Source organism: Taudactylus pleione, unplaced genomic scaffold, assembly GCF_031769625.1.
Source record: "Taudactylus pleione unplaced genomic scaffold, aTauple2 ptg001443l, whole genome shotgun sequence".
NCBI lineage: Eukaryota > Metazoa > Chordata > Amphibia > Anura > Myobatrachidae > Taudactylus > Taudactylus pleione.
In genome coordinates, this window is record NW_028285842.1 from 114,883 (window position 1) to 186,971 (window position 72,089).

Here is a 72,089-nt window from a genome sequence, read left to right on the forward strand (position 1 = left end):
TGTGACGGCAGTATGTGAGTACCCGCAGCTTCCCGCACACTCTGAATACCCTGGACCCCCAGCAGCTATCTGTACTGCCCGTTCTCAGTGGTAGGAGTGACACACAGTAGGGGGGTTCTCTGTACTGTCACAGCAGTATGTGAGTACCCGCAGCTTCCCGCACACTGTGAATACCCTGGACCCCCAGCAGCTATCTGTACTGCCCGTTCTCAGTGGTAGCAGTGACACACAGCAGGGGGGTTCTCTCTACTGTCACGGCAGTATGTGAGTACCCGCAGCTTTCTTTCTTTCTCTTGTTTATTATCTATGTATACATATTTTTTTTGTGTTTTGTATATATGTTTATATGTGTATATATATACATGTTTATTTCTATTATTCATTTAGTTGATTCCTATATATATATGTGTACATGTATGATCATATTTATCATCCATATTGCTCTCACCCATCATTTTCGATACATCTTCAACCATATATTACATATCCTCCTTTCCTATATTTGCATCTAGGGTAATTGATAATCTCTATTTCCCAATTTATTGTAATTCTATATGTTACCAACAGAAGGACATTTGTACTCTATCTATATCCACTCACTTATCACCAGGATGTGGATACTTACGCACATGATTGCATGCTAATACATCTAGTGTCTCCAGTAGCAATATGATTTCTCAAGTGTAAAGCTGAGAGACCAGGGTACAGTCACTCATTAATACCTCTTTTCCACCAAAAACCCAGGTCCGACCTTGGGTTTTGGACATGGTTCCAACCCTGGTCAGACCCATTTACACTGCACCTTCGATCTGGGTTACTCCCAGGTCAGCCCTGCTCACACTGAACTAAGGTCTGCCTTGCTAAACCTGTGAGGTCATAAAAAGTGGGAGGTGACTGCTCCACAACCACCAATCAGCTCACTTTAGGCATGACCCAGGTCAGATAACCCGGGTTGCACCGTTTACACTGCACCATTACCCGGGTCCATCCTGGGTCCAACCCTGGTAGCTACCTCCTGGGTTGGATTGCTGGGTTACTTGACCCGGTTATTTTTCAGAGACCCTTTTACACTGAGCTGCGACCCGGGTAGACCCAGCAAAAACCCAGGTTTTTGCTCTGGTGTAAAAGGGGTATTATTTTGTTTGTGTCTATGTTAATCATTTTTGGTTCACATATGTGATTCAGATGTGTGAAGTGAACACACACACATATAAAAAATGCATGTTCTCTTCTTTAGATAAAAGTTTGGGATATTATATCCAGACTAAAAATTCCCCTTAAGGGCATATGAGGATAGGTGATTAATGAATAAAATGGAAAATGTAATGATATAGTATTAATGAATCCATGAATTGGTTATGTACATATATTTTTAGACAAATGCATATGTGTGTATCTTATTTTAGAGTTTATTTAATGGACATATATAGTAGTTTAATAATGGTTACACATTGTCTCCTTTTTAAATCTCTCACCGATTCCTTTTAAAGTAAAGAAAATGACTCAAGACAATGGTTTAAGTGTATAAAGCTGAATCAGATCAGGCTAAGGGCCTGATTCAGACCCGCTCGTGAGCGCTATGCGCTCGCAAGCGGGTCGATGGTGGCCTAGTGCGCATGCGCACGATGGAGCCGGCTCCGTCGTGCGCATGCGCGAGACCCGGATAGCGACGGCCAAACCGTCGCTCCGGGTCTCACTCCAAAGGGGGCTTGCTTTCGATGTTGAGTGGCAGCACGCCCTCTTTGGTGGGCGGGCCCGGGGGAGTGGCTGCCCAAACGGAGGCGTTCCCATGTGAAAGCCTCCGTTTGGGGGCGGCCCCACTGACATCACGAAATCTCTCTGGGGGTTGCGGCCATGAGCCCCTACTACAAGGGTCTCGTCGCAAGCCCGATGGTCTTGATGGTCTTGACCATCGCGACCATCTTCCTGGCCGCTCGCTATAGCTGTGGGTGGTCACCCACAGCTATGCGAGCGGCCAGGAGGCCGTTCTAAAAAAAAAAAAAAGACCGGCCCTGATTCAGAGCGAGCGCTCTGTCAGAGCGTCCGGCTCTGAATCAGGGCCTAAGTAAGAATGCTATTTAAACACTGGAAACAGATCACATAGTATTTGCTTTGACAAAGACGCCCATGTGACGTCGAAACGCGTAGGCGCTCTATCGTCGCTCAAGATCTTTAGGATACGGCTCATCTGAATCGCTACACTGCTCCATCTGACCTATCTTACCTGGCAACGACTCCTATTGCACCCGCCAAACAAGGTATCAGGTGACGGCTGTTACGCTCCTGCCCGCACAGCAAGTCTAGGTGCGTGGGAGCTGGAAGGACGGAGTTTGCTGTACACCTGACGGCGCATAGTTTACACAAGAGGAGCACCAGGTATGCTCTGGGGGATCCTCTACATACCTGCCCACCCACTTGCACTGCTGGAGCAGATCGGACGGTACGGAGGCAACATCCCCACATTACAGCACCCCATTTGCAGGATTGATCCATCGACACATAAGTCGCTCCCCGCCGGCCGGGTTGAGTGCAGTACCTGCTGGGTACTAGGGTCCCTTCACCCTCTTCAACTGTGCACTAAAGGATTGGAGTCTGCAGGTAACACTATTGGGATTTGCTGCTCAATTAGCCCCTCACATACAGGAGCCTGCAATACCGTATTTATCAATATATGTACATTTTTCCATTCTCCAGCTCCATTATACAACTTGAACCCTCTCCTGAGATCATTATTGTAGTTTTGACTTTCATGTTGTATGTATAGTTATACATTGGTTCAACAATATAAATTTTTATTGTGGATCATGCCAGATCACATGTGTGTTTGTTTCTTATTTTATTATTAATAAATAATATATATTATTAATAATTTTGTGTATTGGCTTGAGTTTAAAACTGATATCCTTCAATCTCTGCGACTGCTTTTATATATACTGCAAACTGTGAATACCCTGGACCCCCAGCAGCTATCTGTACTGCCCGTTCTCAGTGATAGCAGTGACACACAGCAGGGGGGTTCTCTGTACTGTCACGGCAGTATGTGAGTACCTGCAGCTTCCCGCACACTGTGAATACCCTGGACCCCCAGCAGCTATCTGTACTGCCCGTTTCTCAGTGGTAGCAGTGACACACAGCAGGGGGGCTCTCTGTACTGTCACGGCAGTATGTGAGTACCCGCAGCTTCCCGTACACTGTGAATACCCTGGACCCCCAGCAGCTATCTGTACTGTACAGCCCATTCTGAGTGGTAGCAGTGACACACAGCAGGGTCCTCCTGGCAACGGCTGTCACACACAGGGGTCTCCTCCCATACACAGTGTGTAGTATCTTTGGACTCGCTGCCACATGTGCCAGCTTAGATTTGTGAATGAGGCTGGTTAGGCAGCTTCTTTTGGAGTATTTTTTTATACCACCAGTACTGCCCCCTCCTGATGTCAGACACCCATTTCTCCCTAATAATCTTTTGTCGGCACTCACCCCAGCGGCCACACATTCGGACCACCAGCCCTGGTTGCCCCTGCACCGATGCCCTTGGCCCTGCTGCTACCCCCAGAGACCAGATAGATGGGGGACTGGGGCAGGAGGTGAAGCACCATTCCTGGAGATCCCGGGATGGACATAGCCATATAAAGTGTTGTCTGTGCTGTTTATCTGGTCGATAATGTCACAGGGAATTCCTGCTCTCTCCTCATCCTGGTTCTATCTCAAGGGGGATATGTACTGAGCTCTGGAAAGTGATAAATTGGAGAGTGATAAACTACCAACCAATCAGCTCCTGTAATTTTTCAAACACAGGTTGGTAGTTTATCACTGAGGTACTGACATGGGTTGGAGCAGGGCAGTGGTGTAACTAGGGTACTTGGAGCCCAGGGCAAGTTTAAAAAAATGGTGCACCCCCCCCCAATTATGTGCGAGCATCGAAAAAGTGGGCATGGCCAAATGCAACAAGGGGCGTGGCCACTGAAAAAAAATTGTGTCAGCAGTTTCTCCTCACTCTGGGAACATTCCTTTCTATTCCATGTGCACCTTACTGCCCCCAGTAGTAGTGACCCTCTTGCAATGCCCACTGTAGTATTGCCCCTTATGCAGTGCCCCCTGTAGTAGTGCCCCTTATGCAGTGCCCCCAGTAGTGTCCCTTATGCAGTGTCTCTTGTGCCCCCAGTAGTGCCCCTTATACAGTGCCCCCTTATGCAGTGAGTCTAGTAGTGGTCCCCCTATGCAGTGCTACCAGTAGTGCCCCTTATACAGTGCCCCCCTAAGCAGTGCCCCCAGTCGTGGTCCCCCTATGCAGTGCTCCCAGTACTGCCCCTTATACCGTGGCCCCAGTAGTGGTGTCCCTTCTGCAGTGTCCCCTGTGCCCCCAGTAGTGCCCCTTATACAGTGCCCCCCTATGCAGTGCCCCCAGTAGTGTTCCCCCTATTCAGTGCTTCCAGTTCTGCCCTTTATACAGAGCCCCCAGAAGTGGTCCCAACCTATCCAGAGACTCCAGTAGTGCCCCTTATACAGAGCCCACAGTAGAGGTCCTCCCTATGTATAGCCCTAACTGTGTGGAGTTTGTATATTCTCCCTGTGCTTGCGTGGGTTTCCTCCCACACTACAAATATATACTGATAGGTTAATTGGCTCCCAACAAAATTACCCCTAGGGGTAAATTTACTAAAATGAGAGTTTTTAGAAGTGAGTTTTAAAAGTGATGTTGCCCATAGCAACCAGATTCTAGCTATTATCTTCTAGAAGGTGCTAGGTAAATGTTAAGTAGAATCTGATTGGTTGCTATGGGCAACATCACTTTTAAAACTCACTTCTAAAAACTCTCACTTTAGTAAATTTACCCCCTAGTGTGTATGTGTGTGAGCATGTGATAGGGAATATAGAGTGTAAGCTCCACTGGGGCAGGGACTGATGTGAATGGCCAAATATTCTCTCTGTAAAGCGCTGCGGAATATGTGTGCGCTATATAAATAACTGGTAATAATAAATAATAAATAAATATTAGCAACTGCGGTGCGTGCGTATAAGCTGAATGGCGACCCGTAGCGAAACCACTGTCCTGGACTCCAGCACCCTCCTGTGGGTGCGAGGAGAAATCCGACAAAAGTGCCGGCCGCACGGCTGTTTGCCGGCTTAATGTGGCGCTAACAGCCCCGCGGCCGGCACATTAGTTGGAGAATGCCGGTTCTCGTGACTAAACAGGCTAAGTCGCGAGAGCCGCCATTCTCCGACTTAACAGCGCGCTGAATTGAATCGCGGCCGAAGAGAGATAACGTGGGTGGAAATAAAGTACCAACCAATCAGCTCCTAGCTGTCATTGTTCAAGCACAGCCTGTAAAGTGACAGTTAAGAGCTGATTGGCCGGTACATTATCTCCCTCCAAGGCTTGGTACATAGACCCCATCTGCAGACAGGGTGCTTGAATTAACAGCAGGCATGTCAGAGCAGGAAGTGCCGACTGGTAGAGCTAGGGGCGGCACTCAGTCTGTGTATCTTCCACTCAGGGGCGTATCTATAATGGGTGCAAGGTGTGCGGTGCACACGGGCCCCCGGGTCCAGGAGGGGCCCGGACCGCACACCCTGCACCCATATTATTTAAAACTTACCTCTCCAAGGGCCCGCGCCGGGTAAAAGCGCTGTACCAAACCCGCAATAGACTCCGGGCACACTCTAGTGCCCAGAGTCTTCTAGTGCTCTGGTGGCCGGCCAACCGCATCAGACGGCTGCCAGCCGCCGGGAAGAGAGGAGGGGGCCCCGGACAGGGAATGCACATGGGCCCCCTCCTCTCTAAAGACGCCCCTCCTTCCACTGTATTATCACGGGCTAGAAGAGGTCCCTTACCTGCTGCATCTCTCTCAATACTACACCTGTCATCCAGCATGGCAGCATCCAGCAACGCCAGTCTCCACAGTGTCCTCAGGTAGGTGGGTATTTACCTATTCCCTCCATAATGATGGATACATTCAGTTCATGTACCGTATGCAGGCCTGGCATTTCATATGGATGAATTACAATTGGATTACTTGGTAGCAGGGGTCCTGGGTTTATGGGGGATTTAGCCAGGGTTGCTGAGAGGAGGGGGGCGGGTACTAATGACCTGGGCCAGGCTTCCTTTCCCTCTTACAGTACCTCACAGGCAGCCCAGCCCACAGCGGCAGTCTCCTCTCCTCTGCCTCTCAGGGGGGAGCGATCGCACTGATCGTGCCCCCCCACACACACCTTTGCGCTGGGCTGAGGGACTCATAGCGCCCCCCTCCCCAGCGCAGAAAAAAGGTTGTTTTTAAAGGGGCGTGACCACGTCTTCCACAATTAAGCCACGCCCCCTTAAAAATTGGTCCTGACCTGGCTTTCTACACCCCTAGATTTAGCACAATATGTGACACCCCTAGATTTAGCACAATATGTGACACCCCTAGATTTAGCACAATATGTATTTGTTTTCCCACCCTGTGACATTTGCTGCTGTGAGGTCTTGTGTCTAGATTTGGCTCCCATTACCGTAATATCTCATTATGGTATGCAAATATTCCAAAATACGGAATACTCCGATATCCAAAACACTTCTGGTCCCAAGCATATTGGATATGGGAGACTCAACCTGTATATCGTCTCACAATGGCCACGGCCGCACTTCCTGTCAGCCGGCAGGAAGTCTGCTCTAACCGTAGAATGACACGCGAGGCTGTTGCATGTAATTCCGGTGCCGGACCCCACGCTACTATTGTCTATGTAATGATCATGTGATCTCGGCTCCGTCCGATAATCACTGATATCAGGCAACAAGTGAATGTTATCAAAACAGGTTGCCAAGCAACCGATAATCAAATACTCAATATATCTACCACTATTTCCATTTATCAGTTCCATCAAGCAGAATCTATGTAGTTGGAGCCGGTAAAGTATGTTACAACACTGTTCATGTACCAGGTATCAATACCCTTAGAAACTAGTAGTTAATTACTGTTTCCACACATTTATATAGACTGATATCTGTATGTAAAAAAAACTTTTATGTAGTGGCATTAACATTTGAATTAAAAATATTATATTGTTCTGTTACTTTCAACCCACCGAAAGACAACACTAAAATTTAAATAAAAAATAATAAAAAATTAAAATAAAAGTAAAAAAATTGAAAAATCTGTTTATTTATTTTTTTAAATATAGAATAAAGAAAAAAAATATCACAAAATAAAATAAAATTTCGTTAGACCAAATAACTCCAGCCAGTTAATCCAGAAAAATTCCATAATGAATCGAGTCGTTCAGGCTCCCTGGCATATCTATTCCCTGGAGCCATAATGCTTCTCTGTGCAACAACATTCTCGCTCAATCACCACCCCTCGAGGGTGGAGGGATAAAGTCAATCACCATACATTTTAGTGACACTAAAGGGTGGCGAGCCTCCATAAAATGTTTCACCACTGGTTTATCTGTCACACCATTCTCAGTAGCTGACCTGATGGAGGAACCTTGATTCGCCATCCATTCACGAAAGGGGACGATGATCACACGTGCAAGTAACACGATGTTTAATCTTCACTTTACGTCCCGTATGTGGGTGGTGAAACACGTCACCTGTGAGCGTCCCCCTGCGTGTTGTGCATCCAGAAGATTTGAAGCAACCATACTTCTCCTTTGTGAGCCATGTTTTCTTGGGTACTTTGTGGATAAAGTTCCGGGCGCATGAGAAGGTCCTTAAGATTAGAGCCTCTTCTGTAGCTTACCAATGGCTTGTCTGGTAGTTTATTTTTAGATATTGGGTCTGTGGTTATAAAATAAGCTACCAGACAAGCCATTAATGAGCTACAGAAGAGTGGGTGTACACATTAATAATTGTGGGTGGGATACTTGATCACTTAGTATAAATAAGGCAAAGAGGACAGTGTGTGATTATCTTGACAAAGGTCTGGGAGAAGACCGAAATGTCGATGGGCTAGCTGTGTTCTCTTGTAAGCCATGTAATAAAAGCTGATGAATTTTCAAGTCTGGTGAGTGCACTCCTTAATTAAATAAGATGGAGCGAGTGTGGACCAATAGGATTATATAGGTGTGTATATATATATATATATATATATATATATATATATGTATATATATATATATATATAATATATATATATTTTTTGACAAGGTCACTGGCATCATAGTGGAAGGCAGATATATTTGCCCTAAATACCTGACCTATGTGTTTGGAAACCTCAGTAAGATGTTTGTGCTAGTAGCTTTTTGGACTGTTAGCTTCGCAGGAGGCTAATTAGAACTTTCAGCTGCGTGGCTGTGTTTTAAGGCTGTCAGGCTGATTTTATATATATATATAATATATATATATATATATATATATAATATATATATGCATGAGTATCTGCCAGTCCATTTTAATATCAGTATATATGAAAATAAAAACCTCCACTGTGCCAGTTGTCTGACGGGAATTGGTATCTTCTTCTCATATATATATATATATATATATATATATACTCATATATATACTAATATACATAGTTATGTCATGAATTTCTGATTGTATTATTATGCATGATAACACTCTCAGGCAATAGCATATTGATTGGATGGCCGAAGACTTTTTATACAGAGGGTAATTTACACCTAAATTCTGTGATTACATGTATATATTTTCACCATAATTTTGACCATTGTGTCATGATTGACAGAATTATAACAGAGACACTCATTATGTATGTCTCCTGTCATGTGACAGGTCATTTCTAAAGGTGAATTGGTCCTGGCATGGCCAGGACTTATATTGACTAATTTTATTATGTTTTGTGTATTATTCTTGATTATATGTGTCAGATGACCATTTGGTCATTTTTAGTGTGATATACTATAAAAAATCTTTTTGTATAAATAGTAGGTTGAGTGCCCCAAGAAAGAGAACTGTCTGCCTTTGTTGTAAGTATGGGAATAGCATAGTTCCCAACACACACTGATATGTGGTATTATTATTATATAGGGGAGAGAGGACTGTACAGTAATATATGAGGGGGAATAACACAGCTCCCAGCACATGCTGATATGTGGTATTATTATATACAGGAGAGGGGACTGTACAGTGATATATGAGGGGAAATAACACAGCTCCCAGCACACACTGATATATGGTATTATTATTATATAGGGATGAGAAGACTGTACAGTAATATATGAGGGGGAATAACACAGCTCCCAGCACACACTGGTATGTGGTATTATTATTATATAGGGGAGAGGGGACCGTACAGTGATATATGAGGGGGAATAACACAGCTCCCAGCACACACTGATATGTGGTATTATTATTACATAGGGGAGAGGGGACCGTACAGTGATATATGAAGGGGAATAACACAGCTCCCAGCACACACTGATATGTGGTATTATTATTATATAGGGGAGAGGGGACTGTACAGTGATATAAGAGGGAATAACACAGCTCCCAGCACACACTGATATGTGGTATTATTATTATATAGGGATGAGAGGACTGTACAGTAATATATGAGGGGGAATAACACAGCTTCCAGCACACACTGATATGTGGTATTATTATTATATAGGGGAGAGGGGACCGTACAGTGATATATGAGGGGGAATAACACAGCTCCCAGCACACACTGATATGTGCTATTATTATTAAATAGGAGAGGGGACTGTACAGTAATATATGAGGGGGAATAACACAGTTCCCAGCACACACTGATATATGGTATTATTATTATATAGGGATGAGAGGACTGTACAGTAATATATGAGGGGGAATAACACAGCTTCCAGCACACACTGATATATGGTATTATTATTATATAGGGATGAGAGGACTGTACAGTAATATATGAGGGGGAATAACACAGCTCCCAGGACACACTGATATGTGGTATTATTATTATATAGGGATGAGAGGACTGTACAGTAATATATGAGGGGGAATAACACAGCTCCCAGCACACACTGATATGTGGTATTATTATTATATACAGGAGAGGGGACTGTACAGTGATATATGAGGGGGGATAACACAGCTCCCAGCACACACTGATATGTGGGATTATTATTATATAGGGGAGAGGGAACTGTAAAGTGATATATGATGGGGAATAACACAGCTCCCAGCACACACTGGGAAGGTGAGGGGTCTGGGAGTGTCACAGTGACATCACATATATCTAATGTAATAATACAGGGACATGACTGGGGAGGTAAGGGGATCTGGGAGTGTATGTAGTTATTGTTAATGTACTTTTAAATACACAGGATTACACAGTAGTGAAGACATCAAGTAAGTATGAGACACCCAGCAGCCGACCCCATTTGTCAGGAGGACTGGACAGGACCCAGAGCCCCATCATGATGCCTCCACCTCTGTCACTGATACATAAGAGACACAATGACCAGAAGATCCTGGAACTCACCAACAAGATAATTCAGCTGCTGACTGCAGAGGTGACTGCTGGGAATGGGACATTATACAGTAACACCAGGGGATGTGTCTGGGTGATGACTGGAGAGGTGACTGCTGGGAATGGGACATTATACAGTAACACCAGGGGATGTGTCTGGGTGATGACTGGGGAGGTGACTGCTGGGAATGGGACATTATACAGTAACACCAGGGGATGTGTCTGGGTGATGACTGGAGAGGTGACTGCTGGGAATGGGACATTATACAGTAACACCGGGGATGTGTCTGGGTGATGACTGGAGAGGAGACTGCTGGGAATGGGACATTATACAGTAACACCGGGGGATGTGTCTGGGTGTTGACTGGAGAGGTGACTGCTGGGAATGGGACATTATACAGTAACACCAGGGGATGTGTCTGGGTGATGACTGGAGAGGTGACTGCTGGGAATGGGACATTATACAGTAACACCAGGGGATGTGTCTGGGTGATGACTGGAGAGGGGACTGCTGGGAATGGGACATTATACAGTAACACCAGGGGATGTGTCTGGGTGATGACTGGAGAGGCGACTGCTGGGAATGGGACATTATACAGTAACACCAGGGGATGTGTCTGGGTGATGACTGGAGAGGCGACTGCTGGGAATGGGACATTATACAGTAACACCAGGGGATGTGTCTGGGTGATGACTGGAGAGGCGACTGCTGGGAATGGGACATTATACAGTAACACCAGGGGATGTGTCTGGGTGATGACTGGAGAGGCGACTGCTGGGAATGGGACATTATACAGTAACACCAGGGGATGTGTCTGGGTGATGACCGGGGAGGCGACTGCTGGGAATGGGACATTATACAGTAACACCAGGGGATGTGTCTGGGTGATGACTGGAGAGGCGACTGCTGGGAATGGGACATTATACAGTAACACCAGGGGATGTGTCTGGGTGATGACTGGAGAGGCGACTGCTGGGAATGGGACATTATACAGTAACACCAGGGGATGTGTCTGGGTGATGACTGGAGAGGCGACTGCTGGGAATGGGACATTATACAGTAACACCAGGGGATGTGTCTGGGTGATGACCGGGGAGGCGACTGCTGGGAATGGGACATTATACAGTAACACCAGGGGATGTGTCTGGGTGATGACTGGAGAGGCGACTGTTGGGAATGGGACATTATACAGTAACACCGGGGATGTGTCTGGGTGATGACTGGAGAGGCGACTGCTGGGAATGGGATATTATACAGTAACACCAGGGGATGTGTCTGGGTGATGACTGGAGAGGCGACTGCTGGGATTGGGACATTATACAGTAACACCAGGGGATGTGTCTGGGTGATGACTGGAGAGGCGACTGCTGGGAATGGGACATTATACAGTAACACCAGGGAATGTGTCTGGGTGATGACTGGAGAGGTGACTGCTGGGAATGGGACATTATACAGTAACACCAGGGGATGTGTCTGGGTGATGACTGTCATTGTGTGTGTCAGGTTCCTATAAGGTGTCAGGATGTCACTGTCTATGTCTCTATGCAGAAGGGGGAGTATATAGAGGAACAGAGGGGTCTGTACAAGGATGTGATGATGGAGAAGCTCTGTCCCCTCACATCACTGGATAAGAAGAGACTGTCATTTATTATACAGGGGAGAGCAGTTGTGAAAGCTACATAAATGCACACATAGGACCTCATTCAGAGCCGGACGCTATTTGCGCTCGCTCGTTCAGAAAAAGGGGCCGGATATTTAAATAGAGCACTCGCTCTTTGCGGTCTGTTGACGCCTCTATGTCTGAGCGAGCGAACAAAATATGCGCTCGCTATTTTGTAAAGACGCCCCCTGGCCGCTCGCATCCTACGTCATCTCCACTATTTATTAGATTAATCGAGTACATCGAAAAGGCGTATGAACTGCTCGCAGTGCTTGTGGTTGAATTTTCCTACTGCAATCATGCGAACAGTTCAGGCTAAGAAACAATCAAGTGACGTGGCCGATGACGCTGCTTTGTTAATTATGCACACCCTTAAAACGCCCGTTTTGACCATTTGGCACGCCTGCGTTCGGATCTCCACTCCCCGTTTTCAAGCACCTTCCCGTTACCACCCACAAACGCCTCATCCTGTCACTCAAATTAGCAGGCACTCGCTATTTTGCGAACAGACGATTTCCGACCGCAATGGTTGGCGCATGCGCATTATTATGACCCATACGCATGCGCAGATGTGTGAACATCGCTCGGAGCGAGCGAGCGGCCGCTTACGAGCGGCTCTGAATCAGGCCCATAATCTGTTATAAATCATGTATTCAGCCACTGGGGTCAATTTAATTAGCTACGTGGGGGGTTGAATTGCCGTTGTAATAGCATGTACATGCAGCCAAAGCCACCGGAACTCACACTCCTCTTGACAAGTTCTTGCCCTGGACTCCTGTTTTTTTATTAAGCCCTATAAGGCTGCGAACAGACATCTGCGAGTCCGATATAAGTATATATATATCTGCATGTCCGGTATAAGTATATAGCCGCACTTTCTCGGGCAGCGAGGGGACTCCAGGGTAATTGAAATGATCGACTGTGTCTCCTACAAATAATCCAGGATGGATACCCCAGAGAGATGTCCCTGTCTTCTTTATTTACAGGACTGTACAGAGGAGAATCCAAGGATCCCATTGGAGAATCAGTTAAATTGGATTTAGGATCTCACAATATAATATACCAGAGCTCTTTATGATCTGTATACAGCTTTGTGCTTATATACACTGTTAGTATTGTTTAATCTCAATTCATTTGATGTTTTTGGCCTACTTAGGGGGTGTAGCAATACTTTTAGAGATTAGTTTACTCTGGCAGAGAATAATTGTATATGGGGGTCCTTGTTCTGATTAGTTTAACTCCAATGAGTTTCAGCTATTTCACAGCTTTCATCTTAGAGCTAAGTGACTTTATATCACTTAAATCAGAAATTATGAAACTGTCATTTATTATCGTATGGGTTTATTAGGGTGAAGATCTGAATAATATTAAGGTAGAGTATATGGAAGTAGAGACATGTTACTGATAATAAGACATCATAAGGAAGAAGATACAGAGGGAGAAGAGACGTGTCTGATATGAAGGCAGGAGATATAGAGGAAGATGATGTCTGCAATAAGTTTTCGGATATAGGTAGACACTGACTGGTTGTGAACTGTGATCTCTGACTAAAATTCTTGTCAAATTTCAGGGCATAGAACTGTATATAAGCTGCATTGCACACTGAAGTCAGCTTGTTCAAGTCCTTCACAAACTCATTATAGAGCTCAACAGAGGCGACTGGAGAGCCATGATCTTCCATGAGTACAAGAGTGGTCTGCGACAGCAGGAAAGATTTGACCAACGGGGAGCTGCTTTTGGGGTGTTTGAGTGGTTTGCAGAATTTTGGCATGTGAACCAGTCTCTGGAAGACAAGCAGTGCTGTAGCCAACCTGTGTCCACCATCACCGAGGCTAATGTTGCCGTGTGGGCCATAGTTGATGTGGCCTAGTTAGAGGAGATAGGCATCTCATCGGGATCCATCCGTTCAGGAAAAGCTTGGCCTAAGCAAGTTTTCTGGATGCTTGGTGCTCCATCAGCTGACTCACAAGCAGAAGGCTTGGGTAACTTGGTGCCACAATATGCTGGCCAAGTTTGATAGTGGTCATTTAAATTCTGGGAGTTTATCAGTGGTATTAAGTCCTGGATCTTGACCCCGAGACCAAACAAGTCAGCCCAGTTGAAAGAGTTCTGATGTTTCGTAGTCATCTAGCTACCGTACCACTCATACACCATCACTGGGAACTGGTACGCCAACCAATGCCTGCCGCAAGTGCTGGAAGCCATTTTCAGGCGCTGTCCAAGATCTCGCGCTTGTGGTGCCCTTCTCCATCATGACAATGCACCTGCTCACAAGTCCAGGGCAGTGGCGGATTTTTTGGTCAAATGAACACATTCAGGAGCTTGGTCATCCTTCCTGGCCCCTTGTAACTTGTTCATGTTCCCAGAAATCAATCACGGGATGCATGGGATTCGTATTGAGTAACCAAAAGCTGCAGTGGAGACTGTCATCCAGCAGGTAGAAGACATACCTGCTTCAGACTGGTCCAGCTGTTTCGCCAAGTGATTTGAGCATACGCAACTTTGCATAGACTCCTCTGGTGAATACTTTGAAAAAATGTAAATGTTGTTTGTAAATATACTTTTTGTGCATTCGGAAGCTTGTCCTGGCGGAGTTTGGGAACCTCTGGTCTAACACATTACAACAGGAGTCTGTTTATAAAACCATAATAGTTCTCACAGCTACATGCTCAATAGATATACTTCTTACTTGTTTAAAAACTTGATTAGAACAAGATGCTTTACATTAAAAATACAGCAGGAATGATTACAGGTACTGGAGTAAAATGTCAGGTCAGTACATAAAGGGGCGATTTAAAAAAAGAACTTAAAGGAAGCTGTTTTTTATCCAAATCATTTCAGTACATGAACCTATGGAGTACACAGGCATGCAGCCACTTCAGCAATGGACAACCTCTGGGTCTATATTATGTCTGTGTATAATGCAGCTGCAGCTTATACCACACTGGAGATATATTGAGGATGGGTTCTGAAAAGGGACAGGGGTCCTGGAAAACAGCCTGTCCCTGCAATGTGTTCAAAGTGAAATTAATGCATCCATTAAGACCCCCACAGTGCCACTGTGCTTACGTGGTCTCCTGACCATGCATGTGCGGCGTACATTGCCGGGGAAGATTCTGGAGGAACCCTCTCCAGGTAAATTTCATGAAATACCCCCCACAGGCCTAACGACATCTTCGGTGTTAGCACCTGGGGCCAAACCTTGGTAAATGACAGCTTTGTAGCTCCCACAGAAAGATATTGGGGCTGTAGATGTTAATAAAAATGGAGATATGCACTGCGGTCTCTCCACGGTATATTAGGGCGATACTTAATATTTTCTGCACCACCCATGTCGTCATTCCGTTCTCCACCCCCAAGTCCTGTGAACGCAATCTGTGCCCCCATGTCATTATCCCAATATGCACCTCCATGTATGGACCTATTCTGCTTCCCCCATGTCCTGTCATCCCATTCTGCACCCATGTCCTGTCATCCCATTCTCTGACCCATCATCCCATTCTGCACCCATGTCCTGTTATCCCATTCTCTGACCCGTCATCCCATTCTGCACCCATGTCCTGTTATCCCATTCTCTGACCCGTCATCCCATTCTGCACCCATGTCCTGTTATCCCATTCTCTGACCCCTGTCATCCCATTCTGCACCCATGTCGTTATCCCATTCTGTGACCCCTGCCATCCCATTATGTACCCCCATGTCTTGTCCTGTCATCATGATCTGCACCCATGTCCTGTTGTTTGGCCCCATGTCCGATCATCCTGTTTTACACCCCCATGTCCTGTCATCCCATAGTAGACCCAATTCTTGTCATCCTCGCCTGTGCCCCCATGTCATTATCCCATTCTGCACCCCCATGTCCTGTTATGTTTGGCCCCTCTCTGTCCAATCATCCTAGGTCAATGCACGGCAACACCTAATGTCCTGCCAAAACAGATATGATCCTGTTATTGCTACCCTGCGCTCCCCATTTCCTGATACCATTTCCTCACTGACTTTCCACCTATTTTGCCATCACTGCCCTGCAGACCCATATCCAGTCCTCATTGAGCTGTACTCCGTAACATTAAAAGAATTGATGGGCAGATGGTGGGGTGAGAGGGAAAAGCAGGAGGGCCGGGGTTTGTCAAATTCTCTGTTTCTAAATTTTAAAGCATAAATATATTAACTTTAAAAAAGCTATGACATTCCATTAACTAAAAACTTTGTTTTCATAAGTTGATTTAAGGCTTCTTACACAGGATGACAGATTTTAAAAACTGTTGTAATTCTTCCACTTAAACAGGTAAAAGTGAAATTTTGACCATTAATGTTGATGCTTAAGTGCACGTGTTCCTTGTACAATACAGATATGGTGCCATCACACCCTGTGGTTAGCTGCAGATTTAGCACTTTCTAGAGAGTGTGCTTAAGTCTATGCAACTGAAGGTCTGAGCAGTTATGTGACACAGCCTTCCCACTAGATTCCAACATCCTTCTCATTCAGTATCTACATTCAGCTCATACATACTCCTCTTTGGATAAAAATACTTATTAAAAATGTGAAGAGGATTTTTACTCAGCTGAAAAAAAAAATGTAGTGGGACCATTTCTGAACTTGCAGAGATTTAGGACAAGTTTACTTGGAGATGTATCCTTATTCTGCAACGCCCAGGTGACCACTTCTAGTGTATACGCTGTTAGCATGTAAGAATTAAACTGGTATTCACACAGAGAGTAATAAGATGTGACTGTCTCAAGAAATCGATGTATCAAAATATTCATAGATCAATCAGGGAAACTGTGCAAGTGATTTGTAACAACAGATAAAAAAAAAACACAGAGAAAGTTTGACACATTTCACCTCAACCGAGTCTGTATCAAGGAGTCATTGCTGTTATGTGAGAGCTTTGTAGTGGAAGTGATCCAATTCCTTGATGGAAATAATTAGTCCAAACATGGTAACTGGACATTTTAGGTTTTTTTTATGTACATGAGTATAAAACAATATGAACAGTAACAAAAAATTGGTTATGTGAAACTGGTTGGATACACAATCTGTGTGTTACATATATCTGTATATTCATCAGAACTCAAGCACAGACATATTGAATAGATAAGCATCATTAAAATCTGCTAAATTAGCAGATGACAAACATTCAGTCCCTCGACTCCCAATACTGGAATTCGAATGATCCAATTCCAAAAACTGCTATACACATGCAATACACACTGCAGAGTAACTCTCCTTACAAAATACATGCAAGTAAAATAACACAAAAATACAATAAGGACAGTATTACATGCTATTACCATTCAACTTTCTGGATCACGAAAAAGAAGCATCAGGTGTCAGCAAAGAGCCCGGGTGTAGAGAAATACTTTATAGCTAATCTGTGTGAAGTCGTTTATGTGAAACAAGATTTGATTTCTGTGTAAAACATTTCCCACACTTAGAACATGAAAATGGCTTCTCACCGGTGTGACTTCTCTGATGTGTAACAAGAACTGATTTTTGTGTAAAACATTTCCCACAATCAGAACATGGAAATGGCCTCTCACCTGTGTGACCTCTCTGATGTCTAACAAGAAGAGATTGTCGTGCAAAACATTTCCCACACTCAGAACATGGAAATGGTTTCTCCTCTGTATGAGTTCTCTGATGCGTAACAAGATCTGATTTCAGTGTATAACACTTCCCACACTCAGAACATGGAAATGGCTTTTCACCTGTGTGACTTTTCTGATGTCTAACAAGAAATGAATTACGTGTAAAACATTTGCCACACTCAGAACATGGAAATGGTTTCTCACCTGTATGACTTCGCTGATGTCTTACAAGATGTGATTTCTTTGTAAAACATTTCCCACACTCAGAACATGAAATTAGGATTACACCTGTGTGACTTCTCTCATGAAAAACAAGATCTGATTTCCGTGAAAAACATTTCCCACATTCAGAGCATGGAAATGGTTTCTCACCTGTGTGAGTTCTCAGATGTAAAACAAGATGTGATTTACGTGTAAAACATTTACCACACTCAGAACATGGAAATGGCCTCTCACCTGTGTGGCTTCTCTGATGTCTAACAAGAAATGACTTCCGTGTAAAACATTTACCACACTCAGAACATGGGAACGGTTTCTCACCTGTGTGAGTTCTCTGATGTGAAACAAGAATTGATTTCCGTGTAAAACATTTCCCACACTCAGAACATGGAAATGGTTTCTCACCTGTATGAATTCTCTGATGTCTAACAAGAAATTCCTTCCGTGTAAAACATTTTCCACACACAAAGCAGGAAAATGGCCTCTCATCTCTGTGACGTTTCTGATGTGTAACAAGATCTGATTTCTGTGCAAAACATTTCTCACACTCCGAACATGAAAATGGCTTCTCACCTGTGTGATTTCTCTGATGTAGAACAAGAATTGATTTCTGTTTAAAACATTTCCCACACTCAGAGCATGAAAATGGCCTCTCTCCTGAGTGAGATCTCTGATGTAAAACAAGAACTGATTTATGTGTAAAACATTTCCCACACTCAGAACACGGAAATGGTTTATTACCTGTGTGATGTCTTTGATGTAAAACAAGAACTGATTTCTGTGTAAAACATTTCCCACAATCAAAGCATGAAAATGGCCTCTCACCTGTGTGACATCTCTGATGTCTAACAAGAACTGATTTCCGTGTAAAACATTTCCCACACTCAGAACATGGAAATGGCCTCTCACCTTTGTGACCTCTCTCATGTCTATCGAGATTTGATTTCTGTGTAAAACATTTCCCACACACAGAGCAGGAAAATGGCTTCTCATCTGTGTGATGTTTCTGATGTCTAATAAGATCTGAATTCTGTGTAAAACATTTACCACACTCAGAACATGAAATAAGCTCTACACCTGTGTGACTTCTCTGATGTAAAACAAGAAATGATTTTCGTGTAAAATGTTTCCCACACTCAGAACATGGAAATGGTTTCTCACCTGTATGAGTTCTCTGATGTCTAACAAGATGTGATTTCCACTTAAAACATTTCCCACACTCAGGACATGGAAATGGTCTCTCACCTGCCTTAGCTGGCTTAGGAGTAATACGCTTTTTATTCTGTGTAAGACATTTGGCATATATAGAAGAAGGAAATACTTTATCTGCTCTAAGAGCTGTAATAGAAGTACCAGGAAAACATTCCTCATTATAAGCAGGATCAGGTGATACATCTGAACTGTGAGATACTGGATGTATAATTGGGGTAATGGGGTTTTCTCCTGGAGAATCTTGTTTGAAGTCATTATTTTTTATTTCACATTCTGGAGATAAAATTAGATTTTCTTTCAAGATATTCCTGCTGTAACATCCACCTGTTGGGAATAAAATAATGTACGAATGACCACCAGTGATTTTCATTTTACAATAAAGTCAGTTGTCAAAGGTCCTTATTTTACCATCCATTATGCATGGAGTAGGGACTACAGCTTTATTGTAATTATCTGCGATGGAATTTACTTTGCAATATCAAAGCAATGTGTGGTGATAATACAGCTATAAAATGTGCTGGAAAATATTATACCATTGTTGCCTAAAATTACAGCTAAAACACGTGAGAATAATACGGTTATAATATAATATTTACAATATAATACACATTTTTGTTATTAAACAATACAACAATAAAATATCAAGTAAAAACCCTCAAGTAACTATAAAGCAAATATACCTTCTTACATCAGTACATTTTGCCAGTTCAACATAAGTACAAATGTTGGAAAAATCTGTTATATTACCGCTTTGTACGGGACAGCACAGTCCTAAAGCTTCTGTCTGATGGTAATGTGTCAAATAACCTATAATTCGGATGACTTACCTTTAGTCCTCTTCTCATAGAAATCCAGAATACAAGGCAAAGTCACGCCGATCACTCTACGTGCAGTCCTAACCACATGTCCGAGAGCACCTCGCTCGGCGACAGTATAGTTGCCATACCGTACAGTAATGCCATAAGGGTTTCTTTACTCAAACAGGCCGCCCTTAGCTGTCTCAAAAAGAAAAGGCGTTGCTATGCTTTTTTTTATTTTAACAATAAAGTGTGAAATGTAATGACCATGTCAAATTATCCGAGGTCTGAATCTCCAAAACTTTGACTGCCCATCTAAGGGGTCAATCCTATTAGGTGCGAATTGCAAGATGCGATTTTCACTTCGAATTCGCATAGCGAATTCGTTTTGCAATCCAGTTAGCAACTCGCACTGAATTCGCAAGTTTCCACTCGCACCTCCCTAAGAGTGAGAGATGGAAAGGAACATCTTTATTTTAAGGTTAAAATGTGGGGACACTGTGCTGAACCCCTTGGACACCCCCCCTAATGACCAATTAGTCAATTGGAAATTTATTATTAGCTTATTTAGTCCAATAATTACATGTCATTTTTTTTAGGTAACAAAAAAATGTCCTCAAATTACCCCAAAATCAACTTTTTCGTTAGTTTAGGCACCCCAAATTTAATTATAATTTTTTATTTGAAAAATAATTGTTTTTATCATTTTTTTATTTTTCAAGGTGCCCTCAAAGTACCCCAAAATTACCCTTTTTCCTAGTTTTTTTTTTGCACTTTTCATTTAATTCGTTTGAGATTAAATGAAAAAAGTTTGTTTTTTTATAATTTTCTTGCATTTAAAAAAAAAAAAAAGCACAAATCAGCCATTTGACACCATTTCAAAACCTACAGTACATTTCTAATGCCCACAAACAGCCTTCTATACGGTCCTAACAAAATTATCCATTTTGGGCGTCCAGGATGGTCTCCCCACAGTTTTATTAATTTCTGGCAAATCTCGTTTGCCAGTTAATTTGCACCCCTCCACTGCGAGTTGTGCGAATAGGCATTTTTAGTTGGATTGGAGAATTCTCTGGAGCGTGCTACGCGGCAAAGTGTGCGAGTTTAAAGTAACCAACACGCTACTTGCAATTTGCACTTAATTGGATCGTGCCCTAAGACTACCGGTAGCTTCGGCCTCCTATTATTTTTCCTAAAATCAACTACCAACTCCTTAGTTTTAGAGGCATTTATAAGTAAACAATAAATCTGACTCTGCTCAACTAATATTTCAACCTTGTTCCTATACGCGCCCTCATCCTCATTACTTATCAACCCAACCATAGCAATATCCTCTGCAAATTTTACAATCATGACTGAACGCCTCACAACTCACAGATGGATAGTGGATGCTAGCCCGTACTTCGGGATTGGCGAGACCCAGTACTGAGGCGCAGAGTCTATTGTGCTGGCGATATTCACCAGGGACTCACGCAAGGAGGTTTGGACTTAGCTGCATCCGACAAGCAGGTTGCGGCCCTCAGACTTGGTTCCCTTGTACAGGTGTTGGTGTTCTCTGGTTTAGAGCGGAGTACAATGCAGTCGTACCATGTAGTTGACAAGACGGTACCAGGGAGCTAATGTAAACAGGTCACGTAGGCAAACCAAGGTCGAAACCGGAATACCAAGCACAGTCTCAGGAAGGAGACGGAGTCAGTTCATGAATGAAGCCAAGGTCAGACACAAGCAGACATAATCACTCAATCACCCCAATAAAGGGGTTCCCCCTCTCCAGGGCATCCCAGGCCTGGGCTGACTAGTGGTCAGGTATAATGCATTGGCCGGGGGACAAAGTGAAAGGGTACACCTGCTGTGGCATTACACCCCTGCTAGATAGTCATGTGCTGGTTGCGGAGAATACGGCGGGCTTCGGCTCAGTTTGTCCTCCGTATTTCCACAACCAGGACTTGCTCACTGAGCCTGGTGCTCGTTGATGAAAATACAGGGGGACCCCTATGTAAGTTTTCACCCATATTTTCTCAATCAGGACCGGCTCAACAGCCTGGTGCTGGTTCCTAAAATACAGGACAACCCTACGCATTTTTTTCCCCTGTATTTTAAGAACCAGGACAGGCTCAGCAGATCCCGGGGCTAGTTATGCTTGAGAGGGGGGACGCATGTCATATATATATATTTTTTAAAAAGTTCCTTTTTTTTTTCTTACACACAGAAACATGCTCATAACTCATGGATCTGTGCATGTTTATATGTAACTCGGACCTACTCAGGGTAGACTTGCTAGCCTGAAGCAGGTCTGTTTTTTTCTCAAGCTTTCAGACAGTAATAGTGTGGGAGTTAAACACTGGCACTCTATTACATTGCCCGACTTGTATCCTCACAAAGGCAAAACATTTGGATGTGTGTTTTGCCATCGCGAGTTGCGGTGGTGTGAGAAACATGCAAGTTTGCATGTTCTCACACTGTATTACATAGGATCAGTTGTAAAAATGTGCGAGCATAGCTCTATACTCACATATTTTACAAATTCGATTTTGCCCCAGGACTCCCGTTTCTTCTAACACCAGGGCTGATTCCTCAGGCCGAGTCTTCTGGGCCTTAGCTAGTAACTTATTGTCATTATCAAACTGAATATAAAACAAATCCTCCACTAAGGAACTACTTACCCCTCCTATCTCAACCATTTTAGCTTTATAATCCGTAATATCTTGGATATACTGCCACATGCTCCTCCGATCTTCTCATGGATACGAAGATAGGTCATTATACCCCGATTGTTCAAATTCATAGCCACCTGCCACATTACTCATTTAGATGCCGGAGGGAAGTTAGGATGGCTTGTGGCTGACCCCAGCTCCACTCGCTGCCTAGTTCATTTGCACCTTGCCTCATGGATTGTTGGGGGTCTGGATATGCTTATTATACATTGACCCTTAAATTGGTGATGCCTCCGATCCCTAGACCGTCTTCTTCCACCTGGCGGTGGCTCCTCTCTCTGCTCACAGCCTTGCATTTAACAGACCCCTGGCTTCTTCTGAATCCCTCATACAGACCCATCATTCAGCAGTCGGATACTTTGGTGACACGTCTCCATGATATCAGAACATGCCCCTATTTCGGTTGTTCTCACCCTCCCCACTGACCCCCATATAGATAAAATGTGAAGATTCCCCACCCACTTGGCCTCTTCTGATGATTTTCATTCATTCCTCAAGGCACGCTGGTCCGATTTTCTTGATGATAATCTAGAGCATTTTGAGGACCCTATCCTTACGTGGGAGTCATCTAAAGCAGTACTTAGAGGACACATTATTAGCTATGTAGCTAAGCGCAGGTGTGAGTGCCACTGTTGCCCAAGTTCTGACTACATATCGGTCTCATCTAATGATAACTAACTTCGCTACAAGCAGGCTCGGCAACTACTGGAAGACTTTCTTCTTTCTCAAACCAAACATAATTTAGAAATTTCTAATCACAAATACTAATGTTGGGACAATAAGGCAGGCCATCTTTTGGCTAATATGGCCAAATCTTGAAAACCGAGAAATCACATTACAGCAGTTTAGCATCCAGTCACCCAGGCCTCAATTGCTGACTCCAAGGCCATCTTGTCCCTCTTTCACTCTTAATACTCTTTTTTATATTCTGCCACCTCAGTTGACACAGCCAAACAACGAGCTTTACTAGATGAAGCCCATCTACCCATACTCAGGAGCAATAAGACATCCTTAGTGAGGACATTACTGATCAGGAACTCCGTGACATCTTTAAATGCCTTCCTGCACATAAAGCACCAGGTTCCGATGATTTCTCCTGAGATTATTCAAGTTCCTCTAGGAGGACAACTCTCCCCTCCTCCTAGATCAATTCCGTAGAATACATCATCATGCCCCATCCTATGCTTTTTTAATTATTCCCATGCAATCCCCTCCGTGGTTCATATCATCAAATAACCTTATTGAATATTGACTTTAAACTACTTTAGAAAAGTTCATGGCCAATCGCCTGAAAAATATTTTCCCAAGCCTGCTAACGTAACATCAACTGGGGTACGTGGGGGGGAAGGCAATCGGTTAGGTGCATTCAGACTGCTCTTGCTGCTGTGAATACTTCGGCTCGGCATCTCAGTACAGGTTGAGTCTCCCATATCCAAAATGCTCGGGACCAGGGGTATTTTGGATATCGGATTATTCCGTATTTTGGAATATTTGCATACTATAATGAAATATCTTGGGTATAGGACCCAAAACTAAACACAGAATGCATTTATGTTCTATATACACCTTATACACACAGCCTGCAGGTCATTTTATACAATATTTTTTTATAATTTTGAGCATCAAAAAAGTTTGTGTACATACATGAAATTCATTTATGTTTCATATACACCTTATACACACAGTCTGAAGTTTATTGTATACTGTATTTTAATGAATGTGTGCTTTAAAACAAGTTTGTGTACATTGAACCATCAGAAAGCAAAGGTTTCACATTCTCAGTCATACTAAAAATATTCCGTAATTCGGAATATTCCGTATTTCGGAATATTTGGATATGGGAGACTCAACCTGTACTCAGAATTTGCTTCTCAGTCTTGACAGACACACAAGGCGTTCGACATGGTCCTCTGGTCTCACCTGTTGGAAGTTTTGGAACGTGGGGAATTTGTCCGACTTTATCCGACTCCTTCGTCTATTTTACTTCAATCCTTGCACATCTTTACTGCTAAATGGGATTTGTGGCGCCCCTATGGAGCTGTGGAGAGCTGGGGAGTCTGGGTGGGTTCACGCCATTTTAAGATTACAGCCTTTGCTGATGACATCCTGTTGTATATTACAGATCCACAATGTTCGTAACCCTTGATTACATCAGTTTGGTGACATCTCTGGCTTGGTGGTCAATGCGGATAAATCCAAGGCAATGTTTCTAAATCAATGTACTCCCATACCCTCCTGGGGGTCCTTATACCAATTTTCCAAACACCTAAATATCTGGGGATCACTGCACCCAGAACCCCCGACCTACCATATATCAGGAACATCTCCCGAACGATTTGTGACATTACTGAGGAACTCAGATGATGGAAACATCTGACTCTCTTCATACTTAGGACGTGCTGCTCTCATTAACATGATAACTTTCCCACGCCTCTTATACCTACTCCAATCTCTGCCATTTTTACTCACCTCAAAAGATGTTACGGTAATTAACACACCAATTTGATTAGAAAACTGTGCCATCCAAAATCAAATTAACTTCCCAATGTTGTTACATATAATCACGCCACTCAGTTCAGATCATCAGTAGATGGAATAAATCATTGTTAACCCGCACTACAGAACTGGCTGTCGACCCAGTTCAGAGGCGCAGAGCCTAATGCGCCTGTGGTGTTCACCAGGGACTCCCGCAAGGAAGTTTGGGCTTCGAAACGCCCGACAAGCAGGTCGCGGCACTCTGATTGGGTTTCCTGGTACGGGGCTTGTGTGCACAGAAGCTGGTAAGGTAATTTCACAGTGAGGTGTACAGACAGGAGGATGAGTGCAAACAGAGTGGGTCGGAGCTGGAAGGTCAGGAATGCATATGGTGTCAGGGAACAGACAGGAGGACGGCAGGAACTGAGCACAGGGTGGACAGGAACCAGGGACGGAGCACAGGAAGAGCACTGGAATGCACTATGGCTAATCGCTGGACTATGGTAACTGAGCCTATACTCTGGCACTGAATTATGCTCAGAGACAACCTTATATAGGGAGGGATTTCAAATTTGGAGCCAGTGTGACATCACACTTTGGCGTTCCTGGCCCTTTAAATTATACACAGAGTGGCACACGCTTCCCTACGGGAGCCGTGGCCGCCAGATCGCAGAAGTCAGGGGTGAGAAGCCTACAGTACTTCAGCACCGGGCACCGACCAGGAGGAGATCATCGCGGTGGGCACTGATGGACCTGATAATAAGGGTCGGGGACCCAGCATACTGTGGCATCCTTGGAATAACAGTTTTTACCCACAATGACCCTCAAATATTTCCTCCACATTTACAATCAAGGAGTTCCATCCACCTCCCTTTCTTACGTAATATGGAATTCCAAGATGGTCAATCAACCTAATCCCCTTCACAATATGGAGAGTAGGGAGAGTCACAAGCTTCAAAATGTGTTAAATGTTCCAGCGCAGTGGACCCCTGAAATACCTCTAGGTAACTGCAAAATTTGGAAATTTAGAGAAGTTTCCCTTAGCACATTCAGACTGGCAAAACTCACTCGACCAGCTTCTGTGTCGCCCTACCCCTCTCTATAAGACCATCTCCCTATTATGTACATTTTTGGACCATGATTTGGTTAGCCAAGGTATGCGCCAATGGCTGCAGCAGTGTCCTACTCTTACCATCTCAGATTTCGTTTGTGGGCTCTCCAGAGCTCATTCTCTATTTACTTCTAGTGCACATAATTAATTATTCGCTAATAATTAATAAACTTATTGTCCCCAGATAGATGATTTAGAATGTGACTCACACAATCCCACAATTGTCCTAGATGTGGGTGAGAGGAAGCGGATCTTTACCATAGCTTATGGGAGTGGGAATATAGTCGGCATCCCAGCATGCGGACTGTATGAATACCGGCACCAAAATCCCGACAGATCAGGACCCCGGCACCAGTATCCCGATCGCCTGCATCCTGAAGGTAAGTATTGGGGTGTTAGGTGTAGGTTAGGTAGTGGGATTAGGGTTAGGCATTAGGTGAAGGGTTAGGCACCGAGTAGGGAGTTTTAGGATTAGAATGCGGGGAGGTTAGGTTTAGGCACTGGGGGGGAGGTTAGGTTTAGGCACCGGGGAGGGGGTGTTAGGTTTAGGGTGCAGGGAGGTTAGGTTTAGACACTAGGGTGGGAGGTTAGGGTTAGGCACCGGGTAGAGAGTTTTAGGATTAGAATGCGGGGAGGGGGAGGTTAGGTTTAGGCACCGGGGAGGCGGTGTTAGGTTTAGGGTTTGGGGAGGGGGAAGTTAGGTTTAGACACTAGGGTGAGAGGTTAGGGTTAGGCATCGGGGAGGGGGTGTTAGGTTTACGGTGCGGGGAGGGGGAAGTTAGGTTTAGACACTAGGGTAGGAGGTTAGGGTTAGGCATCGGGGAGGGGGTGTTAGGTTTAGGGTGCGGGGAGGGGGTGGTTAGGTTTAGACACTAGGGGGAGGGGAGGGGTTAGAAAAGTACTTACGTGTCTTCCCTATGGGTTTCGGGATTCTGGCTGTCAGGATGCTGCTGTCGGTATTGTACCCGGTGGCATCCCGACAGCCAGGATTGCATACCCAACCCATTTTATGTTTAATATGGACTGGGTGGAAACGATAAAATTTGTGTCTAAATTACCTTTTCCTTTTGCACATTCTGTAACACCGCCATGTACAAGTTCATTATAATATTGTATGTAATATTTTCATCCCTTATCTCTTGGATTTTTCCATGTAGAATAAGTGCCATTGTGCCACCCAATAAGTTGCTTCAAATACTATTATGTCTATACATGTTATTGTACTTAGTATAATGATTGTGCTTCAATAAAAAAAAAAAAAAAAAGTACACAACATACCTATTGTACAACCATAAATTGGTGTTTTATTACTACACTATGAGCACCTGTACCGATTTACCCTCACAAACTATTCCTCAGATGAAAGCGCACCGGAACTACTGGAGAAACGCGTCAGCCTTAAACTATATTCTGTCACAGTCTGATTGCACTTTCCATGTTTCATATAAATTGTGGACGGCTCGGCAGAAACCACCTCTAATTAGATTTACAAATCTACAAACTGCTCACTAACAGAGGAATAAGAGACTGAATATTTGATTATTTTCTGTAATAAGCATGTATTACTCACCTTTGCTGATATCTGTAGGGATTTCCTCCTCCTTACACGACGGATAACCCCTCACATACGTCTCTTCTTCCCACTCTGTAATTTCTGCCTTTATATCAGTCACATACGTCTCTTCTCCCTTTATATCTTCTGCCTTCATATCAGTCACATATGTCTCTTCCTCTCTCGCTATATTTTCCGTCTTAATATCACTTACATACTTCTCTTCTTCTCTCTCTATAACTTCTCTCTTAATATCAGTAAGGACTTCATCCTAATTTACCCAAATAAACAATACCACTTTAATAATGTCAGAGTACATAATATGAGAATAAATAGTAAAATTTCAGCATCTAAGATCATCAATTAGATTATTCTTATTATGTTTGCTTTTATTTTAATTTATTGTAATTTTTATTAAATTTTTTTATCTGTTTTTAATCATAATTATTTTAAGACTTGGATCTCAGTAACAAAAAAATAAATTCAGAGATATATACTATTTAATCATAAAACAGCATAAGATGTAGACTGGGTTAAAAATACCCAGTTACATCAAACTAGACCAATTTGGGGCGTGGCCTGGATGAGATAGGAGAAGGAGGCTGACTTTACAGCTCCTGGGCCTAAATATCCGTCATTAGCATCCTGTACCCTCTGACTGGACTCCTAGTTTGGCTCATAGCTGGATACTTACCTCCATGCTCCTGGAACCCGTTGGGCAGCCTGTTCTTTCTGGTGGCTGTGCTGTGGATGCAGTTTGTCTCCTTCTGCAGCGTCTCATCACTGCGGGCGCCATCTTGGATTCCCCTCCGGCGGCTGCTGCAGCTCCTGGCTCGGGCGCTGAGTTCCCTGTCATCCTGGTCGGTGTCCTGGACAGGTGGGAAGGTGGAAGACCCAGCTTTAGTCTGTGGGCTCCTGTTGATCCGCGTAGCATGGGCCCGGCCGCCATCTTGTGGTCGGTCTCAGAGTGTGCTGCTGCTGCTGCTCCCTCTGACAAGAGCGAATCTCCACCGGTCAGTGCTTTGAGTTGTTGGGGAGGCGGATGACCATCCTATAACTTCATAAAGTTTGCTGAGATCCTTTCTGAACCCGCGGTTTCCGGACCCAGCGTTATCTGGAAGTGCTCCTCTGAATTATTAAAGGCCTGCGGGCTGAGGGTGGACCTTCTGCTGCTATCCTGTATTTCCTGGAGTGCAGGTGCAGTTGCATTTATTGATGTGCTAGATTATTTCTGTCTGCACAGTTTTATGACTCATACCTCACGTTACAGTCTGCCTCCCTGAACTTACTGCCTGATATTGCAGCTTATTCACAACGAAGCTTTATTTTACACTAACTTCTTGTTTATAATATATTATTGTTATTACGTTCAGCTGCTGAGGCGGTTATGTCCTCACACCCTATCATGGAACTTCTCCTTACAGCTATTGCCAGCTCAGAGGAGAGGCTTGTAGCATGGGTGATGAATCTACATTCTGAGTTACTTTTTCCAATTTATGATTTTCAGCACATTGATTCTCAGATAGCCGAAGAGGTGACCTGTGATCATGACGTGGGGAAAAGCAATGTCTCTGTTAATGGCGGCCTGAACACCATCAAGCTGTGGAGCGGGATGTCTCAGATACCATTTGCTGACAGTGTTCGATACTTCGGTTTCTCCAATTTCTCCTTCGATCTCTGAATATGGCGACCCCACTATGTCAGCAACCAACCAGCTCCTGGAGTTATCCTCCTCAGTGGTTGCATTTTCCTCCAAGATTGACTTTTTTCCGATCCCTGGACATTCTGAATCGTATGCGGCTTTTCAGGCTCAATATATGGTTATATCCTCCATAGAGGTTGCAGCTAAATCCCAGACCGTTGATTTTGCAGCTTATGGGCCCTCCGAACCTGTGACGCCTCTCCAAAAAGCCCATCTTTTTGCCATACACGCTATGCTGAAGATTCTGATTCCAACAATTCAGCATTATATGTACTTTTTGCATATGTTTGGGTGGGCTGGTCCAAAACTCCTTTTGCTTTTAATATTTTGCTAGAAACTGAGGCTTGGCCGGATTAGTACTCCTTAGTCTAATGTATTTGTCATATTTTTGATGCCGTATCTATTTGATTTTCCATTTTCTGCACCAATATACAAGTATATATCCTGATTCTTAAAATGTTTATATTTTTCATGCCACAAAAGTACCATATTTCGTTTCAATAAGTTGAGGAATTTCATTTTTATATATCTGGGAGCCGGGTTATGACTACTGTATAGTTACTTAAGTCTAATGCCCCTGTCAATTATTACTTATCTTGTACAATTTCTATATGCTTATATAAATATATATATAAATATTACTTTGTTTGTATTTAGGCCGGGAGGTGATAGGGGATTTATTCCCGATATATATGTGATCTTCATATTTTTGTTTCTGTCTTTATGTCGAGGGGGGAAGTATTTGTTTTTGATTTAATCTATTTTGGAGGCCTTGTGGGCTGGGGTCGGTCTCCACTAGCTTAGGGCGATCCAGTTTTTTGCCCCTGTTTTATTATTTTCAGTAGGGAGGGGGGCATTTTTTTTTAGATATTTAGCTAATTAGGTTAGTTAGTAACGGGTTAAGGGTTTAGGGGATCCAGGTATATCTAGGGGTTAGGTCATACAGGGTGGGGGGTTTAAGGGTGGTTTGATTTGGGATTTTTGGGGGGGATAGGTACTATATATATTTTTATAATTTATATATGTTGGCAGGCATGGAACGGTTTTTGTATTTTATTCTGATGTGATATTTTGTATTAAATTATATAATGTCTACACAATATGTCTGTTCATATAATTTATTCTATATAGCTTTTAGACTGCGTGGGCTCAGATGGTGCCTATGGGTCTGCACGGTAACATCCGCACAGTTTGAGATGGCTATGGTCTATGTTTCTGTTATTTACCATGATTTATGCTACTTATATGTGTATCATTCAACCAGAGCACTATTATGTGTTGTATATTTTATGCCTGCTGATAATATTAGCTTACTGTATCTTTTGTTATTTTGTTTGGGTGTGTTTCGAAAACTCAATAAAAAAAAACTAGACCATTTTGAGAACCTACAAACTAATTAATTATAAGCCCTATATAACGGCAGTAATAGAGACTGATGGTTTACCCCTGATGAAGCTAATTATAGGGCGACATTAAATTATGGGTGAAACGCATAGGTGAAAGCAATTTTTAATAGGAAAAAAGATACCCAGGTACCGGAAGCAGGTGAAGAGAGGAAGCCAGAAGCTGTCGCTCTGCATTCCACGGCTGCGTTCCAGCAAGGAAGAAATGCAGAGACAGAGATGCAGGACAGCAGCACAATCAAAGACTGAGCACCCAGGACGAAAATCCCAGCTTGCAAACCGGACCACCGTAAGTGGGAAAATAAAGGGCGGAGAACGTCAGTAGACCAAACTATTAAGGGTAAGTGCGGGACATACAATGTATGTCCAACCCAGAGGCAGCACAACACACTAAGGAGTTAACAGATCCAGACCGACTGAGCTGCAACTGCAGCCAAGGGCAGTGTGTGGAACTAGAAAACCACGGCCAGCGGCTACAGGATTTGGCAGATCTGGGGACAATTTTGAGTTGGCCATATCAGTGAGTAAATGTCAATGCCAGTCAGGCAAAACTTGAATCATGAATAAGCTGCGCCTTCTATCATAAAGGAGGTCTTTTTGTTACATTTTGAAGGAATAGCAGAACTCAGGACTGCAGAGTATTTAATTCAGGAGTGAATATCAATGCTGGTTAGGCTATTAGCATATGTGCATATACCATTCACTAGTGATGTATTAAATACATGAAATGTACATAACCATGTTATAACATTGGAAAATTAAAAATGGTACACTACGCAAAGGCATTGTGAAGGATATTGGAGTTTTATACGTACATGTTTTAATTTATAATTTGCTATATAAATTGTTTTTACTTTATCTGCCAAAGTATTTTTAGATTCAAATCTATTTATATGTTTATTGAAATTTTTTTTCATTTTATTTATTTCTCTTATTTTTATTTATTATTTGAATGACATATCTTCAATATGGTCATCCATTGTTATTTTTCGTTTTTAGATTGTTACTGATTCCTCCATTCTATAGATTAGCTACATAAAAATTACAAGTTACTGTGTGAGATAAGTAGGAGCACCAAGAGTTACTAGTGCAAATTGAATAATCAATTAGAAGCAGATTAATTAATCAAGGAAGGTCAATTAATGAAATAAAGAAAAAAGAGGAAGCGCTGACAAACAGTAAAATTCGATTTATTTTTCCTTTTAATATTAATTGATATATCACTTCTAAAATATCAGCCGACAAAATACTCCAATATTTATTAAAATGAAAATATATATATATATAAATAAAACAATGTTAGGCCATGTGAATATTCATATAGAGCAGTGCACTTAATACTCTTTCTAAGTAGAATTAATGTCCACCTACCTTAACCTAAATCGAATTTTACTGTTTGCCAGCGCTTCCTTTTTTTCTTTGCTGAATATAATTTTTTATGTGGGGGTAGGGTACCTCCATTCTGTGGAAGCAGCAGTCAAACAGAAGGTTGCACTGGAAGTTAAATTGACACCAGATATTCGTTTTTCTGTTCATATAACAATTAATGAAGTGTCACTTTGGTATTTCGATCTTTGGGAAGAGCCTCTATTACCTGATGCTCCTGTGGGGTCCTGTGATTCTCCTCTGTACAGTCCTGGGAATAAATAGGACGGGGACATCTCTCTGGGGTATTTCTGTTAATAGATCCATCTGTAGGAGGCACACAGTGACTGTTATATATGTGATTATCAGGTGATTTGTGTACAGAAACCTAATCAAATATACTGGATGGGGAAAGGTCTCTAGGTATGACTCCCTATGCAGCATTTACCAAGTATATAAGGGAGGCATCTCGAATATATGTTCCAAAGATGTGTATCAGGGAATACATTTCTATCAACATGGTTTTATATTAGGACATTACCAAAAGATATTTACACTGTACTTCTAGGGTCCCCACATCCCCATTAGTGTAGGGTCCCCACATCCCCAGCAGTGTGACAGGGCAGATCTGTGACAATTAAAGTCTAAAGCTGGCCATACATGATGCGATTTCCTAACGTTAAGATGTGTTGTACAATTTCCCTTGAAATTCTCTATACGATTTAGTGAAATGGTTAACAATTGTACATACGATATCGATGCGTCGTTTCTCACAAAATGGAGGGGAGTGGCCAGGGATTTTGCAAGACCACGTATATTGGATCGTTCATCAAGCAAAACAGCATATGTGTGTCACATCGCACATGATAGGTCGAAATCTTACCATTTTTCCATAAGATCTACGATGCACATCATCATCGTAATCGTACAAATACAGCACATGATATACCACGATTGGTTGTTACGATTTATCTAAATCAGCCATATCGTGCAAAAAATCGCACCGTGTATGGGCCGCTTAAGGTCCCCACATCCAGATACAATATGTCAGAAGAAAGTACTAAATGGGCTTCCAGAAGAATCAACAAACTAGTCTGAAGTGGTCACCATAATGCGCAACAGAGGTACCCAAGGAGCAAACAGGAAGCGAAGTTAGAAACACGGAGAGTCTGGAACGGATAAACTGCAGGAAATAGCCAGAGTGGGATTATGTAAGACGCTGGATTTGAAATGTTGCTTAGAACTTTTCTAAGTAATAGCCCCGTATTTATTATCATTCACAGTAGAAGAATTGGTAGTAGTGGGGGTGCTACCAATATACGACAACAGGTAATAGTACACACAAAAGGACAAGAGGAAAGTGTTGTCTTTTTAGAATGGTGCACTTTGATTCATTTCAAATATATTAAAAAAACAATCTGTTATATACAAATAATAACAGTTAACTTTTATTAGGTATCTTGTCTAAAAATCATCACCCAAGATGATCCGTTCAGGACCATGAGGTATAGGATCAGTGAAATATTTAAAAACCGTATAGAAGATATATAGATTAGAGCCTTGAAACAACAACAGCAGCGAAACATGCATCGACACGCTATCTGTGTGTATCATATGTGTGCAAATATTTGAATTTAAACTACATAAGTTTGTCCTGTCAACTGCTGCTAATTAACAAGCACCCGTTAGCGGAAACTAGACGATATGTCACCCGAACTGTGGATAATGGACAGAGTCCGGAGACGGAGGAATAATCAGGGAAATTGTTAATAGAAGTATGACTCTTGAGCTACTACCAAATCCAAAATCACCCGTGAGCATGCAGTAGCTCCCGGGGGAGGAGACATTTCCCTGTTCCTCCCATGGGAAGGAACACAGGAAATGTCTGTCTGTCGGCCGCGGCTGGGCATACACTGACCGATGCGGCCGTCATTTTAAATTACAAATATCGCATCGGATGGACATGCTGGACGATCCGGCATGCCCGACCGAGCGATATTTAACCCTCGGTCGCCCGCACACATGCTACAATTATCGGGGCGATCCGCGGATATCGGGCGGATCGCCCCGATGATCGTAGCGTGTCTGACCAGCTTAAGGTTTACTACAATAACGAGTGATTCCAACACAACTGTTGTCATTGGGAGCAGCAGGTTGACCCAGATCAATAATAGGATGAACTAAGAAATATAAGTGTATTAAATAGTTAGGACGATCTGGACAAACTTGATACTTTATTATACCAATGAATGGTTAATAAGTGAGTGAAATAGTTACATTTGATTATTTGTATGTAACAAATTGTTTTGTAATATATTTGAAATTAATCAAAGTGCACCATTCTAAAGAGACAACACTTTCCTCTTGCCCTTTTTTCATCGGCACGGTTTCCAAGCAGGGACCGCCATCGCCGGACCTAGCGACGGGTGACAGTTGTAGACATCCTCTTGGCCTTTTTTCATTGGCACGGATTCCAAGTAGGGACCACCAACGCCGGACCTAGTGACGTTTGACAGTTGTAAACATCCTCTTGCCCTTTTTTCATTGGCACAAATTCCAAGCAGGGACTGCCATCACCGGACTTAGCGACGTGTGACAGTTGTAAACATCCTCTTGCCCTTTTTTCATCGGCACGGATTCCAAGCAGGGACCGCCACCACAGGACCTAGAGACGTGTGACAGTTGTAAACATCCTCATGCCCTTTTTTCATTGGCACGGATTCCAAGTAGGGACCACCACCGCCGGACCTAGCGAAGTGTGACAGTTGTAATCGTGCTCTTGCCCTTTTTTCATCGGCACGGATTACAAGCAGGGACCGCCACCGCTGGACCTAGCGACATGTGACAGTTGTAAACAGAGTTCCAGGTTTCTACCAACACAGAGTAACAAGTTACAGTCTGTTTAATGGTGATTAGAGTCCCTTGTGCAGGATACAATATACTGGGTGGCATGTAGAGTGTTTAGAGAAGAACAGCTAAAATAAAGATCAACTGAAATAGCAGTCAGTCCATAAATGGGCCCTAAGGCCGCCTGTGACCGGATGACCTCGCTTTGCCAGGTGATCACAAATTTTGTGACACAATAGAAGAGAGGGTGGTCACTCGTTCCTCAGTAGCCTGAGTGGGCTTACTCCACCACTCCTAGGGATTCCGTCTCAGTAACTGCCTATTGCTAACTCCTCCCACTGCGCAGTGGGCGGCTAATTAACTGCCACCAGCAGGCTCCTACACTGGCACCTGGAATTGCTTGTTCCACGCAAGTTCGTACATTTGTACCTGGAACCACTTCTCCTAAGCTCCTACCACTGGCACCTGTAACCTCCTACCTCACGGTATGTGTGGACATGCTGCTGCAACAGTTACTGGGTAGTGTTGGCTAATTTCCACTGGTCCCTCCGCAGGATCCAGTCTGCAAGGGATAGGTAACAGAGGGTTTCAGCTTGCAGAACAGCCGGAGAACAAAATGTTTTGCTCTATTCCGGTGTTCACAGGATACAAGCAGATGCAGGCATTTTAAGGCAAGAGGATTATTGCTCAAATGTCTTGAAAAAGACAATTCCCATCACTGAAGGTGCTTAATCTTTCTTGATGTTCCAGAGGATATTGTCCCTAATGAACAGTGGGGAGCGGTCACACTCCTCTGTGCCTAAGACCATCTGTACAGTTAACCCAGGTACCCAGCTGCCAGCAAGTCTGGAGGGGGGAAGGTGACATCCAAGACTTTACTTCCTGAATTTTGCTAGGAGCCCTTTTTGCCCACCGTCTATGGACAAATTTGGGCTCCAGATGCAGAAAGAAAGTATTGACAGTTAGCAGTCTACTGGTCACCAAGTGTGAGGTCTTTGGAGCTCCAAGAAAACAATCAGCTGACTGTACTGGCCTGCTCTCCCTGCATCTACCCATGCCTCTCTGCTGGCCAGCCTGCTCTGCATCTACCCATGCCACTCTGCTGGCCAGCTCTCCCTGCATCTCCCCTTGCCACTCTGCTGGCCAGCTCTCCCTGCATCTCCCCATGCCTCTCTGCTGGCCAACTCTCCCTGCATCTCCCCATGCCACTCTGCTGGCCAGCTCTCCCTGCATCTCCTCATGCCACTCTGCTGGCTAGCTCTCCCTGCATCTCCTCATGCCAACTCTGCTGGCTAGCTCTCCCTGCATCTACCCATGCCACTCTGCTGGCTAGCTCTCCCTGCATCTCCCCATGCCACTCTGCTGGCTAGCTCTCCCTGCATCTCCTCATGCCAACTCTGCTGGCTAGCTCTCCCCGCATCTCCCCATGCCACTCTGCTGGCTAGCTCTCCCCGCATCTCCCCATGCCACTCTGCTGGCTAGCTCTCCCCGCATCTCCCCATGCCACTCTGATGGCCAGCTCTCCCCGCATCTCCCCATGCCACTCTGATGGCCAGCTCTCCCTGCATCTCCCCATGCCACTCTGCTGGCTAGCTCTCCCTACATCTCCCCATGCCACTCTGCTGGCCAGGTCTCCCTGCATCTCCCCATGCCACTCTGCTGGCCAGATCTCCCTGCATCTCCCCATGCCACTCTGCTGCAGGAGGCTGCATGGGAGGCGTTTCTGATTCCTTGAGAGGGGAACAAAGCCCACGGAGGGTTCCCGATCCCCTAGACCACCACCAATAGGCAAGTACAATGTTACTTTTAAATATTACACTTACCTTAAATACATTATTTTTCCCTGATGCATTGCACAGAGCAATAGATTTCTTAATACATTTTATTTAATCATCTGTAAAGTTTTTCCAACACAAGCCCCGGGAATAAGCGCTGGAGCTTAAATCTTTCAGTACTGGGGCACTCAGAGTTAGGCTCCCAGTCCGTAACATTCAGGAGCTCATAGCACTGCGGCCTGGGACCAGACTCCCAGCTGCTGTAACTCTCCCAGCAACGCCACAGCAGCCAGACTTGGTTCCGTGCCGCACAGACGTAATGGTAGCCAGTACACCGGTACCCCAGCGTGTGGCCACTCATAGCCCTACAGCCTGGGACAATTGGCTCTGTGCACTCTCTCAGTTGTGGCATCAGTCACTCAGTCTGTGTATTGGTTTCCAAGCTGTGCATATATTGGTGAGTAGTGGAAGGAAATGAACCTCTACTGCTTTATGAATAGAGAGGACGTCATACTGAAAAGGTCCCGTGTGTCCCCTTATCCCCAAGTGTCATAATCACAAGCTCACAGCCATCACTTCCGAGTGCAGACACTTCTACTATGAGAGCGTCAGAAGCTTCTTTATAAAAAGTTGTTTCTCTTCGATGAAAATAAGCAAAAGTGATATCAGGTCTCTCAGCTGAGTCCTATGATTTATCACTAGACGATGTCACAGCAAGACATGATGTGAGGGGGAGAGCAGGAGTATAATAGGGGCTGATGGCTCCTGATGTATGAGATATACCGGAGAGTGTGGGGAGGAGACTGGTCAGATCTCAGGGCTGGTAACACAGTGACATGATGTGAGGGGGGAGAGCAGGAGTATAATAGGGGATGATGGCTCCTGATGTATAAGATACACCAGAGAGTGTGGGGAGGAGACTGGTCAGATCTCTGGGCTGGTAACACACAGTGATATGATGTGAAGGGGAGAGCAGGAGTATAATAGGGGCTGATGGCTCCTGATGTATGAGATACACCAGAGAGTGTGGGGAGGAGACTGGTCAGATCTCTGGGCTGGTAACAGACAGTGACATGATGTGAGGGGGAGAGCAGGAGTACAATAGGGGATGATGACTCCTGATGTATAAGATACACCAGAGAGTGTGGGGAGGAGACTGGTCAGATCTCTGGGCTGGTAACACACAGTGATATGATGTGAAGGGGAGAGCAGGAGTATAATAGGGGCTGATGGCTTCTGACTCCCCCACTGGGCAGATTAATTTCACTTTTTAATTTGTACTGACAGAGGAGGATGTAGGCAAAGAGATTGCTGTAGTTTCTGAACCAGTAGAATGTGACATTTTTCTGTAATAAATAATTATTACTCACCTGTGTTGATATTTGTAGGTATTTCCTCCTCCTTACACTGCTGATCATCCATCGCATATGTCTCTTCTTTTCCCTCTGTATCTTCTTCCTTTATATTAGTCACATACATTTCTTCTGCTCCTCCTTTTATATCTTCTGCCTTCATATCAGTCACATACGTCTCTTCTTCTCCCTCTATATCTTCTGTCTTTACATCAGTCACATACGTCTCTTCTTCTCCCTCTATATCTTCTGTCTTTACATCAGTCATACCTTTACCATATATAACCCACACAAAACAATAAAATAGCACTTTAATACCAATAAATGATATCAGACATTACTAAAAGAGAAGAATATCAGTGTGGAAGACGAGTCACAGCTGCCCTACAGACCATATAGTAAATGTGGTATTATGTGTGTGTTACAAGAGAAGTCTGACAGTCACCACTACAAGTATGGTCTGATACCGGCTACACTTAATTATAAAATCAATGCCCAACACTGGTCTAGGAGCTAAATTCTGGTGACACACTGAGCTGATTCCAAATGCAGAACTTCTGTGAATAGAGGGGAATCCAGATAAAACTGATACCGTATAGAAAACACACACATCCTCCTTCTTCAGACACTGTGGAATAAACCATACAGTGTAACGTGTCCTATTGAGGCTTATTATACATGATCTACAATTTCAAAAACAGTGGAAACGATACAAAACAAACCCGACAAAGAGATGACATTACCACCATTAGGGTAGAAGCCTTGTTTTACTATTTCCCTGTGTAATACCAGTCACGGTGCCATCACACCCTGCTCTTAGCTGCAGGTCCTGCAGGGTTATGGACTGATGTCACTCACACAACGGCAGAGCGGCTATATCACAGGTCTGTGTGCTCACGCATGCCATCTAAGCAACTGGATTCAATCATAAGGATGAGGAAATCATTCCTTTGTATCCCAGCCCGAGTGGTAGCGATCAAACATTTCCAGAAACTTTAGATCATGTGGAAGAAGCCTTAATAGAATGTGTTACACTGTAAGGTAGTTTTGTCAATGGAATTTCCTAGCTTTTTGTTACGTGAAACAATTATTGTTTAAATATGAAATAACTAGAATATGACACCAGCTAAGAACCTCCTGCACAATCTAGTTAGTCCACTTTTATAATCCCTAATAACCAGGAATGTTTAATTGTCTCCACTATATATAACTGTATGGTCCACTCTCCTCTATATAAATAATAATACCAAATATCAGTGTGTGCTGGGAGCTGTGTTATTCCCCCTCATATATCACTGTACGGTCCCCTCTCTCCCTATATAATAATAATACCACATATCAGTGTGTGCTGGGAGCTGTGTTATTCCCCCTCATATATCACTGTACAGTCCCCTCTCCCCCTATATAATAATAATAATACCACATATCAGTGTGTGCTAGGAGCTGTGTTATTCCCCCTCATATATCACTGTACGGTCCCCTCTCCCCTATATAATAATAGTACCACATATCAGTGTGTGCTCGGAGCTGTGTTATTCCCCTCATATATCATTGTATGGTCCTCTCCCCCTATATAATGATAATACCACATATCAGTGTGTGCTGGGAGCTGTGTTATTCCTCCTCATATATCACTGTATGGTCCTCTCCCCCTATATAATAATACCACATATCAGTGTGTGCTGGGAGCTGTGTTATTTCCCTTATATATCACTGTACAGTCCCCTCTCCCCTATATAATAATACAGGTTGAGTCTCTCATATCCAAATATTCCGAAATACGGAATATTCCGAAATACGGAATAATTCTGGCATGACTGAGATAATAAAACCTTTGATTTTTGATGGATCAATGTACAAAAACTTTGTCTAAAGCACAAATTATTTAAAATATGGTATTAAATTACCTTCAGGCTGTGTGTATAGGGTGTAAATGAATCATAAATTTATTTCATGTATGTACACAAACTTTGCTTGAGCCACAAAATTATTGAAAATATTGTATCAAATGACCTGCAGGCTGTGTTTATAAGGTGTATATAACACATAAATGCATTCTGTGTGTATATTGGGGTCCCATTCCCAAGATATTTCATTATGGTATGCAATTATTCCAAAATACGGAATATTCCGTTATCCAAAATACCCCTGGTCCCAAGCATTTTGGATATGGGAGACTCAACCTGTAATACCACATATCAGTGTGTGCTGGGAGCTGTGTTATTCCCCCTAATATATCACTGTACAGTCCCCTCTCCCCTATATAACAGTGATACCACATATCAGTGTGTACTGGGAGCCGTGTTATTCCCCTTATATATCACTGTATGGTCCCCTCCCCACATATATAATAATACCACATATCAGTGTGTGCTGGGAGCTGTGTTATTCCCCTCATATATCACGGTATGGTTCCCTCTCCCCTATATAATACCACATATCAGTATGTGCTGGGAACTGTATTAATCCCCCTCATATATCACTGTACGGTCCCCTCCCCCTATATAATAATAATACTACATATAAGTGTGTGCCGGGAGCTGTTTTATTCCTCCTCATATATCACTGCACAGTCCCCACCCCTATATATAATACCACATATCAGTGTGTGCTAGGAGCTGTGTTATTACCCCTCATATATCACGGTACGGTCCCCTCTCCCCCTATATAATAATAGTACCACATATCAGAGTGTGCTGGGAGCTGTGTTATTCCCCCTCATATATCACTGTACGGTCCCCTCTCCCCTATATAATAATAATACCACATATCAGTGTGTGCTGGGAACTGTGTTATTCCCCCTCATATAGTGCTTTACGGTCCCTTCTCCCCCTATATAATAATAATACCACATATCAGTGTGTGCTGGGAGCTGTGTTATTCCCCCTCATATAGTGTTGTACGGTCCCTTCTCCCCTATATAATAATAATACCACATATCAGTGTGTGCTGGGAGTTGTGTTATTCTCCCTCATATATCACTGTACAGTCCCCTCTCCCCTATATAATAATAATACCACATATCAGTGTGTGCTGGGAACTGTGTTATTCCCCCTCATATAGTGTTGTACGGTCCCTTCTCCCCTATATAATAATACCACATATCAGTGTGTGCTGGGAGCTGTGTTATTCCCCCTCATATATCACTGTACAGTCCCCTCTCCCCTATATAATAATAATAGCACATATCAGTGTGTGCTGGGAGTTGTGTTATTCCCCCTCATATATCACTGTACGGTCCCCTCTCCCCCTATATAATAATAATAATAATACCACATATCAGTGTTTGCTGGGAGCTGTGTTATTCCCCCTCATATATCACTGTACGGTCCCCTCTCTCCTATATAATAATAATACCACATATCAGTGTGTGCTGGGAGCTGTGTTATTCCCCCTCATATATCACTGTACCGTCCCCTCCCCCCTATATAATAATAATAGCACATATCAGTGTGTGCCGGGAGCTGTTTTATTCCCCCTCATATATCACTGTACCGTCCCCTCTCCCCCTATATAATACCACATATCAGTGTGTGCTGGGAGCTGTGTTATTCCCCTCATATATCACTGTACGGTCCCCTCTCCCCTATATAATAATAATAGCACATATCAGTGTGTGCTGGGTGCTGTGTTATTCCCCCTCATATATCACTGTACGGTCCCCTCTCCCCTATATAATAATAATAGCACATATCAGTGTGTGCTGGGAGCTGTGTTATTCCCCCTCATATATCACTGTACTGTCCCCTCTCTCCTATATAATAATAATACCACATATCAGTGTGTGCTGGGAGCTGTGTTATTCCCCCTCATATATCACTGTACAGTCCCCTCCCCCCTATATAATAATAATAGCACATATCAGTGTGTGCCGGGAGCTGTTTTATTCCCCCTCATATATCACTGTACAGTCCCCTCTCCCCTTATATAATAATAATACCACATATCAGTGTGTGCTGGGAGCTGTGTTATTCCCCCTCATATATCACTGTACGGTCCCCTCTCCCCTATATAATAATAATATCACATATCAGTGTGTGCTGGGAGCTGTGTTATTCCCCTCATATATCACTGTACGGTCCCCTCTCAACTATATAATAATAATAGCACATATCAGTGTGTGCTGGGTGCTGTGTTATTCCCCCTCATATATCACTGTACGGTCCCCTCTCCCCTATATAATAATAATAGCACATATCAGTGTGTGCTGGGAGCTGTGTTATTCCCCCTCATATATCACTGTACTGTCCCCTCTCTCCTATATAATAATAATACCACATATCAGTGTGTGCTGGGAGCTGTGTTATTCCCCCTCATATATCACTGTACAGTCCCCTCCCCCCTATATAATAATAATAGCACATATCAGTGTGTGCCGGGAGCTGTTTTATTCCCCCTCATATATCACTGTACAGTCCCCTCTCCCCCTATATAATAATAATACCACATATCAGTGTGTGCTGGGAGCTGTGTTATTCCCCCTCATATATCACTGTACAGTCCCCTCTCCCCTATATAATAATAATATCACATATCAGTGTGTGCTGGGAGCTGTGTTATTCCCCTCATATATCACTGTACGGTCCCCTCTCCCCCTATATAATAATAATACCACATATCAGTGTGTGCTGGGAGCTGTGTTATTCCCCCTCATATATCATTGTACGGTCCCCTATATAATAATACCACATATCAGTATGTGCTGGGAGCTGTGTTATTCCCCCTCATATATCACTGTACAGTCCCCTCCCCCCTATATAATAATAATACCACATATCAGTGTGTGCTGGGAGCTATGTTATTCCCCCTCATATATCACTGTAAAGTCCCCTCTCCCCTATATAATAATACCACATATCAGTGTGTGCTGGGAGCTGTGTTATTCCCCCTCATATATCACTGTACAGTCCCCTCTCCCCTATATAATAATAATACCACATATCAGTGTGTGCTGGGAGCTGTGTTATTCCCCCTCATATATCACTGTACAGTCCCCTCTCCCTTATATAATAATAATACCACATATCAGTGTGTGCTGGGAGCTGTGTTATTCCCCTCATATATCACTGTACAGACCCCTCTCCCCTATATAATAATATCACATATCAGTGTGTGCTGGGAGCTGTGTTATTCCCCCTCATATATCACTGTACAGTCCCCTCTCCCTTATATAATAATAATACCACATATCAGTGTGTGCTGGGAGCTGTGTTATTCCCCTCATATATCACTGTACAGACCCCTCTCCCCTATATAATAATATCACATATCAGTGTGTGCTGGGAGCTGTGTTATTCCCCTCATATATCACTGTACAGTCCCCTCTCCCCTATATAATAATAATATCACATATCAGTGTGTGCTGGGAGCTGTGTTATATCCCCTCATATATCACTGTACGGTCCCCTCTCCCCTATATAATAATTATACCACATATCAGTGTGTGCTGGGAGCTGTGTTATTCCCCTCATATATCACTGTACAGTCCCCTCCCCCCTATATAATAATAATACCACATATCAGTGTGTGCTGGGAGCTGTGTTATTCCCCCTCATATATCACTGTACAGTCCCCTCTTCCCTATATATAATAATAATACCACATATCAGTGTGTGCTGGGAGCTGTGTTATTCCCCCTCATATATCACTGTACAGTCCCCTCTCCCCCTATATAATAATAATATCACATATCTGTGTGTGCTGGGAGCTGTGTTATTCCCCTCATATATCACTGTACAGTCCCCTCTCCCCCTATATAATAATAATATCACATATCTGTGTGTGCTGGGAGCTGTGTTATTCCCCTCATATATCACTGTACAGTCCCCTCCCCCCTATATAATAATAATACCACATATCAGTGTGTGCTGGGAGCTGTGTTATTCCCCCTCATATATCACTGTACAGTCCCCTCTTCCCTATATATAATAATAATACCACATATCAGTGTGTGCTGGGAGCTGTGTTATTCCCCCTCATATATCACTGTACAGTCCCCTCTCCCCCTATATAATAATAATACCACATATCAGTGTGTGCTGGGAGCTGTGTTATTCCCCCTCATATATCACTGTACAGTCCCCTCTCCCCCTATATAATAATAATATCACATATCTGTGTGTGCTGGGAGCTGTGTTATTCCCCTCATATATCACTGTACAGTCCCCTCTCCCCCTATATAATAATAATATCACATATCTGTGTGTGCTGGGAGCTGTGTTATTCCCCTCATATATCACTGTACAGTCCCCTCCCCCCTATATAATAATAATACCACATATCAGTGTGTGCTGGGAGCTGTGTTATTCCCCCTCATATATCACTGTACAGTCCCCTCTTCCCTATATATAATAATAATACCACATATCTGTGTGTGCTGGGAGCTGTGTTATTCCCCTCATATATCACTGTACAGTCCCCTCTCCCCCTATATAATAATAATATCACATATCTGTGTGTGCTGGGAGCTGTGTTATTCCCCTCATATATCACTGTACGGTCCCCTCCCCCCTATATAATAATAATACCACATATCAGTGTGTGCTGGGAGCTGTGTTATTCCCCCTCATATATCACTGTACAGTCCCCTCTCCCCCTATATAATAATAATATCACATATCAGTGTGTGCTGGGAGCTGTGTTATTCCCCCTCATATATCACTGTACAGTCCCCTCTCCCCCTATATAATAATAATATCACATATCTGTGTGTGCTGGGAGCTGTGTTATTCCCCTCATATATCACTGTACAGTCCCCTCTCCCCCTATATAATAATAATATCACATATCAGTGTGTGCTGGGAGCTGTTATTCCCCCTCATATATCACTGTACAGTCCCCTCCCCCCTATATAATAATAATACCACATATCTGTGTGTGCTGGGAGCTGTGTTATTCCCCTCATATATCACTGTACAGTCCCCTCTCCCCCTATATAATAATAATATCACATATCTGTGTGTGCTGGGAGCTGTGTTATTCCCCTCATATATCACTGTACGGTCCCCTCCCCCCTATATAATAATAATACCACATATCAGTGTGTGCTGGGAGCTGTGTTATTCCCCCTCATATATCACTGTACAGTCCCCTCTCCCCCTATATAATAATAATATCACATATCAGTGTGTGCTGGGAGCTGTGTTATTCCCCCTCATATATCACTGTACAGTCCCCTCTCCCCCTATATAATAATAATATCACATATCTGTGTGTGCTGGGAGCTGTGTTATTCCCCTCATATATCACTGTACAGTCCCCTCTCCCCCTATATAATAATAATATCACATATCAGTGTGTGCTGGGAGCTGTTATTCCCCCTCATATATCACTGTACAGTCCCCTCCCCCCTATATAATAATAATATCACATATCAGTGTGTGCTGGGAGCTGTGTTATTCCCCCTCATATATCACTGTACAGTCCCCTCTCCCCCTATATAATAATAATATCACATATCTGTGTGTGCTGGGAGCTGTGTTATTCCCCTCATATATCACTGTACGGTCCCCTCTGCCCTTTAGAATAACAATAATAACATGATATATAAACATTACCTCCTCCTAACAATGCATAAAATGGCGCCCGGGGAGTCTGGGAGTAGATGACCGGATGATAGAGGACGGCTTGTCTACGCTGTGTGCCTGGCGTTTGTAAATCTACAAGAAAATGGCCGACGCAGTGCTGTAATGAAAACACTATGTATAAAGAAATACTATTTGTACTACAGCAAAATGGCCGCCGCTCTCTCTACGTTGTACTTGTACTAGCTGTGCCTCTCCTCACACTGAGGACATATATTGATAATATTATTTAAATATGTCTTTCCTCTACTCTGACAACAGATGATCTTGATCATGTGACCCTTGTACATAATATTATACAGTGTATTAGTTTAGAATAGATAGATAGATAGATAGATAGATAGATAGATAGATAGATAGATAGATAGATAGATAGATAGATAGATAGATAGATAGATTAGATAGATAGATATGAGATAGATAGATAAATAAATATGAGATAGATATTAGATATAAGATAGATAGATAGATAGAGAGATGATAGATAGATATGAGATAGAAGATAGATATGAGATAGATAGATAAATAGATTAGATATGAGATAGATAAATAGATATGAGATAGATAATATGAGATATGGTAAGAACTTACCTTTGTTATCTCTATTTCTACGAAGTCCATAGGGTTCCACAGGATACCTTGGGGTATAGGCGATGGCGGCAGACATCCAGGCACCACAGATTTAAAGTTTTCATCCTCCCAGGATGCACTGGGTCCCTCTCCTATACCCCGCCTCCGAGCCTCAGGCACTCAATTTCGTCACAAGCCATAGGCCGGAGGAGGATAAAAAGAGAGAGAAGAAAGTCTGGAACACACAAGAATCACAGTCTCACCAGAGGGAGACGGAAAAACTGGTGACCAGAACCACAGCCCATCTGCAGTACAGGTGCGACAGGGCGGGAGTCCTGTGGGACCCTATGGACTTCGTAGAAATAGAGATAACAAAGGTAAGTTCTTACCATATCTCATATTTTCTACATCAGGGTCCATAGGGTATCCACAGGATACCTTGGGGATGTCCCAAAGCAGTATCCTTCAAGGGTGGGGACGCTCCTGTGCTGAGAGGATAATCCGTCGCCCGAATGAAGCATCCTGAGAGGCATAGGTATGAAAAGCATAATACCGTACGAAAGTATGGACAGATGACCACGTGGCCGCCTTGCAAAGCTGAACAGCTGAGGCGCCACGTCGAGCTGCCCACGAAGGACCCACAGACCTAGTGGAATGAACCTTAGCAGAAGATGGAACAGGAAGGCCCTCGTGAGCCTAAGCTTCAGAGATAGCCAGTCGAATCCATCCTGCCAATGTTTGTTTAGTGGCAGGCCAACCTCTTTTATGGAAGCCATAAAGGACAAACAAAGAGTCTGACTTCCTATAGGCAGAAGTGCGGTCCACATAGATTTTCAAGGCCCACACCACATCCAAGGTGACCTCGCCAACCGAAAGGTCCAGTGAATTAAACGATGGTACAATAATTTCCTCGTTGAAATGGAAACTAGATACCACCTTCGGAAGAAACCTAGGACGAGTGCGCAGCACAGCCCTGTTTCTATGAAAAATCAGAAATGGAGGTCTACATGAGAGAGCTCCCAATTCTGAAACCCTTCTGGCCGAAGCAATAGCCAGAAGGAATACAGTCTTAATGGTTAGCCATTTCAAATCCACTGAGCCCAGTGGTTCAAATGGCGGCCCTTGAAGAGCCTTCAAGACCACAGCCAGATCCCATGGTGCCACAGGTGGAACAAAGGGAGACTGAATATGAAGCACCCCTTGCATAAAGGTGCGGACATCAGGAAGCATAGCAATCCTATGATGAAACCACACCGAAAGTGCAGATACCTGTACCTTCAGGGAAGCTAGGCGAAGACCCTGGTCTAAACCCAAAATATAATAGTTGCACCCCCTGGCGCCCAGATACCTATAGAGCAGCAAAAAATCAAATCAAAAATGGTTCTACCCCTAGAACCGTAATAACATAGGGACTAAATAAAACTTGAAAGATCAATTGCGCTTGTATCTTTTTAAGATATTATGAGTACTTCCCTTTGTAGTATCCAATTCTTCCTTATGTTGTTAAATCTTCTCTTGCTCAATATTCATACCATGAAAAAACAAGAAAATTATACCACCATCATGGTGTAGTATTTTCTTAAAAATTTGTAACATTTATTTTCATATTTTAAAACAAGTGCACACACCATCCAATGTGTAATAAACGTATCCAACAATTAAAACAAGATGGGAAATTACCAGAAAACCCTATATATAGGGCATGTAGATGTTAATGATGGAGGTATTCCGGATTACCTCTAACTGCATCTATATTAGGATCCTCTGGAATCACCCACTACTCCAGTAGTTCTGTCACACTAGCAACGCGTTTCGGGAGCACCTTCTCCCTTCCTCAAGGCAGTGGTTCAAATGGCGGCCCTTGAAGAGCCTTCAAGACCACAGCCAGATCCCATGGTGCCACAGGTGGAACAAAGGGAGACTGAATATGAAGCACCCCTTGCATAAAGGTGCGGACATCAGGAAGCATAGCAATCCTATGATGAAACCACACCGAAAGTGCAGATACCTGTACCTTCAGGGAAGCTAGGCGAAGACCCTGGTCTAAACCCACCTGTAGGAAGGCCAGAACCCTGGACAATCTGAACACCTGAGGAGCATAACCTCTAGTGCGACACCACTGGAAGAAAGCCCGCCACACTCCATGATAGATGTTGGCAGATGAAGGTTTCCGAGCTCTCAGCATGGTGTTGACCACCGAGCTGGAGAAACCTCTGGACCTCAAGAGGGCAGTCTCAATAGCCACGCCGTCAAAGACAGCCGACTCAGGTCCGGATAAAGACAAGGACCCTGAGATAGCAGGTCCTGACGTTGAGGCAACAACAGCAGAGTGTCCACTGAGAGACTCTGAAGATCCGTGTACCAGTGCCGCCTGGGCCACGCTGGTGCCATCAGCAGTAGCATTCCGCCTTCTTGCTTGAATATGCGCATCAGTCGAGGAAGAAGGGAGAACGGAGGGAAAAGGTACGCATACTGGAAGGTCCACTTGACCACCAGGGCGTCCACTAGACAAGCCTTTGCGTCTCTTGTTCTTGACCCGAACAAAGGCAGTTTGTTGTTGTGTCGTGAGGCCATGAGATCTTTATCTGGAAGGCCCCACCTGTTCACCAGTAACTGAAACACCTCCTTGGGAAGAGACCACTCTACTGGATGCACGTCTTGACGGCTGAGAAAGTCTGCTTCCCAGTTGAGGACTCCTGGTATGAACACTGCTGATATTGCGGTGAGATGCTTTTCCGCCCATACTAGAATGCGGGACACCTCTGTCAGAGCCGCCTGACTGCGAGTCCCTCCTTGGCGGTTTATGTATGCCACCATGGTGGCGTTGTCTGACTGTACCTGCACAGGTTTTCCCTGCAGGACCTGTCTTGCATGCTGGAGAGCCTTGAATACTGCCCGCAGTTCCAATATGCTTATTGGAAGAGCAGCTTCTACCGATGTCCACCTTCCCTGAAAGAAGTGTGGACCCGACACCGCTCCCCAGCCTCTGAGACTGGCATCCGTCGTCAGAAGGACCCAGTCTGCGATCCAAAAGGGGCGCCCCTTGTTCAGGTGAACCGTCTGTAGCCACCAGGCCAGAGATAACCGCACCTCCGGGGAAAGCAGCATAGTCTGTGTCTTTATCCTTTGGGGCGACCCATTCCATCTGGAGAGGATCAGCTTCTGCAGAGGCCTCGAGTGAAGCTGGGCAAACTCCACCATGTCGAACATGGATACTATGGATCCCAGTAACCTCATTGCCGAGTGAATGAACACCCGGCGACTCTGCAGGCAAAGACGGACCTTTGCCTGAAACGCAGAGATCTTTTCTCCCGTCACAAAGATCCTCTGATGCTGAGAATCCAACAGAGCTCCTAGATGGAGCATCCTCTGTGATGGTTCCAGGGAGGACTTCTTCCAATTTACCAGCCAGCCGTGAGACTGCAATACAGAGACTGTTAGTTGCAGATGGCGCTGAAGTTTCTCTGGGGACTCCGCCAGTAACAGGAGATCGTCCAGATAAGGTAACAGGCGGACTCCCTGCAACCGCAGGAGGGCTGCCATGACGGCTATAACTTTGGTGAACACCCGAGGTGCTGTAGCCAGACCGAAGGGCAGAGCCTGAAACTGGAAGTGGTCCTTGACCACTGCAAATCTGAGGAAGCACTGGTGCGCTGATACAATAGGGATATGCAGGTAAGCATCCTGAACATCCAGCGACACCATGAAATCCCCAGGTTCCATTGCTAAAATAATGGAACGCAGGGTCTCCAACCTGAACCGAGGAACCCTCAGAAATCTGTTGAGGGATTTCAGGTTGAGCATTGGCCGGTAGGACCCATTGGGTTTCTGCACCAGAAAAAATATTGGAGTAATACCCCAATCCCTTCTGAGACAAAGGAACTGGCACTATAACTCCATTCTGGAGCATTGATTGTATAACCTTCTTGAGTTCCCGGGCCTTGTCCTGATTGGACGCAAGGCCTGTAGTGAAAAACCGTCTGGAGGCCCCCTGCGGAAGGAGAGAGCGTACCCCTGAGAGACCACTTCTCTGACCCACGTGTCTGAAGTGGTCAGACACCATCTTTGGGTGAATTTCAGAAGTCGGCCTCCCACTTTGGGGTCCCCCAAAGAGAGGCCCGTCCCGTCAGGCCGAAGGTTTGTCATCGGACTTGGGAGTGGAACGTCTGGTACTCCAGGCCTACTTCCTGGGCTTCGCAGGTTTCTTGGTGGCAGTCCTCCTAGGAAAGGACTGTACCCTGGGTCTGTTCTGTGTTCTGTAGGGGCAAAAGGACGAAGAACCCGCTCCTGATGGGACAGTAGTGGATGGCAGACACGCAGCCTTAGCTGCTGCCAAAGTAGCCATAATTTTGTCCAGATCAGGGCCAAACAGCACTTCTCCATTGAAGGGTAACCCCATCCAAACCCTTTTTTGGAATCAGCATCTGCCTTCCAAGAACGCAACCACAGGCTACGACGAGCCGCCACCGCTGCCGAGGAGATCTTAGACACCATGAGGCCTATATCTAAAGCTGCCTCATTAATGTAGGTAGCTGAGTCCCTTAAATTACCCACCAACTCCACCTGTTCAGGTGACGAGTCTCGGTCCAGGGATGCCTCCAGGGTATCAGATCAGTGCTCCATAGCTCTTGCCACCCAGCACACGGCCATAGCCGGTCTGGACACACCTCCTGCAAGGGAATAGATAGATTTCAAACATATTTCTACCCTGCAATCCGTGGGATCCTTTAAGGAGAACATAGAGGGCATTGGCAACGTAGCACTCTTTACTAGACGTGTAACGTGTGAATCCACTTGTGGCGGTTTATCCCATTTTGAAAAATAATTATCTGCAAAAGGGTATGCCACCGTAAACCGTCTAGGGGGCTGGTAACGCTTACCCGGCGTTTTCCACGCCTCCTCAAATGATCCACTAGCTGATCAGATAGGGGAAACACCGTAGCATCACTTTTAATATCCTTGAAAAAGGCATATTTAGATTTAGCTACAGGAGGAGCGTCATCCTCAATAACCAAGGCCGTGCGCACCGCACGTATGAGCCATTATCTGTTGTTACAACATCCTGATCTTGATGAGGTTGCAGCTGACGCTTCTGCGCCCGCACAGACGACTCGCCCTGTAACACCTCTGACAGCTGTTGTACTGAGGTAGACAGTGAATTAGCCCACGCAGGTTCATGGATGACCTGAGGGGGGCAACAACGGGAAACTCTGAGGTACGATAAACTGTTTAGGAAACCCCTGCATAGGGGATGAAACCATATTAGACTCTGTCGACTGCTGTGCACAGGTGCAGTGACAGAAATCGGCCGTGCCAACCGCAGGCACGCCTTACATAATCCATCAGAGTTACCATCACCCTCTGCCAATGGTACCTTGCATACAGTACACTAAGGCGGAATGGGGAAATCGTGCTCACTGTCAGACATACTGAGTGTGTGACCCGGAGCTGTATGTGACCACCGCACTTCACAACAAGTTGTATAGTGAGGTATAAATCCCCCTTGCAACACCGCACCGCAAGGGCTTGTTAGCAGAGAAGAAAGGGATAGGGAAAATAGCTGACAGTATGTGACAGTAACAGACAGCAGCGCTAGCCCAAAGTCACATACAATGCAGAAAACCCTCCAGTATCTCTGCTTCATCAACTAACCAGACCTCAGCCTGGCAGGAACCAGCGCTGCATACACTGACCTTGCACAGGAGGAGAGGTATGCGGGGGGACCCAGACCACGATGCCCGCGTTATCAGCGTCCAGCAGCGCTGCATACACTGACCTTGCACCGGAGGAGAGGTATGCAGGGGAACCAGACCACGATGCCCGCGGTAACAGCTTCCAGCAGCGCTGCATACACTGACCTAGCACCGAGGAGAGGTATGCAGGGGACCCAGACCACGATGCCCACGTTATCAGCTTCCAGCAGCGCTGCATACACTGACCTTGCACCGGAGGAGGGGTATGCAGGGGACCCAGACCACGAAGACCGCATTATCAGCTTCCAGCAGCGCTGCATACACTGACCTTGCACCGGAGGAGGGGTATGCAGGGGACCCAGACCACGATGCCCGCGTTATCAGCTTCCAGCAGCGCTGCATACACTGACCTTGCACCGGAGGAGAGGTATGCAGGGGACCCAGACCACGATGCCCGCGTTATCAGCTTCCAGCAGCGCTGCATACACTGACCTTGCACCGGAGGAGGGGTATGCAGGGGACCCAGACCACGATGCCCACGTTATCAGCTTCCAGCAGCGCTGCATACACTGACCTTGCACCGGAGGAGAGGTATGTAGGGGGACCCAGACCACGATGCCCGCGTTATCAGCTTCCAGCAGCGCTGCATACACTGACCTTGCACCGGAGGAGAGGTATGCAGGGGACCCAGACCACGATGCCCGCGTTATCAGCTTCCAGCAGCGCTGCATACACTGACCTTGCACCGGAGGAGAGGTATGCAGGGGGACCCAGACCACGATGCCCGCGTTATCAGCTTCCAGCAGCGCTGCATACACTGACCTTGCACCGGAGGAGAGGTATGCAGGGGGACCCAGACCACGATGCCCGCGTTATCAGCTTCCAGCAGCGCTGCATACACTGACCTTGCACCGGAGGAGAGGTATGCAGGGGACCCAGACCACGATGCCCGCGGTAACAGCTTCCAGCAGCGCTGCATACACTGACCTTGCACCGGAGGAGAGGTATGCAGGGGACCCAGACCACAATGCCCGCGGTAACAGCTTCCAGCAGCGCTTCATACACTGACCTAGCACCGGAGGAGAGGTATGCAGGGGGACCCAGACCACGATGCCCACGTTATCAGCTTCCAGCAGCGCTGCATACACTGACCTAGCACCGGAGGAGAGGTATGCAGGGGACCCAGACCACGATGCCCGCGTTATCAGCTTCCAGCAGCGCTGCATACACTGACCTTGCACCGGAGGAGAGGTATGCAGGGGACCCAGACCATGATGCCCACGTTATCAGCTTCCAGCAGCGCTGCATACACTGACCTTGCACCGGAGGAGAGGTATGCAGGGGACCCAGACCACGATGCCCGCGGTAACAGCTTCCAGCAGCGCTGCATACACTGACCTAGCACCGGAGGAGGGGTATGCAGGGGGACCCAGACCACGATGCCCGCGGTAACAGCTTCCAGCAGCGCTGCATACACTGACCTTGCACCGGAGGAGAGGTATGCGGGGGACCCAGACCACGATGCCCACGTTATCAGCTTCCAGCAGAGCTGCATACACTGACCATGCACCGGAGGAGAGGTATGCAGGGGACCCAGACCACGATGCCCGCGGTAACAGCTTCCAGCAGCACTGCATACACTGACCTTACACCGGAGGAGAGGTATGCAGGGGGACCCAGACCACGATGCCCGCGGTAACAGCTTCCAGCAGCGCTGCATACACTGACCTTGCATCGGAGGAGAGGTATGCAGGGGGACCCAGACCACGATGCCCACGTTATCAGCTTCCAGCAGCGCTGCATACACTGACCTAGCACCGGAGGAGAGTTATGCAGGGGGACCCAGACCACGATGCCCGCTTTATCAGCTTCCAGCAGCGCTGCATACACTGACCTTGCACCGGAGGAGAGGTATGCAGGGGGACCCAGACCACGATGCCCACGTTATCAGCTTCCAGCAGCGCTGCATACACTGACCTTGCACCGGAGGAGAGGTATGCAGGGGACCCAGACCACGATGCCCGCGTTATCAGCTTCCAGCAGCGCTGCATACACTGACCTAGCACCGGAGGAGGGGTATGCAGGGGACCCAGACCACGATGCCCGTGTTATCAGCTTCCAGCAGCGCTGCATAGACTGACCTTGCACCGGAGGAGAGGTATGCAGGGGACCCAGACCACGATGCCCGCATTATCAGCTTCCAGCAGCGCTGCATACACTGACCTTGCACCGGAGGAGAGGTATGCAGGGGACCCAGACCACGATGCCCGCGTTATCAGCTTCCAGCAGCGCTGCATACACTGACCTTGCACCGGAGGAGGGGTATGCAGGGGACCCAGACCACGATGCCCACGTTATCAGCTTCCAGCAGCGCTGCATACACTGACCTTGCACCGGAGGAGAGGTATGTAGGGGGACCCAGACCACGATGCCCGCGTTATCAGCTTCCAGCAGCGCTGCATACACTGACCTTGCACCGGAGGAGAGGTATGCAGGGGACCCAGACCACGATGCCCGCGTTATCAGCTTCCAGCAGCGCTGCATACACTGACCTTGCACCGGAGGAGAGGTATGCAGGGGGACCCAGACCACGATGCCCGCGTTATCAGCTTCCAGCAGCGCTGCATACACTGACCTTGCACCGGAGGAGAGGTATGCAGGGGGACCCAGACCACGATGCCCGCGGTAACAGCTTCCAGCAGCGCTGCATACACTGACCTTGCACCGGAGGAGAGGTATGCAGGGGACCCAGACCACGATGCCCGCGGTAACAGCTTCCAGCAGCGCTGCATACACTGACCTTGCACCGGAGGAGAGGTATGCAGGGGACCCAGACCACAATGCCCGCGGTAACAGCTTCCAGCAGCGCTTCATACACTGACCTAGCACCGGAGGAGAGGTATGCAGGGGGACCCAGACCACGATGCCCACGTTATCAGCTTCCAGCAGCGCTGCATACACTGACCTAGCACCGGAGGAGAGGTATGCAGGGGGACCCAGACCACGATGCCCGCGGTAACAGCTTCCAGGAGCGCTGCATACACTGACCTTGCATCGGAGGAGAGGTATGCAGGGGGACGCAGACCACGATGCCCACGTTATCAGCTTCCAGCAGCGCTGCATACACTGACCTAGCACCGGAGGAGAGTTATGCAGGGGGACCCAGACCACGATGCCCACGGTAACAGCTTCCAGCAGCGCTGCATACACTGACCTTGCACCGGAGGAGAGGTATGCAGGGGGACCCAGACCACGATGCCCACGTTATCAGCTTCCAGCAGCGCTGCATACACTGACCTTGCACCGGAGGAGAGGTATGCAGGGGACCCAGACCACGATGCCCGCGTTATCAGCTTCCAGCAGCGCTGCATACACTGACCTAGCACCGGAGGAGGGGTATGCAGGGGACCCAGACCACGATGCCCGTGTTATCAGCTTCCAGCAGCGCTGCATAGACTGACCTTGCACCGGAGGAGAGGTATGCAGGGGACCCAGACCACAATGCCCGCGTTATCAGCTTCCAGCAGCGCTGCATACACTGACCTTGCACCGGAGGAGGGGTATGCAGGGGGACCCAGACCACGATGCCCGCGTTATCAGCTTCCAGCAGCGCTGCATACACTAACCTAGCACCGGAGGAGAGGTATGCAGGGGGACCCCAGACCACGATGCCCGCGGTAACAGCTTCCAGCAGCGCTGCATACACTGACCTTGCACCGGAGGAGAGGTATGTAGGGAGACCCAGACCACGATCCCCGCGTTATCAGCTTCCAGCAGCGCTGCATACACTGACCTTGCACCGGAGGAGAGGTATGCAGGGGGACCCAGACCACGATGCCCGCGTTATCAGCTTCCAGCAGAGCTGCATACACTGACCTTGCACCAGAGGAGGGGTATGCAGGGGACCCAGACCACGATGCCCACGTTATCAGCTTCCAGCAGCGCTTCATACACTGACCTTGCACCAGAGGAGGGGTATGCAGGGGGACCCAGACCACGATGCCCACGTTATCAGCTTACAGCAGCGCTGCATATACTGACCTTGCACCAGAGGAGGGGTATGCAGGGGGACCCAGACCACGATGCCCACGTTATCAGCTTCCAGCAGCGCTTCATACACTGACCTTGCACCGGAGGAGAGGTATGCAGGGGACCCAGACCACGATGCCCACATTACCAGCTTCCAGCAGCGCTGCATACACTGACCTTGCACCGGAGGAGAGGTATGCAGGGGGACCCAGACCACGATGCCCGCGGTAACAGCTTCCAGCAGCGCTGCATACACTGACCTTGCACCGGAGGAGAGGTATGCAGGGGGACCCAAACCACGATGCCCGCGTTATCAGCTTCCAGCAGCGCTGCATACACTGACCTTACACCGGAGGAGAGGTATGCAGGGGGACCCAGACCACGATGCCCACGTTATCAGCTTCCAGCACCGCTGCATACACTGACCTTGCACCTGAGGAGAGGTATGCAGGGGACCCAGACCACGATGCCCGCGTTATCAGCTTCCAGCAGCGCTGCATACACTGACATAGCACCTGAGGAGAGGTATGCAGGGGGACCCAGACCACGATGCCCACGTTATCAGCTTCCCGCAGCGCTGCATACACTGACCTTGCACCGGAGGAGAGGTATGCAGGGGGACCCAGACCACAATGCCCGCGTTATCAGCCTGGCAGGAACCAGCGCTGCATACACTGACCTTGCACCGGAGGAGAGGTATGCGGGGGGACCCAGACCACGATGCCCGCGTTATCAGCGTCCAGCAGCGCTGCATACACTGACCTTGCACCGGAGGAGAGGTATGCAGGGGACCCAGACCACAATGCCCGCGGTAACAGCTTCCAGCAGCGCTGCATACACTGACCTAGCACCGGAGGAGAGGTATGCAGGGGACCCAGACCACGATGCCCGCGTTACCAGCTTCCAGCAGCGCTGCATACACTGACCTTGCACCGGAGGAGGGGTATGCAGGGGACCCAGACCACGATGCCCGCGTTATCAGCTTCCAGCAGCGCTGCATACACTGACCTTGCACCGGAGGAGAGGTATGCAGGGGACCCAGACCACGATGCCCGCGTTATCAGCTTCCAGCAGCGCTTCATACACTGACCTTGCACCGGAGGAGAGGTATGCAGGGGGCCCAGACCACGATGCCCGCGGTAACAGCTTCCAGCAGCGCTGCATACACTGACCTTGCACCGGAGGAGAGGTATGCAGGGGGGCCCAGACCACGATGCCCACGGTAACAGCTTCCAGCAGCGCTGCATACACTGACCTTGCACCGCAGGAGAGGTATGCGGGGGGACCCAGACCACGATGCCCGCGGTAACAGCTTCCAGCAGCGCTGCATACACTGACCTTGCACCGGAGGAGAGGTATGCAGGGGGACCCCAGACCACGATGCCCGCGGTAACAGCTTCCAGCAGCGCTGCATACACTGACCTTGCACCGGAGGAGAGGTATGCAGGGGACCCAGACCACGATGCCCACGTTATCAGCTTCCAGCAGCGCTGCATACACTGACCTTGCACCGGAGGAGAGGTATGCAGGGGACCCAGACCACGATGCCCACGTTATCAGCTTCCAGCAGCGCTGCATACACTGACCTTGCACCGTAGGAGAGGTATGCAGGGGGACCCAGACCGCGATGCCCGCGGTAACAGCTTCCAGCAGCGCTGCATACACTGACCTTGCACCGGAGGAGAGGTATGCAGGGGACCCAGACCACGATGCCCGCGTTTTCAGCTTCCAGCAGCGCTGCATACACTGACCTAGCACAAGAGGAGAGGTATGCAGGGGGACCCAGACCACGATGCCCGCGTTATCAGCTTCCAGCAGCGCTGCATACACTGACCTTGCACCGGAGGAGAGGTATGCAGGGGGACCCAGACCACGATGCCCACGTTATCAGCTTCCAGCAGCGCTGCATACACTGACCTAGCACCGGAGGAGAGGTATGCAGGGGGACCCAGACCACGATGCCCGCGTTATCAGCTTCCAGCAGCGCTGCATACACTGACCTTGCACCGGAGGAGAGGTATGCAGGGGACCCAGACCACGATGCCCGCGGTAACAGCTTCCAGCAGCGCTGCATACACTGACCTTGCACCGGAGGAGAGGTATGCAGGGGACCCAGACCACAATGCCCGCGGTAACAGCTTCCAGCAGCGCTTCATACACTGACCTAGCACCGGAGGAGAGGTATGCAGGGGGACCCAGACCACGATGCCCACGTTATCAGCTTCCAGCAGCGCTGCATACACTGACCTAGCACCGGAGGAGAGGTATGCAGGGGACCCAGACCACGATGCCCGCGTTATCAGCTTCCAGCAGCGCTGCATACACTGACCTTGCACCGGAGGAGAGGTATGCAGGGGACCCAGACCATGATGCCCACGTTATCAGCTTCCAGCAGCGCTGCATACACTGACCTTGCACCGGAGGAGAGGTATGCAGGGGACCCAGACCACGATGCCCGCGGTAACAGCTTCCAGCAGCGCTGCATACACTGACCTAGCACCGGAGGAGGGGTATGCAGGGGGACCCAGACCACGATGCCCGCGGTAACAGCTTCCAGCAGCGCTGCATACACTGACCTTGCACCGGAGGAGAGGTATGCGGGGGACCCAGACCACGATGCCCACGTTATCAGCTTCCAGCAGAGCTGCATACACTGACCATGCACCGGAGGAGAGGTATGCAGGGGACCCAGACCACGATGCCCGCGGTAACAGCTTCCAGCAGCACTGCATACACTGACCTTACACCGGAGGAGAGGTATGCAGGGGGACCCAGACCACGATGCCCGCGGTAACAGCTTCCAGCAGCGCTGCATACACTGACCTTGCATCGGAGGAGAGGTATGCAGGGGGACCCAGACCACGATGCCCACGTTATCAGCTTCCAGCAGCGCTGCATACACTGACCTAGCACCGGAGGAGAGTTATGCAGGGGGACCCAGACCACGATGCCCGCTTTATCAGCTTCCAGCAGCGCTGCATACACTGACCTTGCACCGGAGGAGAGGTATGCAGGGGGACCCAGACCACGATGCCCACGTTATCAGCTTCCAGCAGCGCTGCATACACTGACCTTGCACCGGAGGAGAGGTATGCAGGGGACCCAGACCACGATGCCCGCGTTATCAGCTTCCAGCAGCGCTGCATACACTGACCTAGCACCGGAGGAGGGGTATGCAGGGGACCCAGACCACGATGCCCGTGTTATCAGCTTCCAGCAGCGCTGCATAGACTGACCTTGCACCGGAGGAGAGGTATGCAGGGGACCCAGACCACGATGCCCGCGTTATCAGCTTCCAGCAGCGCTGCATACACTGACCTTGCACCGGAGGAGAGGTATGCAGGGGACCCAGACCACGATGCCCGCATTATCAGCTTCCAGCAGCGCTGCATACACTGACCTTGCACCGGAGGAGGGGTATGCAGGGGACCCAGACCACGATGCCCACGTTATCAGCTTCCAGCAGCGCTGCATACACTGACCTTGCACCGGAGGAGAGGTATGTAGGGGGACCCAGACCACGATGCCCGCGTTATCAGCTTCCAGCAGCGCTGCATACACTGACCTTGCACCGGAGGAGAGGTATGCAGGGGACCCAGACCACGATGCCCGCGTTATCAGCTTCCAGCAGCGCTGCATACACTGACCTTGCACCGGAGGAGAGGTATGCAGGGGGACCCAGACCACGATGCCCGCGTTATCAGCTTCCAGCAGCGCTGCATACACTGACCTTGCACCGGAGGAGAGGTATGCAGGGGGACCCAGACCACGATGCCCGCGTTATCAGCTTCCAGCAGCGCTGCATACACTGACCTTGCACCGGAGGAGAGGTATGCAGGGGACCCAGACCACGATGCCCGCGGTAACAGCTTCCAGCAGCGCTGCATACACTGACCTTGCACCGGAGGAGAGGTATGCAGGGGACCCAGACCACAATGCCCGCGGTAACAGCTTCCAGCAGCGCTTCATACACTGACCTAGCACCGGAGGAGAGGTATGCAGGGGGACCCAGACCACGATGCCCACGTTATCAGCTTCCAGCAGCGCTGCATACACTGACCTAGCACCGGAGGAGAGGTATGCAGGGGACCCAGACCACGATGCCCGCGTTATCAGCTTCCAGCAGCGCTGCATACACTGACCTTGCACCGGAGGAGAGGTATGCAGGGGACCCAGACCATGATGCCCACGTTATCAGCTTCCAGCAGCGCTGCATACACTGACCTTGCATCGGAGGAGAGGTATGCAGGGGACCCAGACCACGATGCCCGCGGTAACAGCTTCCAGCAGCGCTGCATACACTGACCTAGCACCGGAGGAGGGGTATGCAGGGGGACCCAGACCACGATGCCCGCGGTAACAGCTTCCAGCAGCGCTGCATACACTGACCTTGCACCGGAGGAGAGGTATGCGGGGGACCCAGACCACGATGCCCACGTTATCAGCTTCCAGCAGAGCTGCATACACTGACCATGCACCGGAGGAGAGGTATGCAGGGGACCCAGACCACGATGCCCGCGGTAACAGCTTCCAGCAGCGCTGCATACACTGACCTTGCATCGGAGGAGAGGTATGCAGGGGGACCCAGACCACGATGCCCACGTTATCAGCTTCCAGCAGCGCTGCATACACTGACCTAGCACCGGAGGAGAGTTATGCAGGGGGACCCAGACCACGATGCCCACGGTAACAGCTTCCAGCAGCGCTGCATACACTGACCTTGCACCGGAGGAGAGGTATGCAGGGGGACCCAGACCACGATGCCCACGTTATCAGCTTCCAGCAGCGCTGCATACACTGACCTTGCACCGGAGGAGAGGTATGCAGGGGACCCAGACCACGATGCCCGCGTTATCAGCTTCCAGCAGCGCTGCATACACTGACCTAGCACCGGAGGAGGGGTATGCAGGGGACCCAGACCACGATGCCCGTGTTATCAGCTTCCAGCAGCGCTGCATAGACTGACCTTGCACCGGAGGAGAGGTATGCAGGGGACCCAGACCACAATGCCCGCGTTATCAGCTTCCAGCAGCGCTGCGTACACTGACCTTGCACCGGAGGAGGGGTATGCAGGGGGACCCAGACCACGATGCCCGCGTTATCAGCTTCCAGCAGCGCTGCATACACTAACCTAGCACCGGAGGAGAGGTATGCAGGGGGCCCCCAGACCACGATGCCCGCGGTAACAGCTTCCAGCAGCGCTGCATACACTGACCTTGCACCGGAGGAGAGGTATGTAGGGAGACCCAGACCACGATCCCCGCGTTATCAGCTTCCAGCAGCGCTGCATACACTGACCTTGCACCGGAGGAGAGGTATGCAGGGGGACCCAGACCACGATGCCCGCGTTATCAGCTTCCAGCAGAGCTGCATACACTGACCTTGCACCAGAGGAGGGGTATGCAGGGGACCCAGACCACGATGCCCACGTTATCAGCTTCCAGCAGCGCTTCATACACTGACCTTGCACCAGAGGAGGGGTATGCAGGGGGACCCAGACCACGATGCCCACGTTATCAGCTTACAGCAGCGCTGCATATACTGACCTTGCACCAGAGGAGGGGTATGCAGGGGGACCCAGACCACGATGCCCACGTTATCAGCTTCCAGCAGCGCTTCATACACTGACCTTGCACCGGAGGAGAGGTATGCAGGGGACCCAGACCACGATGCCCACATTACCAGCTTCCAGCAGCGCTGCATACACTGACCTTGCACCGGAGGAGAGGTATGCAGGGGGACCCAGACCACGATGCCCGCGGTAACAGCTTCCAGCAGCGCTGCATACACTGACCTTGCACCGGAGGAGAGGTATGCAGGGGGACCCAAACCACGATGCCCGCGTTATCAGCTTCCAGCAGCGCTGCATACACTGACCTTACACCGGAGGAGAGGTATGCAGGGGGACCCAGACCACGATGCCCACGTTATCAGCTTCCAGCAGCGCTGCATACACTGACCTTGCACCTGAGGAGAGGTATGCAGGGGACCCAGACCACGATGCCCGCGTTATCAGCTTCCAGCAGCGCTGCATACACTGACATAGCACCTGAGGAGAGGTATGCAGGGGGACCCAGACCACGATGCCCACGTTATCAGCTTCCCGCAGCGCTGCATACACTGACCTTGCACCGGAGGAGAGGTATGCAGGGGGACCCAGACCACAATGCCCGCGTTATCAGCCTGGCAGGAACCAGCGCTGCATACACTGACCTTGCACCGGAGGAGAGGTATGCGGGGGGACCCAGACCACGATGCCCGCGTTATCAGCGTCCAGCAGCGCTGCATACACTGACCTTGCACCGGAGGAGAGGTATGCAGGGGACCCAGACCACAATGCCCGCGGTAACAGCTTCCAGCAGCGCTGCATACACTGACCTAGCACCGGAGGAGAGGTATGCAGGGGACCCAGACCACGATGCCCGCGTTACCAGCTTCCAGCAGCGCTGCATACACTGACCTTGCACCGGAGGAGGGGTATGCAGGGGACCCAGACCACGATGCCCGCGTTATCAGCTTCCAGCAGCGCTGCATACACTGACCTTGCACCGGAGGAGAGGTATGCAGGGGACCCAGACCACGATGCCCGCGTTATCAGCTTCCAGCAGCGCTTCATACACTGACCTTGCACCGGAGGAGAGGTATGCAGGGGGCCCAGACCACGATGCCCGCGGTAACAGCTTCCAGCAGCGCTGCATACACTGACCTTGCACCGGAGGAGAGGTATGCAGGGGGGCCCAGACCACGATGCCCACGGTAACAGCTTCCAGCAGCGCTGCATACACTGACCTTGCACCGCAGGAGAGGTATGCGGGGGGACCCAGACCACGATGCCCGCGGTAACAGCTTCCAGCAGCGCTGCATACACTGACCTTGCACCGGAGGAGAGGTATGCAGGGGGACCCCAGACCACGATGCCCGCGGTAACAGCTTCCAGCAGCGCTGCATACACTGACCTTGCACCGGAGGAGAGGTATGCAGGGGGACCCAGACCACGATGCCCGCGTTATCAGCTTCCAGCAGCGCTGCATACACTGACCTTGCACCGGAGGAGAGGTATGCAGGGGGACCCAGACCACGATGCCCACGTTATCAGCTTCCAGCAGCGCTGCATACACTGACCTAGCACCGGAGGAGAGGTATGCAGGGGGACCCAGACCACGATGCCCGTGTTATCAGCTTCCAGCAGCGCTGCATACACTGACCTAGCACCGGAGGAGAGGTATGCAGGGGACCCAGACTACGATGCCCGCGTTATCAGCTTCCAGCAGCGCTGCATACACTGACCTTGCACCGGAGGAGGGGTATGCAGGGGACCCAGACCACGATGCCCGCGTTATCAGCTTCCAGCAGCGCTTCATACACTGACCTTGCACCAGAGGAGAGGTATGCAGGGGGACCCAGACCACGATGCCCGCGTTATCAGCTTCCAGCAGCGCTGCATACACTGACCTTGCACCGGAGGAGGGGTATGCAGGGGACCCAGACCACGATGCCCGCGTTATCAGCTTCCAGCAGCGCTTCATACACTGACCTTGCACCGGAGGAGGGGTATGCAGGGGACCCAGACCACGATGCCACCGTTATCAGCTTCCAGCAGCGCTTCATACACTGACCTTGCACCGGAGGAGAGGTATGCAGGGGGACCCAGACCACGATGCCCGCGTTATCAGCTTCCAGCAGAGCTGCATACACTGACCTTGCACCAGAGGAGGGGTATGCAGGGGACCCAGACCACGATGCCCACGTTATCAGCTTACAGCAGCGCTGCATATACTGACCTTGCACCAGAGGAGGGGTATGCAGGGGGACCCAGACCACGATGCCCACGTTATCAGCTTCCAGCAGCGCTTCATACACTGACCTTGCACCGGAGGAGAGGTATGCAGGGGACCCAGACCACGATGCCCACATTACCAGCTTCCAGCAGCGCTGCATACACTGACCTTGCACCGGAGGAGAGGTATGCAGGGGGACCCAGACCACGATGCCCGCGGTAACAGCTTCCAGCAGCGCTGCATACACTGACCTTGCACCGGAGGAGAGGTATGCAGGGGGACCCAAACCACGATGCCCGCGTTATCAGCTTCCAGCAGCGCTGCATACACTGACCTTACACCGGAGGAGAGGTATGCAGGGGGACCCAGACCACGATGCCCACGTTATCAGCTTCCAGCAGCGCTGCATACACTGACCTTGCACCTGAGGAGAGGTATGCAGGGGACCCAGACCACGATGCCCGCGTTATCAGCTTCCAGCAGCGCTGCATACACTGACATAGCACCGGAGGAGAGGTATGCAGGGGGACCCAGACCACAATGCCCGCGTTATCAGCCTGGCAGGAACCAGCGCTGCATACACTGACCTTGCACCGGAGGAGAGGTATGCGGGGGGACCCAGACCACGATGCCCGCGTTATCAGCGTCCAGCAGCGCTGCATACACTGACCTTGCACCGGAGGAGAGGTATGCAGGGGACCCAGACCACAATGCCCGCGGTAACAGCTTCCAGCAGCGCTGCATACACTGACCTAGCACCGGAGGAGAGGTATGCAGGGGACCCAGACCACGATGCCCGCGTTACCAGCTTCCAGCAGCGCTGCATACACTGACCTTGCACCGGAGGAGGGGTATGCAGGGGACCCAGACCACGATGCCCGCGTTATCAGCTTCCAGCAGCGCTGCATACACTGACCTTGCACCGGAGGAGAGGTATGCAGGGGACCCAGACCACGATGCCCGCGTTATCAGCTTCCAGCAGCGCTTCATACACTGACCTTGCACCCGAGGAGAGGTATGCAGGGGGCCCAGACCACGATGCCCGCGGTAACAGCTTCCAGCAGCGCTGCATACACTGACCTTGCACCGGAGGAGAGGTATGCAGGGGGGCCCAGACCACGATGCCCACGGTAACAGCTTCCAGCAGCGCTGCATACACTGACCTTGCACCGCAGGAGAGGTATGCGGGGGGACCCAGACCACGATGCCCGCGGTAACAGCTTCCAGCAGCGCTGCATACACTGACCTTGCACCGGAGGAGAGGTATGCAGGGGGACCCCAGACCACGATGCCCGCGGTAACAGCTTCCAGCAGCGCTGCATACACTGACCTTGCACCGTAGGAGAGGTATGCAGGGGGACCCAGACCGCGATGCCCGCGGTAACAGCTTCCAGCAGCGCTGCATACACTGACCTTGCACCGGAGGAGAGGTATGCAGGGGACCCAGACCACGATGCCCGCGTTTTCAGCTTCCAGCAGCGCTGCATACACTGACCTAGCACAAGAGGAGAGGTATGCAGGGGGACCCAGACCACGATGCCCGCGTTATCAGCTTCCAGCAGCGCTGCATACACTGACCTTGCACCGGAGGAGAGGTATGCAGGGGGACCCAGACCACGATGCCCACGTTATCAGCTTCCAGCAGCGCTGCATACACTGACCTAGCACCGGAGGAGAGGTATGCAGGGGGACCCAGACCACGATGCCCATGTTATCAGCTTCCAGCAGCGCTGCATACACTGACCTAGCACCGGAGGAGAGGTATGCAGGGGACCCAGACCACGATGCCCGCGTTATCAGCTTCCAGCAGCGCTGCATACACTGACCTTGCACCGGAGGAGGGGTATGCAGGGGACCCAGACCACGATGCCCGCGTTATCAGCTTCCAGCAGCGCTTCATACACTGACCTTGCACCAGAGGAGAGGTATGCAGGGGGACCCAGACCACGATGCCCGCGTTATCAGCTTCCAGCAGCGCTGCATACACTGACCTTGCACCGGAGGAGGGGTATGCAGGGGACCCAGACCACGATGCCCGCGTTATCAGCTTCCAGCAGCGCTTCATACACTGACCTTGCACCGGAGGAGGGGTATGCAGGGGACCCAGACCACGATGCCACCGTTATCAGCTTCCAGCAGCGCTGCATACACTGACCTTGCACCGGAGGAGAGGTATGCAGGGGACCCAGACCACGATGCCCACGTTATCAGCTTCCAGCAGCGCTGCATACACTGACCTTGCACCGTAGGAGAGGTATGCAGGGGGACCCAGACCGCGATGCCCGCGGTAACAGCTTCCAGCAGCGCTGCATACACTGACCTTGCACCGGAGGAGAGGTATGCAGGGGACCCAGACCACGATGCCCGCGTTATCAGCTTCCAGCAGCGCTGCATACACTGACCTTGCACCGGAGGAGAGGTATGCAGGGGGGCCCAGACCACGATGCCCGCGATAACAGCTTCCAGCAGCGCTGCATACACTGACCTTGCACCGGAGGAGAGGTATGCAGGGGACCCAGACCACGATGCCCGCGTTATCAGCTTCCAGCAGCGCTGCATACACTGACCTTGCACCGGAGGAGAGGTATGCAGGGGGGCCCAGACCACGATGCCCACGGTAACAGCTTCCAGCAGCGCTGCATACACTGACCTTGCACCGCAGTAGAGGTATGCGGGGGGACCCAGACCACGATGCCCGCGGTAACAGCTTCCAGCAGCGCTGCATACACTGACCTTGCACCGGAGGAGAGGTATGCAGGGGGACCCCAGACCACGATGCCCGCGGTAACAGCTTCCAGCAGCGCTGCATACACTGACCTTGCACCGGAGGAGAGGTATGCAGGGGACCCAGACCACGATGCCCACGTTATCAGCTTCCAGCAGTGCTGCATACACTGACCTTGCTCCGGAGGAGAGGTATGCAGGGGACCCAGACCACGATGCCCACGTTATCAGCTTCCAGCAGCGCTGCATACACTGACCTTGCATCGGAGGAGGGGTATGCAGTGGACCCAGACCACGATGCCCGCGTTATCAGCTTCCAGCAGCGCTTCATACACTGACCTTGCACCGGAGGAGGGGTATGCAGGGGACCCAGACCACGATGCCCACGTTATCAGCTTCCAGCAGCGCTGCATACACTGACCTTGCACCGGAGGAGAGGTATGCAGGGGACCCCAGACCACGATGCCCGCGGTAACAGCTTCCAGCAGCGCTGCATACACTGACCTTGCACCGGAGGAGAGGTATGCAGGGGACCCCAGACCACGATGCCCGCGGTAACAGCTTCCAGCAGCGCTGCATACACTGACCTTGCACCGGAGGAGAGGTATGCAGGGGACCCAGACCACGATGCCCGCGTTATCAGCTTCCAGCAGCGCTGCATACACTGACCTTGCACCGGAGGAGAGGTATGCAGGGGACCCAGACCACGATCCCCGCGTTATCAGCTTCCAGCAGCGCTGCATACACTGACCTTGCACCGGAGGAGAGGTATGTAGGGGGTCCCAGACCACGATGCCCGCGTTATCAGCTTCCAGCAGCGCTGCATACACTGACCTTGCACCGGAGGAGAGGTATGCAGGGGACCCAGACCACGATGCCCGCGTTATCAGCTTCCAGCAGCGCTGCATACACTGACCTAGCACCGGAGGAGAGGTATGCAGGGGGACCCAGACCACGATGCCCGCGTTATCAGCTTCCAGCAGCGCTTCATACACTGACCTTGCACTGGAGGAGAGGTATGCAGGGGACCCAGACCACGATGCCCGCATTATCAGCTTCCAGCAGCGCTGCATACACTGACCTTGCACCGGAGGAGAGGTATGCGGGGGGACCCAGACCACGATGCCCGCGTTATCAGCTTCCAGCAGCGCTGCATACACTGACCTTGCACCGGAGGAGAGGTATGCAGGGGGACCCAGACCACAATGCACGCGTTATCAGCTTCCAGCAGCACTGCATACACTGACCTAGCACCGGAGGAGAGGTATGCAGGGGGACCCAGACCACGATGCCCGCGTTTTTCAGCTTCCAACAGCGTTTGCCACATGTATTAAAATGGCCACCGAGGAGCAGAGGGAGGGCTGGTCCGGGGGCGGAGCGCATGCAGATGCCTAACCACCTTGTGGAGAGGCCGTGTGCAGCGGGGGAGGTGCCGGCTGCTTAGCAGGGAAAGCTCCCCTGGCATGCATTTAACCCTTGGGACGCTGGACTTTTACTGTTTCTGTCCAGTCCTCAGTCCCAGGGGGGTAGTGGAAAGCGCAGGGATCAGTAGCCTGGTTCCACACTGCAGCCAGTCCCCAGGGAGCCCCCTGCCTGGGGACTAAGGACTGTGCTATGCGGCTGGGACCCACCGCGGGACCTTGCCGCTTACCTGAACCCCTGTAAATCCGGCCACAGTCCCGGGTAACTGGGGCCACCGCTAGCTGTGAACCCCGTCGCCCACCAGCATCCCCAGATCAGTACCGGTGTTCTGGTACCAGCGGGGTGTAGGAGCGACGATATGGACGTCAGTACAGACTGTCCATGTTGTCTGCTCGTTAGATGTGCAGCCACAGCTGCATTGAAGAACTTCAGGGGGCCTACAGACCCCCACTCTGTACAGTGCATCCGACTTCAGCCAGGCACCGACGAAAACTGAGTGCCTGAGGCTCGGAGGCGGGGTATAGGAAAGGGACCCCAGTGCATCCTGGGAGGATGAAAACTTTAACTCTGTGGTGCCTGGATGTCTGCCGCCATCGCCTATACCCCAAGGTATCCTGTGGAACCCTATGGACCCTGATGTAGAAAGATAGATATGAGATAGATAATATGAGATAGATAGATAAATAGATATGAGTTAGATAGATAAATAGATTAGATAGATATGAGATAGATAGATAAATAGATTAGATAGATATGAGATAGATAGATAAATAGATATGAGATAGATAGATAAATAGATATGAGAAAGATAGATTAGATAGATATGAGATAGATAAATAGATATGAGATAGATAGATTAGATAGATATGAGATAGATAGATAGATAGATAGATGTGAGATAGATAGATTAGATAGATATGAGATAGATAAATAGATATGAGATAGATAGATAAATAGATATGAGATAGATAGATTAGATAGATATGAGATAGATAAATAGATATGAGATAGATAGATACATAGATAGATAGATATGAGATAGATAGATAGATAAATAGATATGAGATAGATAGATATGAGATAGATAAATAGATATGAGATAGATAGATACATAGATAGATAGATATGAGATAGATAGATAGATATGAGATAGATAGATAAATAGATTAGATAGATATGAGATAGATAGATAGATAGATTAGATAGATATGAGATAGATAAATATATATGAAATAGATAGATGTGAGATAGATAAATAGATATGAGATAGATAGATAAATAGATAGATATGAGATAGATAGATAAATAGATATGAGACAGATAGATAAATAGATTAGATAGATATGAGATAGATAGATAAATAGATAGATATGAGATAGATAGATAGATTAGATAGAATTGAGATAGATATGAGATAGATAAATAGATATGAGATAGATAGATAAATAGATAGATATGAGATAGATAGATAAATAGATATGAGATAGATAGATAAATAGATTAGATAGATATGAGATAGATAGATAAATAGATAGATATGAGATAGATAGATAGATTAGATAGAATTGAGATAGATAAATAGATATGAGATAGATAAATAGATATGAGATAGATAGATAGATAGATATGAGATAGATAGATAGATTAGATAGAATTGAGATAGATAAATAGATATGAGATAGATAAATAGATATGAGATAGATAAATAGATATGAGATAGATATGAGATAGATAAATAGATATGAGATAGATATATAGATATGAGATAGATAAATAGATATGAGATAGATAAATAGATATGAGATAGATATATAGATATGAGATAGATAGATAAAAAAAATATGGACATCACCAAGGAATATTCTTCATTTATATCTCTATTTAGTAATGGAAAAGAACAGGGGCGTACCGTACTTACAGCAGGCTGAAGGGTTGCCCCGTACTTCAATGGTATCTTTAGGGAGATGAACAGAACACTGTTGATCTGATTGGCACCACTCATGTTCTTTCTTGAAAATTGGGCTGCCCAATTTCTATCTGTTTTATTTGAAGCAAAATCTGTGGTTTGGCAGCGGCGGGCAGAGCATGGAAACTGAAACAACGAACAAAGAGAGTCTCGGATAACAGCGTGGAGATACTGTACACGCACTTACAGGCACATTAACAGGGGCACACAGGCAGATGGATAAATGCGTACGGCAATACGCGCAGTGACACAGGGCTTCCTTCAGAGCCGCTCGTAAGCGGCCGCTCGTTCGTTCCGAGCGATGTTCGCACATCTGCGCTTGCGTACGGATTGTAATACCAGTAGAACCAGTCAGTGCGGCCGAAAATCGTGTGCTCGCTATATAGCGAATGCCTGCTATTTTGAATGACAGGAGGAGGCATATGTGGGTGGTAACAGGGGAAGGTGCTTGAAAACGGGGAGTGGAAATCAGAACGCAGGCGTGCTTAAAGGTCACAACGGGCGTTTTAAGGGTGTGCATAATTAACAAAGTAGCGTCATCGACCACGTCAGTTATTTGTCTTTTAGCTAGAACTGCTCGCATGATTGTGGTAGGAAAAACCAACCACAAGAATAGCGAGCAGTTCATACGCTGTTCGATGTACTCGATTAATCTAATAAATAGCGGAGATGACGTAGGATGCGAGCGGCCAGGGGGCGTTTTTTTCAAAATAGCGAGAGCATGTTTTGTTCGCTCGTTGAGACATAGAGGCGTGAACAGACCGCAAAGAGCGAACGGTTAATTTAAATAGCCACCCTTTTCCTGAACGAGCGAGCGCAAATAGCGTCCGGCTCTGAATCAGACCCTCAATTCCTTTCCTATGGTCCTGAACAGCAACATCTTCAGTGAGAGATTCCGGTAACGAGGAGTGCATTGGAGAAGGAGGGCAGGAAGGTCTTAATCTGCCCTATTTCCCTCCCTAAAGATACCATTGAAGTACGGGGCAACCCTTCAGCCTGCTGTAAGTACGGTACGCCCCTGTTCTTTTCCATTACTAAATAGAGATATAAATAAAGAATATTCCTTGGTGGGAAAAGATACCTTGATATGTTTAGTACACCCACTTTTATAGTGAGTGGGGTACGCCGATTTTAGTAACCAGTATACGATAACTGTTGAATTTTTTTTAACAAAATTGTTGATATTTAATGTTTATTTTCTTTCATATATAAATTGCGTCATCCTGAGAGTCCCAGACAGCACTGGAATATTCAAACGGGACATACCATAGGAGAATATCTGTATTTTCTTTATTTTTTTTCTGATTATTTTTCATCAGCGCATTCTCACTTACAGAAACTATTATTTGTTTAGATAGATATGAGATAGATAGGTAGATAGATATGAGATAGATTTATAGATAGATGTATAGATAGATATGAGATAGATGTATAGATAGATATGAGATAGATGTATAGATAGATATGAGATAGATTTATAGATAGATGTATAGATAGATATGAGATAGATGTATAGATAGATATGAGATAGATTTATAGATAGATATGAGATAGATGTATAGATAGATGAGATAGATTTATAGATAGATGTTTAGATAGATATGAGATAGATAGATATATATGAGATAGACAGATATGAGATAGACAGATATATATGAGATAGATAGATATGAGATAGATAGATAGATAGATATGAGATAGATAGATATGAGATAGACAGATATATATGAGATAGATAGATATGAGATAGACAGATATATATGAGATAGATAGATATGAGATAGATAGATAGATATGAGATAGATAGATAGATAGATAGATAGATAGATAGATATGAGATAGATAGATATGAGATAGATAGATAGATAGATAGATAGATAGATAGATAGATAGATAGATAGATATGAGATAGCAAGATAGATATGAGATAGACATATATACATATATTAGGGATGTGCCGGCTCGGTTTTACTCGGATTTACTCGGTTCTTATCGCCACTTTACCGCAAATTCGGATTTATTATATTGGCTAACCAAAACACATGATAGGCGATAGCCAATAAAATGTTGTTTAAAGATCCGAGTAAAATCGAACCCGCTCACCCCTAATATATATATATATGAGATAGATAGATATTAAATACATATATAGACAGATA

The 72,089-nt window shown here is 47.4% G+C and overlaps 1 protein-coding gene across 1 annotated transcript; it reads right to left on the reverse strand.

Annotated features, from left to right (window-relative positions):
• Positions 1–16,993: 16,993 nt before the first annotated feature.
• On the reverse strand, positions 16,994–45,777 carry LOC148442585 (uncharacterized). Its single transcript, XM_088463759.1, has 5 exons — positions 45,722–45,777; positions 38,184–38,435; positions 32,421–32,518; positions 27,740–27,992; positions 16,994–19,396 (listed from the first exon to the last, which is right to left on the reverse strand). Exons 2-5 carry the CDS (start codon positions 38,431–38,433, stop codon positions 17,421–17,423), a joined length of 2,577 nt encoding a protein of 858 aa, XP_088319885.1. The 5' UTR covers positions 38,434–38,435; positions 45,722–45,777; the 3' UTR covers positions 16,994–17,420.
• Between the last annotated feature and the right edge of the window lie 26,312 nt (positions 45,778–72,089).

What these genes read in the sequence shown, in the direction of transcription:
- LOC148442585 (XM_088463759.1), bottom strand. Translation starts at nt 38,433, where the DNA reads ATGACTGATGTAAAGACAGAAGATATAGAGGGAGAAGAAGAGACGTAT. An exon ending in ACCTACAAATATCAACACAG is followed by an intron (nt 32,519 to 38,183) that starts GTGAGTAATAAT and finishes TGCCTCCTACAG; the next exon opens with ATGGATCTATTAACAGAAAT. An exon ending in CCCTACAGATATCAGCAAAG is followed by an intron (nt 19,397 to 27,739) that starts GTGAGTAATACA and finishes TATTCCCAACAG; the next exon opens with GTGGATGTTACAGCAGGAAT.